Source organism: Erinaceus europaeus, chromosome 8 (genome assembly GCF_950295315.1).
Source record: "Erinaceus europaeus chromosome 8, mEriEur2.1, whole genome shotgun sequence".
NCBI classification, from domain to species: domain Eukaryota; kingdom Metazoa; phylum Chordata; class Mammalia; order Eulipotyphla; family Erinaceidae; genus Erinaceus; species Erinaceus europaeus.
In genome coordinates, this window is record NC_080169.1 from 113,034,745 (window position 1) to 113,106,351 (window position 71,607).

Here is a 71,607-nt window from a genome sequence, read left to right on the forward strand (position 1 = left end):
GGCATCTGCTGGATGTCTTAAGCTAACCAACAGCTCAGTCAATAAGACCTGGAGGCAGAAGGCCTAAAGCTGCATCCGTGACAAACACTTCCACCCCTCAGACCAGGGGGTTTATGGTGTGGACAAGATACTTACTCCATGGCCAGAGGATCACATGACAATGCTATGGTGGTCTTACATTAACCCCTGCAAAGATGCTTTTGATGTTTCTGTTCAACAGTCTGATGGAATGAGGACTTTGGCTGTTGGCGTTCTGGTTGGAGTCATAGACATACTTAACATGGCCACCGTGGGATGTGGAATGTGCATGCACCTCCAGGCCCCTGATTCAATGGCAGGAGTCTGAGGTTTTACTTCTTAACCCTGAAACATGAACACTATGGGATCCTGGCCTCTGGTCTCCCCAATGTCCAGCCTCAATTCTGATAGGGCTAGGAGGTGGCACACCCGTTACTATGCACAAAGACCTGGTTCAAGACCCTGGTCCCCACCTGCACGGAGGAAACTTTGCAAGCAGTAAAGCAGTAAAGCAGTTCTACAGTCGACTCTGTCTCACCCCCTCCCAATTTCTGTCTCTATCCAAAATGAATTATAAAAATTGTACTTTATAGCCCTTTTTCCAGCCATGACACCATCTCACCAGACAGTAATTTGGATTCATGTGCATACCAGATGTCAGGCTTAGGGAAAACAAACAAACACACACACAAAAAACTAGTATAGTCATGGGCCCTTTGGAATATAAATAAAATAGGCCTACTAGCTCTCTACAAAACGGAGACCCCCAAATCTTCATCTGCAATATTCCATCCTTTAGGTTCATGACTAGTCAACAATTTGTTTGGCTCTATATGTTAACTTTTCTTTCAGCCACCAGGTTCCAGATGCTAACATGATGCCAACCAGACTTTCCGGAGCCCCAATTCCTCAAAGCCCTGCCCCCATTAGGGAAAGAGAGAGACAGGCTGGGACCAGTCAACGTCCATGTTCAGTGGGGAAGCAATTACAAAAGTCAGATCTTCCACCTTCTGCATCCCATAATGACCCTGGTTCCATATTCCCAGAGGGATAAAGAATAGGAAAGCTGAGGAATACCAAAGGAGATCACCTGGGATCACAAGACAGGACTAGAACTGCAGGAAGCTACCAAATCACCGGTAAGTACAAACATGTGTGACTTGTGGACAGAGAGGAGCCTAAGGAGAGAATGAGAGAGGGGCCTCATAACATACGATTTAGAATGGTTTAACCAACAAGAAGAAATATTGGAGAAATGAACCAGGATAAAAGTCCAGCTAAAAGTGCCCCAAAGGTTGAAGCACAATGAGGTCAACATCCAAACGCTAGTTAAGGAAATAGTCACAGGAGTGAGTAGAATTTGAAAGAATTGTCATCAGAAATAACAAATGAGACTCCGGAAGAAAACACTAATTGTCTCAAGGTCATTAGAGAGCTGAAAGCAGAAATAGCTGAGCTATTTCTAGAACACAACTAACTGAACAAACTAAAACAGTATCAGAACAGGGTAACAAAATAGATGAACTCCAGAAAACAGTAGAGGACAGAGAGAATAGAATAAATGAGGCTGAAAACAGAATTAGCAAGATCAAGGATGAATTAGAGACAACTAAAAAAGAAGTAAGAGATCTCAAAAAGAGATTAAGAGATGCTGAAAACAATAACAGAGACCTATGGGATGACTTCAAAAGAATTAATATACGCATTATTGGCTTACCAGAGGAAGAAAGAGACGGAGGGGAAGAAAGCATTCTTCAGGACATAATAGCTGAAAACTTCTCGAGTCTAGACAACATAAAAGATATAAAGGTTCAAGAAGCCCCAAACAGAGGGTCCCAAACAGAATTAACCCAGACTTCAAGACACCAAGACACATCCTATTTAGAATGGCAAGGAATAAGGATAAAGAGAGGATCCTGAAGGCTGCAAGAGAAAAACAGAGTCACCTACAGAGGAAAACCCATAAGGTTAGCAGCAGAATTCTCCATATAAACACTACAGGCCAGAAGAGAATGGCAAGATATCTATCAAGTGCTCAATGAGAAAGGCTTTCAACCAAGACTACTGTATCCTGCTAGACTGTCATTCAGACTAAATGGAGGCATAAAAACCTTCTCAGACAAACAACTGAAAGAATCAACTATCATCAAGCTTGCCCTGAAAGAAGTTCCTATAAACAGACCACCATAAATATGCCATATATCAGAACACTCTAAAAATCTATAAGAATGGTGTTAAAATATCTTCAATCTATGATATCAATAAATGTCAATGGTCTGAATTCACCTATTAAAAGGCAGAGTAGGAAGATGGATCAGAAAACACAAACCAACCATATGCTGTCTACAGGAAACCCACGTAACTCAACAAAGACTCAAAGTGAAAGGATGGAAAACTATCATACAAGCCAATGGCCCACAAAAAAGGTGTGTGTGGGGGGGGGGGGAGGAGAGTACAGGTCCTGGAAATGGATGACAGAGGACCTAGTGGGGGTAGCATTATTATATGGAAAACTGAGAAATATTATGCATGTACAAACTACTATACTTACTGTTGACTACAGAACATTAATTCCCCCAATAAAGAAATTAAAAAAAAAAAAAAAAAGGAAAGTTATCAGGGGAGGGGAAGGGTTACGGAGTTCTGGTGGTAGGAATTGTGGAGTTGTATCCCTCTCATCCTATGGTTTTTGCCAGTGTTTCATTTTCATAATAAAATTTTTTTTAAAATGTAGTTTAAGGGGCTGGGTTGTGGCACAGCTGGTTGAACACACGTTACAACCTGCAGGGGGATTGCTTCATGAGTGGTGAAGCAGGGCTGCAAGTGTCTCCTTCTCTATCTCCCTCTTCCCTCTTGGTTTCTGGCTGTCTCTATGCAATAAATAATTTAAAAAATTAGTTAAAATTATTTATTAGCTAGTACTACAGATACCAGAACAATTCTTGAAAAACAATTTCAGAGAAACTATCACAATCTCAGTGGAAACTCATTGCTAGAACACAACAGAATAATTAGCTTGATACTCAAATATACATAACAGACCCTGCTCAGAGGAATAACACTCAGATGTCTGGTACAGTCAGCCCAAGCCTTTCTACAGAAGTTACAAAGCCCCTCTTGACCTGGTCTCTATGTATAACCAAGCATATCAGTCTGTGGTCTTTTCTTGATTGCTCTAACAGGACAGTTTCTTCTTTCATTACAGTTCTGGAAATTATGTTCTGTGCCTCACTTTCCCCTTTACTTTCTTCTGCCTAATTCACAGTTCAGCTTAGGTGTTATCTTTTCTGTTGTGGATTTTCTTCAAACTTTATTTGACAGGATAGAAACTGAGAGGGATGGGTAAGAGAGGGAGAGAGAGAGAGAGAGACAGAGACACCTGCAGTACTGCTTCATCTTTTGTGAAGCTTCCCTCCAGTAGGTGGGGACCAGAGGCTTGAACCCAGGTCCTTGTGCATTGGTGGTAATACTATACTTCACCAGGTATGCTGCTGCCTGACTCTTAAAAGTCCCATCTCTTAAGGGAGGTCTTTTTTAACTTCCTAATAAGGTTGGGCCTCTTGCTATCCTTTAGAATTGGCTCACTCGTGCAGCCACACTCTCAGAAGTCTGGATCTTCCTTTGTAGGACTTAGTGCCACTATATATATAGTTATGCAAGTTAGTCTCTCCCACAACACTGAGAGTTCCATGAGGAGAGACTGTCTCTTACTCATCACTTACTACTGGCCTCAGTACCTTGTATACAGCAGGCACTCACCACTCATTTAGCAAACACAGCCCTGTCCCTCCCAAATCTATCATTAGCTCTCCTGGAGGAGGTGGAGAGTTAACACATAAAGTTTGTGAGCTTGGTGGTGCAGACAAAGGCTGCACAGCCAGAGAGATGAAAGAGTTTGGGGTTGGTGGAGTGGGGAAAGCAAGAAGGGAGGAACGAGGAGACTATAGGTTGCTCATTTAATGAGTTTGCTCTGCCATTCCCCCAACATCGCCTCCCCTTCCAAAACAAGTCATTAAATGATGACTTAGGCACTTGTCTCTCCGGAGAATGGCACAGGGAGCAAGTTCCAAAACCCGACCAAAATGATTTTGCAAAACTAGAATGTGTCCAAGAAACAGGTCCTAATTCAGGCAGCTTAGACGTCACCAGAGATGGTAAGTTTCTCCACTCGACCTTCCTTGCAGGCAGCTTAGAATCTTCCAGAAAAGAGAAAGCTGAGTAGGTTTCCTTCTGCTCTCCATCCTTGAGGAAGATGCCTTTTCTCCTGACAGCCCCACATTTATTTTCTTTTTGTTGCTCTTTTCCCCTCCCCTTTCCTCGGCTTTCCCTTTCCACGAAGCTTCTTCAGGCGCCTCTGCTCATCCCTAAAGTCCTGATGCTCATCTCTGGGTGGAGAAAGAAAACATAATTAGCCTTGAGTCCGCCAACCTGTCCCTGTCCCCTCGGGCCGTTCTGGTGATTTCTACTGGACAAATAATCAGCTTGGTAGACAGACCAGACAGGAGTCTGAGGGCTTGTGTTCTAGAAGTTCACTTCTGAGTAAGTCTCCCCTCACAGAAATGATGACATAGTAACAGTTACATCCTCAGACCTGCCAGACAAAACTGTAACTATAACCCAGCACTAACATTTTATTCCATGTTTCCCTGCAAACACTAAATCTAGGCACTGGAGGAGGAGGAGGTAGGCAGACACCCCCAGAGTCCCAGGAATGAGCATTGTAGTTTCAACTACAACTTGGAGAGGCCTGGAGGAAGTTGCTTTAACAGTAGGGGTACTTGTTCACACAGAAGGGAGGGCAGGGGGAGCCTCCAAGGGAGCCAAAGGAAATGACCTTTAGCCTCAGCTCCAGGGACTTTGGCAGCCAGGACCGTTTGTCCAAGTGGATGGGCATCTAAGTTGAAGGCTATGCTTGTGGTATTAAAAGGTCTAAAATCTAAGAGCAGCTGTCTACAGGACAGGACAGGACAGGACAGGGTGTGACTATATTGGCTCTGGTCCCACTTGAACCTGGGCTTCAATCACGGCTCTCCCACTTAAGAGTCTAACGTCGCATCAACGCCTCCCTTAGGAGTTGTGTCCTCCTGTAAAGTGTGGTTAACGGTGGCGTATAAACTACACATAAGAGGGGAGTTTGCTGGGCCAAGTTTCTCATTCCTCAGACTGCTTCTGAATAGACTGGCTATAGTGGGTACACCAGCTCACTCCACAAGCACAAGGAATAGTGGGCTTTTCTGGGGTTGGCTGCGCTCGCCAATTCACTGAGCCTATTCTCAACATGGCAGCCTTCTGTAACACGAACATCAGAGCTTGTCACCCCTCTGCTGGCAATGACTCACATTTTACCTACAGCAAAGGCTGGAGTCTTCCCCTGGCTGGCTCTCAGCATCCACCCCACTTGTCTCCAAGGCTAGCAACCTCCTGGAAGGTTCTGGCTGCACTCCCTTCTCAAGGCCTTTGGTCCGCACGGCCTTGGAAGCTCTTCCCCAGGCCTCGCTGACCGCTTAACAAGGCCACCCACCCTGACTGTTCTGTTTCACACTGTGTCCCGTCAACCTAGATCCTGTTCATCCTGCTCCACCGATTCCTTCCCTGCAGCATGTTCGACTTGGAAACATCATCATGGCTACCTACCTATTGCATCCTCCCCCCCCCCCCCCCCCAGCTCACCCCCAGACAGAAGGAAAACTCCTTTAATGGGCAGGGGTCTGTGGAGACACAGCCTGAGCACCTGTGTGCCTCAGTACTATTCCTGAAAACCTGTGCTTCTCCCTGTTTGCAAGACTTTGCACAATATTTCTTTTACTGGGGCCTCTTTAACTTCATTCTGCCTGATGCCACAGGAGGCTTTGTGTCAGAAGCACTATTTACCACGAGTGACTAAATACATCATCATAATTGTCCTTTTTCCATGGGCAACTGAAGTGTTTTTCCCATCCTCAAAGATAGTCACAGCTTGCTTTTTTGAGAAATGGAGAGTGGCAGTAAGCTGGTAAATTAGAATAGCCGATTGTGATTTTGATATGGGTTACAGCTACTACTCTGGAGACCTGTTTTCTAGTGCCATTTTATTGGGGGCCGTAATAAAATTAATTTCATTTTCTGAGCCCAGACTAATAGTAAAGAAAATAGTCCCAAAAGTATTTCCAGAGGAGCAAAATATGGCATGGGTAATAATCTTTAATAATATACTAAGTAAAGCAATCTATTCAATTTTATCCACTGCTGTTCCTTTGGTAGCTATTTTGAGCGTCTGCACTTAAAGGCCTATCTGGGGGCTGGGGCATAGTTTGCCCAGTATCATGTGTGAGGAGGACCTGGGTCCCAGTCCCTGGCCACCACATGCAAACAACATGTCAGTGGGGGAAACTCCAAAAGAGGTGGAGCAGTGCTGTGGTCTCTGTCTAAAGAAGAAAAGAATCCACAAAAGTGGTAGAATCATGTAGGCATGGAGCCCCAGTGAAAACTCTGGTGGCCAAAAAAAAAAAAAAAAAATAGTCATGTGTAAATGAATGCAACAGTCTCTGGCTATCCAGAATGAACTCTTAATTTTAGCATTATCAGAATGAACAATCCCAAATTAAGTTTTGTATTGTTGACCAAAGGGAGCTCTGATTAAACAAGCAAAAAAAAAAAAAAAAAAAAGGTATTTTAATAGCTATGCACAGTGAATTATTTTCTAATGAATGTGTATTAGTTTGTAAAATTAAAAATGTTTTTAATTGCCAGTAGCCACCAGAGTGTCTGTCACTGGGGTTTTAGTGCCTGTACCATGAAGCCACTATTCCCGGTGGCCATTTCTTTCTGGGCAGAGATAGATAGGGGAAGACCGAGAGGGAGAGACACATGCAGGCTTGCTGCACCTCTAGTGAAGCTTCTCCCCTCAAAGTGGGGACCCGGGGCTTGAACACCATTCTTATAGCACGGTAACAGATGCGCTCTACATGGTGTGTGCCACTGCCTGGCCTCAGTTAAAACACTTTGGAAAGCGAGCCATCATACCTGTGTTAAACCTTGCTGTACAGAGGTCAGTGTTAAACAGCCCCTTGCTGTACACACGCAGATATGCAAGTACAGGGTGGTGAGAACCCGTGTGTCTACATCTTGCTCTTAAAGGTGAACTCTAGCTTGTTTGAGCCAGATTCCTTTATAAGCTAGAAGATGCCAAGGAGGGTAGGAGGAAATGAGACCTCCGGCAACACTGGCGAGCAGATGGCCTGTGGGCAGAGCTCTCTCTCCTGACCAGGAGGAGCCCGCTGACCCAGCACCCTGGGCGGTGGAGGTCTTTCCTCCTTGCTGTCTGGCTCGCTCTTCCTGTCTGCTTCTGCAGTGCTCTCAGATGGGTCAGCAAACACCTCTCTCAGCATCAAGCCAACGCTACTCACACAGCGTATGCTGCATGTGTGTGCACCCACTGTGAGCGCTTCAGGAGAAAGTTCCCTTTCCCTAGCCTCCAAAGGAACCTTTTAAGCTATCTGGGCATGTTGGTGGTGGGTGTGGTGTGGAAGTGCGCATTATAATCTTACAATCTTGTGACCTACTATTAATAAAAACAAAATACAACCAAAAACTCCTTTGTAAATAAGTAAAAACAAACAAAACTATTTGGGGTACTTTTATAAGAGACATAAAATATTAATAAAATGACATTTCCCCCTTTGGCCTATTAAAAAAAAAAAAAAAGATCTTCGGGCCAGAGGAGGTGGCCCAGAGGCAGAGCAGAGGACTCATAAGTATGAGGTCCCAAGTCAAATCCTGACACCACACATGTAGAATGACCGATGCTCTGGTTCTCTCCTTTTCTCTCATTAAAGAAACAATCTTTTGAAACTCTTACAGGCCACACATTATGTTGGAGACGGTTTTGTCTGTGTTATTACCTGTAGAGCCCTAAAAGCCGCAGTGTCCCCATGAGTGCAAAGTAAGTGTTGTGATTTGGATACCAGTCGTACGTCTCCTTCCGCTTGGCCAAAGGCTGCTCACTGAACAGCTTCACCACTCTGATGGACTTGGAATCAGTAGGCCTGCTGACTTCCCCAAACAGCCGGGCACTCAGGCGACTCATGCGCAAAGCATATTCTGAAAGCGAAGACATTTCTCGAGCAGCAGGAGGGAGCCTACAGAAAATGAGAAACACACTCAGGTTAGCAATGCGCAGATCACCTAATGAACACTTCCGAAGGGGACAGCACGGCAAGCTGATGTGAGCCAGTCTATACTGCTGGCAGGGTCTGCCCTGTGGTTGGGAAAACCTAGTTAAAATGCCTGCTTCTGTCCCATGTGTGACTATTTCTTTCTTTAAACAAAAACCAAACCCACTGTGAGAGAGATAATGGGAGGAGGAAGAAAGGTCTGAGTGTGGCTCCGATCTGGCCTAAGATGGTGCTGGGAATTGAACCTGCAGCCTCCTCAGCTCTGGGCCTGCACGTCCCGTGCTGGAGCAGGTCGGGTTGTTTCCTCGGCCTCCTCAGCATCTGCAATCTTGACATCTGACAGGCAGGTGCCATTACTCCCTTGCTGTCCTGTTCTTCCCACATTGAACTATTTTGTGACCCATTAGGTTATTTGCTGCTAGTTCACCTATTTGCAGATGAGATGAAGAGGACAGGCAAACAAGTTATCCTACCGCAGTGCTGTGATTATGCTGTCAGAAAACATCCACCTAAGCAATCTGCAAGAGAAATATGCTGACTGCTTGCCATCTAAAGGTTTAATCATGACAGAGAAATAATTATGCTGTTGTCTTTATTATCAACCCTTTGAACGCTGTTCTCCTCAAGGGCTCCAGATGGTTCTGAGAACTGCTAATGAGTTATGAGGTCATTTAGCCTCTAGGTTGCTGGATTGGATTCTGCCCAGGGACTGGGGAGTCAGTTGGGAAAAACAAACAAGAGCTAGTAGTCTTACAGAAATCAACTCAAGTGCTCAAAAAGATGCACGTTATTCCTGAGCAGAAGGCACTTATCATTGTGGTGGCACTCATCTCTCATCTTATTTTCCATCTTCTGTATCTTGCTTCAATACAAATGAGCTGAGTTCTCATTAGCTGAAAACAGTAATGTTTTCTTCAGAGGCACAGACTGTTGAAATAGGTCTAAGAATGACATGGGATATGCAGCCGCTACAGCTCACATACAGTGAGTAACTACAGGGCCCGGGAGGTAGCTCACTGGATAGAGCATACATCTTACCTAAAGCACGAGGACTTACTCAAGCCCTGGCCACCACACGGGGAAGCTTCCTGAGTACTGGAGTGGTGCTTTCTATGGTGTCTTTTTATTTTTTGCCTCCAAGCTTATCACTGGGATTCAGTGCCTGCACTACGAATCCACTGCTTTTCGTGGGCATCTTTTTTCCATCGTTGTTGTTACTGGATAAGACAGTGAGGAGGGAAAGACAAGGGGGAAAGACAGACCTTCTTCTCAGCTTACTATGCGACCCCTCCCCCCCACAGATGGGGAGCCGGGGGCTCGAACTGGGATCCTTGCACGTCATACTATGGCTTAGCCTGGTGCACTACTGCCTGGCCCCTCATCGTGTCTCTCTTTTTTCCTCTTAAAATCAGAGTCCGCTGGAAACAGTGGAAATCACGTGGGTGTGGAGCCCCAGTGGTGACTGGTAAAGAGGGGGTCCGTTACAGATGTAAACAGAGAGACTGGGAGATAGTCAAATGGATAAAGCATATGCATGTGTGGGGCCCCAGGTTCAAGTCCCAGCACAGGGAACTCCATGGAGAGTAGAGAGGAGTTCTGGTATCTCCTCTCTGCTTCCCCCTATCTCCTTTCCCTCTAAGTTTATAGAATTAAAAAAAAAAACCAAAAAACCCACAAACTGTAACTGGAAGCTGTTAAATGCTGTTGTGCACTTCCTAGTGCAGCACATACAATAAACAGTATTAGTGACACATAACAACCACGGGTGTTACTGGGGGGATAACAATGTCATCCCATTCCAGCTGGAAGTAAGGATTACTGATGGCAGAATATATCAGTTTATGTGAAATCGTGGTGAGATGAGGATCTTTGATACCCTGCAGGAAGGAGGGGTGTTGGCTGTGGAGTCACTCTAAACAGAAAAACACTTTTTTTTTTTTTAATTTATTGCCACCAGGGTTATCACTGGCACTCAGTGGTGGCACTATAAATCCACCACTCCCAGTGGCCATTTTACTCCTTATTTTTCTATTTTTAGAAAATAGGACAAAGAGAAACTGAGAGGGGAATGGAAAACAGAGGAGAAAGACACCTGCAACCTGCTTCACTGTGTCCCCGCTACAGGTGGGGAGCAGGGGCTTGAACCCGGGTCTTTGCACCTGGTAACGTGTTTACTGGGCAAGCCACCGCCCAGTGCCTCGATTTTAAATTCTTCATACTAGTTTTATAAAAACCAAAATAGGGAGTTGGGCGGTAGTGCAGTGGGTTAAATGCAGGTGGCGCAAAGTGCAAGGAACAACATAAGGATCCCGGTTCAAGGCCCCCCCACATACTGCTCCCCACCTGCAGGGGAGTCTGCAGGTGTCTATCCCCCCCCCCCGTCTTTCCCTCCTCTCTCCATTTCTCTCTGTCCTATCCAACAACGACAACCTCAATAACTACAATAAAAACAAGGGCAACAAAAGGGAAAATAAACAAATATTTAAAAAAAGTATTTAAAAAAAACCCAAAATAACTGGGGCTGGGTGTTGTTGGTGCACCTGGTTGAGTGCACATGTTACAATGCCCAAGGACCCGGGTTCAAGCCCCCAGTCCGCAACTGCAGGGGAAAACTCCACAAATGGTTAAGCAGGGCTGCAGGTGTCTCTGTCTTCCTTTCCAGCTCCCTCTTCTCTCTTGATTTCTGACTGTCTCTATCCAATAAATACAGGTAATAATTAAAATAAACATTTAAAAAACGAAAGCTACCTTCCTAAGGAGGTGTGATGCCAAGTAAATTTAAAAATAGTTCTTTCAAGAAATAGACCAGCTTAAACTAAGAAACTGTTCATATCTCCATTTCAAAACCCACAGAAAAGAGCTGAACTGAAACCAAGTGCAGTCTCAAACCGCCCAGTAGGCAGAACACCGAGTGATCTTGGGCCAACAGCGCCACCTGAAGGCCAGCAGTGGGAGAGCTGTCAGACCTCCAGGGCTCGGGCCTCCCTGCCCACCTCACCCTGAGGACAAGGGGACAAGCTTGCTCTTTCAGACATTTCTCTTTTCCCTTCTGCACTCTCTCCCAACCCTGCTACATCATGTAACTGTGGGTGGCCTGGGATTAAAGATTTTATTTATGACAACAACAATAAAAAGACACGGGCTTAATGTATATCAAAATTAGTACCAAATCAGTGCTATAGACCTCTTGTGGCTCTTCAAGTGCTTAGAAGTTTCCCAAGAAGTTACGCAAAGCTTCTTTTCACAGTCTTTTCCTTCCACTCTTAAAGCAGTCTTTTTCTAAAATCAGATCAAAAAACATCTAAAAGCAAGCTGTACCCTACCTAGTCAACTTCGCTTTGCTTGCTATAATGGCATTGGGAAAACAGACAAAAAATGACGACCCTGGTAAAGACATTAAAGCAAAAGGCAAATAACTGAGAGGAGAGATGGAGGCAGAGTGGATGAGACAAGACACCTGCAACACTGCTTCCCCACTCCTGGCGACCCCTTCCTGCAGGTGGGAAACTGGGCTTGAACCTGAGTTCCTATACACCGTAATGTGTGTGCTCTATCAGAGACCACCTGGCCCGTTTATATGAAACCATTCTAATGAGTATAAAGTCACTGAAAAATGTCACTTTTCTTGAAATGTGGACCTAAAGAAAACAGTTACCATGAAGAAAAGTTAGCAGGAGCTGTATAAGGGAAGTAAAACTGAATCACTTAAATGTGCTGGTGCAAAATACAAGCCCACAGAAGGAAGTTTCCTTAATTTTACGTCGGCAAAACAGGAGCAAAGTCCCTTTGATTTTCTTTCTGGTGGGTGTGGTGCACCCAAAAGGTCAGGCTTATTTCAGTAATTGGATCTGTATCAGGTTTCCCGTCTTCCTCAGAGAAAACTGCAGGAGTCCTTAACCTGAATGTGCCTCCGTGTCTGTAGCCCCTTGGAAGTTCGTTTAAAAGTGACAGCAGGGAGCGGGGCTGTAGCGCAGCGGGTTAAGTGCAGGAGGCACAAAGCGCAAGGACCGGCGTTAAGGATCCCGGTTCAAGCCCCTCCCGGTTCAAGCCCCGGCTCCCCACCTGCAGGGAAGTAGCTTTACAAGCGGTGAAGCAGGTCTGCAGGTGTCTGTCTTTCTCTCCCTCACTCTGTCTTCCCCCTCCTCTCTCCACTTCTCTCTGTCCTATCCAACAACAACAATAACTACAACAATAAAACAACAAGGGCAATAAAAGGGAATAAGTAAATTAAAATATTAAAAAAAGAAAATAGTCTTTCTAGAATGAGAATATGTATATGCCATAATATATTTCCATGTAGATCACTGAACTGTAAATTAACTTTGTGTCATACTTAGAGTGACCTTGTGAGTGTCCTGTGAACTAATGACATAGACTGATTGTCAATAAAACACATCTGCTTTAAAAAACAAAAAAAAAAGTGACAGCAGCAGGGGGCTGGGCGGTAGCGTGGGTTCAGCTCACCTGGAGCAAAGCGCAAGGACCAAGTAAGGATCCCGGCTGCCCCTGCAGGGGGGTCACTTCACAAGTGGTGAAGCAGGTCTGTGGGCCTTTCTCTCTTTACTATCCTATCCAACAACAGCAAGGGAACAATGAGGGCAACAAAATGGGGGGGAAAAAAACAAACTGCCTCCAGCAACAGTGGGTTCATAGTGCAGGCACCGAGCCCCAAGCGATAACCCTGGCGGCAAAACAAAAACAAAACAAAAAAAAAGAAACAACTGTAAGCAGCCATGCTTCCCTGTGTGGCAGAGTGACAATTCTGCTGGGCAATTTTCTCCCATTTCTCAGATACCACTGGTTTGTGGCGAGAGCTTTGGGGAACACCTGGTGGGAACCCTTCTCTGCCAATGGCCCCACTGCGTTTGTGGACAGTCTGTTTGCCTTTTCCTATGTCCTTAAAAAAAAGTTTTAAAATGAATTAATGGGGGTGGAGGGAGTAGGAAAAGAGAGAAGCAGAGCACCACCCCGAACATGGGATGTGGGAGATGCAATTCAGGCCCCCTTGCCCGAGGCCGTCGTCCACCGCATCGCCTGCAGGCCCCGGGCTTTTCTGTGTTGACAGTGAGGATCGGGGGTGCCAGCCGGCCGCGTCCCGGGGCTGCGGGTCACCCACCCCGCAGGCCGGTGGCCGCCCCCCGGCTCACACGTGTTGGCTCGCACAGCCGTGGGGACAGCGCTGCAAAGGGCTCTCCGGGGAGCGGGGACACAGCCTCGGAGGCCGCCAGCCAGGACGCATGGGGTGGAGGTGGCGGTGGCGGTGGCGGACAGCCAGGCGGCACTGACCACTGATCTCCCACGCGCGCACGCAGAGCAAGGCCACGTCTCACCCGTCCGACCCTCGGCGACTCCCCCAAGGCGGGGAAGGCCCTCCCGCCTCAACCCCCAGCCCCTGAGGCTCACGCCAATCGCAGCCCCGTCTCGCCTTGGACTCCCCAAAGACACCTATAACCCTCACCTACAGGCGACCTTCCTCCGTTGCGCCCCCTCCCCGGAAGTTCCGCCTCCCAGTCCCAGAGCAGTAGAGAACCGGAAGTGCATAGGCCAGAGGGGCGCTGTCAGGAATGATCCGGGACTACTGGCGCCCTCTCTCGCAGCCTCCGAGAGCACACCTGGCGACTGCGCAATGTGGGGGGCGCCTGTGGCTGGGTAGAGAGGGCTTTAGGTCTTGAGAAAACAGGGCGGGTTTTCCTATTCTTTAACCCTCTGGGAGCATGGACCCAGGGTCGTTATGGGGTGCAGAAGGTGGAAGGTCTGGCTTCCAGAATTGTCAAAGCAAATTCCTATTAATTTATAGTCTCACAGATTACTATTCCATTTATTCGATCCAGAAAAATGGATCGAATGTCTCAAACTTTTTGTTGCATAGACCATAGCTCTGAGTATGTGGTTCCTTCAATCTAAGCGTCTAAGACTTCAAATTAGTAACCAGATTGAATTTTTTTTTTTTTTTCCCTCCAGGGTTATTGCTGGGCTCGGTGCCTGCACCATGAATCCACCGCTCCTGGAGGCCATTTTCCCCCCTTTTTGTTGCCCTAGTTGTTGCAGCCTCGTTGCGGTTATTATTGCCATTGTTGACGTTGCTTTGTTGTTGGATAGGACAGAGAGAAATGGAGAGAGGAGGGGAAGACAGAGAGAGGGGGAGAGAAAGACAGACACCTGCAGACCTGCTTCACCGCCTGTGAAGCGACTCCCCTGCAGGTGGGGAGCCGGGGGCTCGAACCGGGATCCTTACGCGGTCCCTGCGCTTTGCGCCACGTGCGCTTAACCCACTGCGCTATCGCCCTACCCCCTCAGATTGAAATTTAACAGTGACTCAACTGTTAATACATTTTTTAATAATGACTTGTTCTTTGAAATACTAAGTCTCCTAAAAGCTTAGACCAGGGAGAACAAAAGCAACTGGTGGTTTTCCTTTATAAGATAGTTATAAGTAGGAAGTCGGGCTGTAGCGCAGCGGGTTAAGCGTAGGTGGCGCAAAGCACAAGGACCGGCATAAGGATCCCGGTTCGAACCCGGCTCCCCACCTGCAGGGGAGTCGCTTCACAAGGCGGTGAAGCAGGTCTGCAGGTGACTATCTTTCTCTCCTCCTCTCTGTCTTCCCCTCCTCTCTCCATTTCTCTCTGTCCCATCCAACAACGACAACAACAATAATAACTACAACAATAAAAAAAACAACAAGGGCAACAAAAGGGAATAAATAAAATTAAAAAAATTAACAACAACAAAAAAAGATAGTTATAAGTAAATAGCATAAAAGGACATAAATTTTGGAGAGGTCTTGTATGCTTCAGCAAATCCTAACAATGGGGTTTTCAGAGTTAGCCCAATTGCCAAATGATTTGGTTAAAGCTATAACTATCTGTTGCTTTCTTTTATTATTATTATTTATTTATTTATTTATTTATTTAAGAAAGGCGACATTAACAAAACCATAGGATAAGAGGGGTACAACTCCACACAATTCCCACTACCTGATCTCCATATCCCATCCCATCCCCTGATAGTTTTCCTGTTCTCTATCATTCTGGGAGTATGGACCCAGGGTGGTTGTGGATTGCAGAAGGTGGAGGGTCTGGCTTCTGTAATTGCTTCCCTGCTGAACATGGGCGTTGACTGGTCCATCCATACTCCCAGTCTGTCTCTCTCTTTCCCTAGTAGGGTGTGTCTCTGGGGAAGCGGAGCTCCAGGACATATTGGTGGGGTCGTCAGTCCAGGGAAGTCTGGTCGACATCATGCTGGCTTCTGGGACCTGGTGGCTGAAAAGAGAGTTAACATACAAAGCCAAACAAATTATTGAACAACCATGGACCTAAAGGCTTGAACAGTGCAGATGAAGTGTTGGGGGGGGTACTCTCTGCAGACTCTTGTGTACTGCTTTCAGGTATATATTTTTCCCTGGTTTATGGACATGTGTGAACATATGCTCTATCTCAGGGGACCTGGTCTATATGTAGGTTTGGGAACTTTATTGGGGAGTGGACCACCTGGAATGGAATTAGAGAATACTATGAAAGGAAAGGTCTCACCTGAGTGATGAAGCTGAAGGGTTGTCATTCCACACCTGAAGTCTCTGGACACAGTCTGAAATGAAGCATGCTGGGGTGGCACTTGTTGCGTTCATTAGGTTGCGATCGGCAGATGCCATATTATTTGATATGAATTGAGAGAAACATGCAGGAAAGTGCACCCCACCCTAAGTTTCCAGGACTGGGGGAAATATAGGCTCTATAGTGGAAATGTGAGGTTCCTGCTGTCTTAGGGTTCAAGGAGACAATGGCTAGTTATTGTTATTATCTCATTATTTGGTAATTGGGTTAACTTTGAAAAGTCCCTTTGTTAGGATTTGCTGTATAATACTCAGCATCTTGTATATAGCGGTGCCACTGGTTGCTTCTGTTCTCCCTCGTCTAGGCTTTTGAGAGAGTCAACATATCAAAGACTCAGCCTATGTATTAAAAAGACTCAGTCTATGTTTTAAAAAGTTTGAGACATATGATCAATTTTTCCCCTCTCAGATTAATCGAATAGTGGTTTATATGACTACACTTTAATAGGAGGGTACATAAACACCATTCCCACTACCAAAAGACTGTGTCCCATCCCCCCACCCCCACCCCAGGAAGCTGAATGTCTACCCTCCCCCTCACCACAGGGTTTTTACTTTGGTGCCCTACTCTCGATTTAATCAGATTCTGTTTTAGTTTCCCCGTCTGTTCTTCTTTCTCAAGTTTTGTTGATGAGTGGGATGCATTGGATCGACCTTCTCGTGGTGCATCCCATGAGTACCCATTTATTGGGGAAACTGACGATCCTTCCTAGCCGACTGAATCCACATGGATCCCAGTCACTTTCAAAGCCAGCAACAAGCAGACATCAGGCTCAACCTGACGCTGTTGACTGGCTACGGAAGAAGGGCAAGCGCTAGAAGAAGAAGAAGATTCCATACTCATCTTTGTCTTTCTGACTTAGCTCATTTAACATAATTCCTTCTAGCTCCATCCAAGATGGGTCAGATAAGGTGAGTTCTTAAACCCTAAGACAGCAGGAACCTCTCCCTTTCTCTATAAAGCCCATATTTCTCTCAGTCCTGAAACCTCTAGGGCAAGGCTTACTTTCCTGCATGCTTCTCCCAATTCATACCAACTGATTCTGCACCTGCTGATCCCAACCTAATCTATGCAACCAGTACCACCTCGGCATGTCTCACTTCGGACTCCATCCAGAGATGTCAGGCGTGGAATGTGAAACCACCAGCTTCATTACCCTGGTGAGACCTTTCCTAGCTCATAGGACTCCTTAAATTCATTTTGGGTGGTACACGTCTTAGCAAACCTCAAAACCTAGATATAGACCAGGGTGGATGAGATGGGGCATATGTACATATATTCAGAAAACATTGAGGGAAACATAGACCTTAAAGCAAAAGCGCACAGTAGTCTGCAGTGAGTCAATAAATGTAGCAAGCAAGCAGAAAGACCTAAAAAGACACCATAGAGTACCTAACGGAATAGTTTCTATTTAGACCTAGATATCCTCCTCACCTCCTATTGTACATCCCTCAATCACTCCAAGCTAATCTTGTCAAACAAAGTAAGGACTACAAAAGCTGAATAAGGGCAAGACACTGGCATACTTTAATGATGACTCTTTAGTCACTACCAGGCTATCCCATCACCTGGGGCCCTGGGATTCCCACACTGACATGGTGGGCCTAGACCTCCAGTGGATCTGTCTCACCACTGTCACTGGTCATCTCCATCAGGAACAACATAATGGAACCCTCTGTGGGCCCCTATCAGACCAGGCCCTCAATGAGGATCAACAGTGGTAGGGAATGTTCCATTCTCCAAAGGGAGGTTGGATAGCATACTCTGTCTATCACCCGAAGATGATGGGTCCTGAAATTGGCACAGCCTGGAAAGTTCCTAGCCTTGACCACAGAATGTGAGCTCAGACCTACAAGGATGTAGAGGTTACATAGGCTCCTGTGCGGAATATGGGCCCTAGATCAAATTGATGGGGTTTATAGTTAATAATATTTAGATACTTTCCCCAATTTTGGGAGCTACTCTCTTCCTTCATACAGCTTTCTAGTTCTTTTTCCAATTATGGCAACATCTCCCCAGACAATAACCTGGGTCCACCTGCATGTTAGCTGTCAGGCTCAGGCAAAAACTACTTGGGTCATAAGCCTCTTGAAATATACCTAAAATAGACCTACTAGCTTTTTCCAAAATGGAGACCCCAAATCTTCATCTGCAATATTCTTGCCTTTAGGTTTATGATTAGTCAACAATTTTGCTTTTTATATTAACTCTTTTCAGCCACCAGGTTCCAGATGCTACTATGATGCCAAACGGACTTCCCAGGGCAGAAGACTCCACCATGTGTCTTGGATCCCCAATGCCCCAGATCCCTGTCCCACTAGGGATAGAGAGAGGCAGGCTGGGAGTATGGATGGACCTGTCAATGCCCATGTTCAGTGGGGAAGCAATTACAGAAGCCAGACCCCCCACCTTCCCCATAATGATCCTGGGTCCATGCTCCCATAGGAACATCAGCATAAGCCCTCTTGTGGGCCCCTTCCAGGAATTTTTCCTCCTTATAAAGTAGCAATGGTAGAGACTTCCCCAGTCTCCAAAGGGGGGCTGGGTCATCCTGCCCTGCCACTTAAAGAAGACTGGTCTGGAAATGAGTGCAGCCTAGTATGTTCCCAGCTCCCATAATGATCCTGGGTTTATACCCCCAGAGGGATAAAGAATAGGAAAGCTATCAGGGGAGGAACGGATGGGATACCGAATTCCGGTGGTGAGAATTGTGTGGAATTGTATCCCTCTTATCCTATGGTCTTGTCAGTTACCCACTTTATAAATAAAAACTTATAAAAAAAGGATAGGAAAGCTATCGGGAGGGAATGGGATATGGAGTTCTGATGGTGGGAATTGTGTGGAATTGTACCCCTCTTTTAAAAAATACATTTATTTATTTTCCCTTTTGTTGCCCTTATTTATTTTTTTTTATAGTTGTTGTTCTTGTTGGATAGGACAGAGAGAAATCGAGAGAGGAGGGGGGAAGACAGAGAGGGGGAGAGAGAGATAGACACCTGCAGACTTGCTTCACCACCTGTGAAGTGACTCCCCTGCAGGTGGGGGGCCAGGACTCTACTGGGATTCTTATGGGTCTTTGCGCTTTACGCCTTGTGTGCTTAACCCACTGCACTACCGCAGGACTCCCTATAGCCCTCTTTTTTTTAAAAAAAAAATTATTTATTTATTTCCTCTTGTTGTCCTTGTTTTATTGTTGTAGTTATTATTGTTGTTGTTGGCTAGGACAGAGAAAAATGGAGAGAAGAGGGGAAGACAGTGAGGGGGAGAGAAAGATAGACACCTGCAGACCTGCTTCACCGCTTGCAAAACGACACCCCCACCCACCCACCAGGTGGGGAGCTGGAGGCTCCAACCGGGATCCTTATGCAGGTCCTTGCGCTTTGCCACCTCTGCTTAACCCTCGCTACTGCCTGACTCCCGAATTGTACCTCTCTTATCCCATGGTCTTGTCAGTGTTTCCATTTTATAAATAAAAAAAATAATAATAAAAAGAAATTGCTTTGAGTTAGGTTTTGACTTGTTACCAACTTACTGTTGAGAAACAGAAGGTACCTGGAGGGTACCACCCAGAAAATGGCGTGGGGACGGGTGTGGATTGGAAAGGTAGAGAAGGGCTTGGGTTTTAAAAACTATACCTGTGGGCATGCCTCTGGCTCTGTCCAGGTCATAATCTAAGTGTGAACTCTGCTCTCTCTCTCTCTCTCTCCCTTTGTCTTTCTTTCTCTCTCTCTCCCTCTCTGTCTTACTCTCTCTCTATCATGTCCTAAGATGTGAATGTTCTCAGTTTTCCTGAATAAAATGTTAAATTCCTGAAAATCATGCTCTCTCCTCAATTCTTTGTTATAATTCTTTGAGATAATGATGTCAAACTTTTTAATGCTAGGGAAACAAGTGTTGGCCCCCTTCCCCCCAAAACATTACCATATTGTAACATTATAAGACTGGTGGAAGAAGTTTGCTTCAGTTACATTTAACCAAGGTGTTGTAGCAGGGGAGCAGGAGGGAACAGGTCAAAGGACACAGAAGTTCCCTCTAAACTCCCTTGGTTCTCCACTGACATCTACATGGAAGAATCAGAAGAGAGACAGCCAGCCCTGTTTCAGGGAGACGAGCATTTATTGGGATAAAGCATGGATAGAAAAGAGGAAAATACAGGGCCAGGCGGTAGCGCCCATGTTAAGCGCATGTGGCACAAAGCTTAAGGACGGGCGTAAGGATGCGGGTTGTTGGAGCCCCCGGCTCCCCACCTGCAGGGGACTCGCTTCACAAGCGGTGAAGCAAGTCTTCAGGTGTCTCTTTCTCTTCCCCTCTCTGTCTTCCCCTCCTCTCTCCATTTCTCTCTGTCCTATCCAACAACAAAGCAACGTCAACAATGGCAATAATAACCACAACAAGGCTACAACATGGGCAACAAAAGGGGGAAAAATGACCTCCAGGAGCAGTGGATTCATGGTGCAGGCACTGAGCCCCAGCAATAACTCTGGAGGCAAATAAATAAATAAATGAATAAATAAATACATTTTTTGGTTGTCACTGGAGCTTCACTGCTCAAGACTGTGAAGCTTTCTGATAGAAAGACAGAGATAGAGACAGAGACAAAGAGACAGAAAGACACCGCAGCACTGAATTTTCTCCAGGTGTGATGGGGACTGGACTTGAACCTGGGTCATATGCATGATGAACTTTACAGATGACATGCACTCTAATTTATAATGTTGTTTATGTTTTACTATTGTGAAAGAAATCATGAGAGAAAACATGAAGGTTTATTCCTGATTTTATGACTAAAACAGTATGATCTAGTTCTGTTAGGTCCTATGTTATCTTATTAGGTCCAATGTTATTTTAGCATTGATCACCTGTTAGTAATTGAACTTGTGGTAATCTCTTTCTCATGAGAGTTTTTAGAAAATATGAAGGAAAATGGTCATAGTAACACATTTATTTGAATTGAAGAATAAGTCAAAGATTTTCTCCAAGTGAATTTTATGCCTGTGGTTGGCTTAACAACAAGGCTTAGCTTTACTAATTAAATGATGTAGCTGAAAGCACATTTTCTATAAATCGAAACTTCAAGATTTGGCAAAATCTAATAATAAAGCTCATGATGAAATACAAGTATCTCATCAGAAAATTTTTATATGAAATCAGCAATGTTTCCATCTGCTTTGAAAGCTGGTTCATATAAAGCAAGTGACTTCAAAATAAAAACAAACTGAGTAAAGGTAAGCCTGGATTTAGTACATCATGCATTGCCTTTTTGTATGGTTCTTTGTCATCAGAAAAATGAGTGACTATGCAGCTATCAAAGACAATGAACCCACCTTCTCTGACCCATCTTGGACAGAGCTAGAAGGAATTATGTTAAGTGAACTAAGTCAGAAAGATAAAGATGAGTATGGGATGATCCCACTCATCAACAGAAGCTGACTAAGAAAATCTGAAAGGGAAACTAAAAGCAGGACCTGATCAAATTGTAAGTAGGGCACCAAAGTAAAAACCCAGTGGTGAGGGGTAGACATGCAGCTTCCTGGGCCAGTGGAGGGTGGGAGTGGGCGGGAGGGATGGGTCACAGTCCTTTGGTGGTGGGAATGGTGTTTATGTACACTCCTAGAAAAATGTAGACATATAAATCAGTAGTTAATTAATATGAGAGGGGGGAAATCAATTGTATGTCTCAAAGTTTCTCAAAAGACAAACTGAATCTTTTTAATATATAGGCTGTGTATTTGATATGTGGACTCTCTCAAAAGCCTAGACCAAGTAGATTAGAAGCATCCAATAGCACAGCTATATACAAGATACTGGATACTGTACAGCAAACCATAACAAAGGGACTTTTCAAAGTTAACCCAATTAATAAATAATATGATGATAATATTAACTATCGATTGTCTTTTTGAACCCTAAGACAGCAGGAACCTCACATCTTCACTATAGAGCCCCTACTTCCCCCAGTCCTGGAACCCTTGGATAGGGCCCACTTTCCCGTATGCATCTCCCAATCCAAACCAAATAATATTGCATCCGCCGATCACAACGTAACCAACGCAGCGATTGCCACCTCAACATGCTTCACCTCAGACTGTATCCAGAGACTTCACGTGTGGAATGACAACCCTTCAGCTTCATTACTCGGGTGAGACCTTTCCTTTTATAGTACACTCTAATTTCATCTCAGGTAGTTCACTTTCTAACAAAGTCCCATAACCTAGATATACACCAGTTTCTGTGAGAGAGAGCTTATGTGCACACGTATCCATAAACTACTGCAAAATATATACCTGAAAGCAGAAGTACACTAGAGTTTGCAGTGAGTACCTCCCTAACACTTCCTCTCCACTATTCCAAGCTTGGGATCCATGATTGCTCAACAAATTGTTTGGCCTCATATGTTAACTCTCTTTTCAATCACCAGGTTCCAGATGCCACCAGGATGCTGGCTAGGCTTCCCTGGATTGAAGACCCCACCAATGTGTCCTGGAGCTCAGCTTCCCCAGAGACACACCTTACTAGGGAAAGAGAGAGGCAGACTGGGAGTATGGACCGACCAGTCAACGCCCATGTTCAGCGGGGAAGCAATTACAGAAGCCAGACCTTCTACCTTCTGCAACCCACAATGACCCTGGGTCCATGCTCCCAGAGGGCTAGAGAATGGGAAAGCTATCATGGGAGGGGGTGGGTTATGGGGAGTGGGTGGTGGGAATTGTGTGGAGTTGTACCCCTCCTACCTTATGTTTTTGTTCATTAATCCTTTCTTAAATAAAAAATTAAAAAAAAAGAAAAAATAAAAAAAAAAAAGAAAAATGAGTGACTGCAGGGGTCTGGTGGTGGCACATCTAGTAGAGTGTATATGTTACCGTGTGGAAGAACCTGGGTTCAAGCCTCCTAGTCCCCACCTGCAGGAGAGAAGCCTCATGAGTGATGAAGAAATGCTTCCTTCTCTCTCAATTTCTCTCTGCCCTATCCAAAAAAAAAAGGTAAAGGGAGGGGGGAAAGGCCACTAGGAGTAGTGGATTCTTCATGCAGGTACCAAGTCCCAGCAAAATAACCCTGGTGGCAATAATCAAATTTTTAAAAAAATGAATGACTTTATTGGTTGGAAAATAATGTTTTTAGCTCAATTTTAGTTTTTTTTTCTTTTAGAATGTAGTCTCTTCACTGTGTACATGGTGATTTTTCTTCTTTTTTATTTACTAGGTGATTTTTTGAGTTGCAAACACACCTTCACTATTTTTCTTTCTTACCGTATTTTTTTTTCTCCTGTGTCTCACCATTCTGTCTTTGCTACCACATTCAGATTGGCAGGATGTCAGAGGACATTTTTCTCTCTTCTGTCTGTGCTGTAACCCTTAGCAACAGATAGTAATTGTCCCGGGTCAATACATTCTTTCAAATGTCAGATTGAAAACAATGTATTGTTTTCTAAAAATTGAAGGAGACCTAGTTAAGTTGTCAGCTGGTAGATCATTAAAAATTATTTTATATGAGATGGTAGATTTCGATGTAATTTTTGGTATTGAATTTAGAACTGACTTATAATAAAACCGCTGTGGTCTGTATAGTAAAGATGGTGGTTTTGTTAGGTTCCTGGAAGCCGCAGTAGCGACTTGATGTTCAGGTCTTAGGGCCGATGAATGAAAACCACATTACACTGAGAATAGGTGAAAAAGTACAAATGCAACAGAAGCCACAGTGTGAGTCAGCTCCTATCTAAGTCCATTCTCCAGCCATCAGATTCCCAAGCAGGTGCATTTCCAAAGAGACAGCTTCCCCAGCCAGTGGGTTACAAGAGAGCTGCTTCTGCACAAAGCCTGCTATGTAGTTTTTCAGATCTTGTGTTATTACAGCCATTCCCCCCCACCCCCGTTTTATTACATCGTGTGCTAATGCTAAAATGATGTCTGCTGATTATGCCCACATGGCCCCGCCTTGCTCTTTGTTTATTGGCTCTGACAAGTAACAGGCAAAATTAATTGCTTATTCACAACACTGACTGATAATGCTACCACCTTACTTTTTCCATTCCCATTTATTTAACTTATGGGAGCCAAGCGCACAGGAATGGAACCCATATTGTCTCATTCAAACAACAAACAAAATGTCCCAAGGACACATTACACAAATGAGGAAAACTCCATCTGCTGGAAAACGTATGTGTTATATCTTTTTGTTTTTGTTTATAAATAGATATCCTAATTCATGACATATTCGAGTTGTTTTGATTATTTGTATAAAATATTTACAATGATAATTCAACCCAAAAGGAAAACTATTTTAACAGTTTTTAGCCACAGAAGTTTAAACTATTAAAATTCAATTTTCAGATACTTAGTTGCAAAGAGAAATGATAGATGATTAAAAAAAAATTTCAGTACAAAAAACTGGGAGTCAAGTAAAACTTTGTGAAATGAATGGAATGTAATTTCACAGTGAACTAATAAAGACATAAACACTGCTTTGACATGTATACAACCCAGGTTTGAGCCCCACTGCATTGAAAGAAGCTTTGCTGTTGGGAGTTGGGTAGTGGCGCAGCGGGTTAAGCACACATGGCACAAAGCACAGGGATCAGCTTAAGGATCTCGGTTCAAACCCCCAGCTCCCCACCTTCAAGGGAGTCGCTTCACAGGCGGTGAAGCAGGTCTGCAGGTGTCTTTCTCTCCCCCTCTCTGTCTTCTCCTCCTCTGTCCTATCCAACAACAACATCAATAACAACAACAATAATAACTACAACAACAATAAAAAAACAAGGGCAATAGAAGGGTAAATAAATAAATATACATAAAAAAAGAAAGAAGCTTTGCTGTTGTGGCATCTCTCTCTCTCTCTGCTTCTCTACCTCTCTGTCCTTATCTGATTTTTTTCTCCCATAGTCCAAACATTCCAGCAACCCATCAGCTTGTAAATGAACAAATTGTGACATCAACATATGAGGAAATATTATTACATAATAAAAAGGGGGGGAACTCTGGCTTTTTCCCCTTTTTGGACAGAAGGTAAGAAACAGACTAGAGGGAGTCGGGCAGTAGCGCAGTGAGTTAAGCGCAGGTAGCACAAAGGACAAGGACCAGCGTAAAGATCCCAGGTCAAGCCCCCAGCTCCCTACCTGCAGGGGGTTTGTTACAAAGGAGGTGAAGCAGGTCTGCAGGTGTCTATCTTTTCTCCTCCTCTCTGTCTTCCCCTCCTCTCTCCATTTCTCTCTGTCCTATCCAACAACGACAACAACAATAATAACTACAACAATAAAACAACAAGGGCAACAAAAAGGAAATAAATAAATAAATATCTTTAAAAAAAGAAACAGAATAGAAAGGAAGAGAGAAGCAGAGAAAGGAGGTGTTATCAATTTCTCTAGTTGGTGTGATTCATGTACATAAGAATGAGTGCCGATTACCAAGGTCAATAAAGGGAAATAGAGCAAGGTGTTGAGGTTTTATTTTATTTAATCTTTAGTCTTTTTAAAAATTATATTTATTTATTTATTGGATGGAGACTGCCAGAAATTGAGAGGGAAGGGGGAGATATATATATAGAGAGGACACTGCAGTACTGCTTCCCTACTCACAAAGCCTCCCCCGCAGGTAAGGATCGGGGTCTCAAACTCAGGTGCATTGTAACATATGCACTCAACCATGTCAGGCTAGCATCAGAGAGAGAGAGAGAGATGACCCAGGGACTAAGCTCATGGTGGCAAAGCAATACAAATCTTTATTCATGCAAACGTCCCAGAGTCAGGTGCTAGCACACTTGGTTAAGCCACGTGGTGCCAATGGCAGACTCTCCGTCTGCATGCCTGCCCTCCTCCAGCTCGGGACACAGAAGAGACCAGCCAGAAATGGAAGTGGCTTGACAATACCATACATGGTTAGGAGAGGGGTGGAGAAAGGGGCCAGGAATGGTATGAACCTCCCCAGCAACTGTTGCTATGGGTTCAACTGTCAGGATTAGCAATACCCTGTTGGGTCATTAGGAAGGAGACCTTTAGTCATTTGTAAGACAAAGCAGAAGATTGATATGTATATAATAAATGGATGGGCCATAGTATCAGGGAATTTAGGGTGGTTCTTGAGGCAGGGAGAGGATGGATGTCCCCTCAAGTCAAGCCCTGCCAAGCTCAACCACATGCTCACAATTTCCCAACATCTCTCCCTTTATTTTTAATCTAGTGGCCATAGTATCAGGAATGCAGGGTGCTTTGTGAGGCAGGGAGTCTGAAAAGATGGGGCAAACCTTTGTGGTTACTCCTGTCCCTCCTTGCTCAACCTCTTGGTAGAGGGAGAGACTGACAGGATAGACACACTCCTCAGGTCAAGCCCTGCCAGGCTCTACCACATCCCCACAACCTCCCTACACCTCCCCCTATCTTTTTATCTAATGGCCATATTTAAATCGGTCAGTGTTTGCAAAAGACTCCATATCTGACAGAGGAATAGCAGTGTAGGGGTGAACAGAAACCTTTTGGGCAGAAACCTAAGTGATATCATGCAGGTGTTTTCAAAAGAACTGGAATAATACAGGGAGCGAGCAATAAGTAAGAGTAGCAAGGGCCAGCATGAGGCTGAGGGGAGGGCTGGTGGGCTGGGAGGGTGGGGGCTGGTGGGTCAAAGGGTGGGGCCTAACAGCAAAGGGCTTGGCCTGCAGGTGAGGTGGCTTGGCCTGCCAAAGAGGGGCAGGGCCTGGCAGGTGAAGGGCTGTGGCCTGGGAGGTGAAGGGGCTTGGCCTGCTGACGAGGGCAGGGCCTGGCAGGTGGGGGGGCTTGGCCTGGCAGGCAAGGGATGTGAAGGGTGCGCCACCGCTAGGCGAGTTATTTTTTTAATTTTTTTTAAATTTATAAAAAGGAAACACTGACAAAACCATAGGATAAGAGGGATACAACTCCACACAATTCCAACCACCAGAACTCCATATCCCATCTCCTCCCTTGATAGCTTTCCTATTCTTTAACCCTCTGGGAGTATGGACCCAGGATCACTGTAGGATGCAGAAGGTTGAAGGTCTGGCTTCTGCAATTGCTTCCCCAATGAACATGGGCATTGACAGATTGATCCATTACTCCCAGCATGCCTCTCTCTTTACCTAGTGGGCGGGTTTCTGGGGAATCAGAGTTCCAGGACATATTGGTGGGCTTGTCTGTCCAGGGAAGCCTGGTTGGCATCATGCTAGCATCTGGAGCCTGGTGGCTGAAAAGAGAGTTACTATATAAAGCCAAACAAATTGTTGACCAATCATGGACCTAAATGCTGGAATAGTGAAGATGAAGAGTTGGGGGCAGGGGTCCTCCATTTTGTGGATAGCTAGTAGGCAAAATTCAGTTATATTCCAAAGGGCCTGTGGCTATACTAGTTTTTTTTTTTTCCCCTGACCCTGAAATGTGACAAAGGGATATTTCAAAGTTAACCCAGTTGCCAAATAATGTGATTATAGCAATAATTATCTATTGCCTTCTTAAACCCCAAGACAGCAGGAATCTCCCACTTCCTCTATAGAGCCTATATTTCCCCCAGTCCTGGAACCTCTAGGGTGGGGCTCACTTTCCTGCATGCTTCTCTCAATTCATACCAAATGATATTGCATCCGTCGATCCCAACCTAATCAATGCAAAGAGTACCACCTCAGCATGTTTAACTTCAGACTGTGTCCAGAGAAGTCAGTCATGGAATGTCAACCCTTCAGCCTCATTAGTCGGGTGAGATCTTTCCTTTCATAGTATTCTCTAATTCCATTCCAGGTAGTTCACTTCCTAACAAAGTCCCAAAACCTTGATACAGACCAGGCCCCGTGAGATAGAGCATATGTTCACATGTATCCATAAATTAGGGCAGAATATATATCTGAAAGCAAAAGTACACAATAGTCTGCAGTGAGTCAGTATAAAGTTCACAATGAAATAGTGTCTACTTAGATATCCTCCTCACCTACATCCTGTCACACTTCCCTCAGTCACTCCAAAGCTAACCTTATCAAAGCAAGGACTGCAAAAGCTGAATAAGGGCAAGAGACTGACATATATTAACGATAACTCTTTAGTCACTATCAGGCCATCTCATCAGGGGCCCTATTTGGGGAGTCCTGAGATTCCCAAACAGACATGATGGGCCTAGACCTTGAATAAAAACCTCTCTCCATTGTTACCAGTCATCTCTATCAGGAACAACAAAATAGATCCCTTTGTGGGGGGGGTCCCCATAGGACCTTGCCCTCAACTTGGATTAACAACAGTAGAGAATGTTCCATATTCCGAAGGGAGGATAGACAACATATTCTATGCTACAACTGAGGAAGATGGGTCAATACTGGGGCAGCTTGGAATGTCCCTACTCATGACCACAGAACGTAAGCTCAGATCTAGAGGGATGCAGAGGTCACATAGGCTCCTAAGCTGAATATGGGCCCCAGATCACATCAAATCGATGAGGTTTACATTCAACAATATTTATACACCTTTCCCATATTTGGGAGCTACTCTCTTCCCTGATCCAGCTTTCTGGTCCTTTTTCCAGCCATGACATCATCTCCCCAGACAATAACTTGGATCCACCTGCATATCAGAGTTGAAATTTTATAGGGCAAGTTTATTAGGGTCAGGGTATCCTGACCCTAATAAAATGGACACCACAGCACATCTCCAGTACTTGTGAAGCTTCATTTAAAAATTTTTTTTATTATCTTTATTTTATTTACTGGATAGAGACAGCCAGAAATCGAGAGTCAAGGGGGTGATAGAGAGGGAGAGACAGAGAGACACCTGCAATACTGCTTCACCACTTTCAAAGCATTCCCCATGCAGGTGGGGACTGGGTCCTCGAACCTTGGGAAGCTTCTTGATGTGAGTATTTCAATGTGGAGGTGGTGGGAGGAGGGAGGCCTCAAACCCAGTCCTCCTGTATGGAATATGTGTGCTCTTTCAGGTGACTCACCTGCTGCCCTTCCTATTAGTTATTTGCTATTGTTTTAATTTCACCACTGTGGGCTGACTGTATGAGACAGAAAAAGAGAAAGAGCTAGAGAGATAGGGGAGAGACATCACAACATCAAAATTCCTCTCAGTGTCACAGCACTCCTGTGTACTGGGGGCTTAAACCTGGGTTACCTGTACATGGTGAAGCAGGTTACCTCCCAGGAAGATAGCTTGCTGGTTCCATGATCATAGTGTTTTGGGGTGCATTGGATCGACCTTCCCGTGGTGCATCCCGCGAGTACCCATTCACTGGGGAAACTGACGATCCTTCCTAGCCGACTGAATCCACATGGATCCCAGTCACTTTCAAAGCCAGCAACAAGCAGCTCCTGACAGCTTTCAAGCTGTTGGTCCTGCTCTTCGAGTCCTCCAACTTAATGTTGAGGGGCTGTCCTTTGCCAAACGCGTTCTTATTGGTCAATTGGCGATACAGCATCAGGCAGATGTTATTTGCCTACAAGAAACACATATAGCAGTCGATGAAGCTGCTCGATTCACCATCAGTGGATTTGATTTAATATGCTATAATCTCCATCCTAAACACGGCCGAGCCATCTATGCCAAATCGTGTCTTGCGGACATTTACCATACGGCCTCTTCGACCTTCTACGACTCCATTACTATTGGAACTATTCAGCTCGTCAATGTATATAAGCCTCCCAGTGCCTCATGGGATAATGAGGTCCTGCCTAGCCCGAATCACCCAGCTGTTTACGTTGGAGACTTTAATAGTCATCACCAAGACTGGGGATATTCCTCCACTCGTGCTGATGGCTCTATCTTAGCTGACTGGGCTTCAGCGAATGACCTCTCCCTATTATACGATCCCAAACAGCCAGGCTCTTTTCACAGTGCTAGATGGAATAAAGACTCATCACCCGACCTGTGCTGGATTAGCACAGTCAACTGCCAAGCCTTTCCCGCTACGAGACACGTTCTCAAGATCTTCCCGCACAGTCATCACCGCCCAGCTATCATCCACATTGGTCTCCAGCTCCCACTGATTCTGTGCTCGGAGAAACTAAGATGGAACTTTCGGAAAGCAAACTGGCATCTGTTCAGTGATCTTACCAACAAATCTATTCCTGCAATTCCAATTAACTCTATCCCCTCTGAAGATTTCTACAGGCGCTTCCGCCAAGCCATCTTCAAAGCAGCTTCCCAAGCCATTCCTCGTGGGAGATGTGCTAACTATACGCCTTGTCTTGATGCTGAATGCGAGCAACTACTAAAGCAGTATGATGAGTTGGGCGACCCAGATGTGGCTGACCATCTCATTGCCTCCCTGGATGCAGCACGCCAAGCCCGCTGGCAACAACTCACGGAAAGTCTGAACTTCACCCACTCAAGTAGGAAGGCCTGGAAGCTTCTTCACAGACTGGGTGCCGGTAGCCAACCCCCTCCCGTCTCCCATCCTCCCGTATCTCCAAACTCAGTGGCCAGTCACCTAACTCAGGTTGTATGTGCTAAGATCGACCCAGTCTGGAAAAGAGAAATTTCCCATGAGTGGTCATCCCACTTCCGGTTATCTTGTCCATCTCCAAAACTCTCTCCCTTTACACTGTCTGAACTGGAAGACGCTTTGAAGAGGGTTAAACCGGGAACAGCTGCTGGCTATGATAACATCACCCCAGAACTCATTCTTAACTTGGGCCCCGCGGCAAAGAAGTGGCTCGCTTCATTCCTGTCCCACATCTTGGAATCTGAATCTATGCCCAAAATTTGGCGTCGTGTGAAGATAATAGCGGTTTTGAAACCAAAGAAAGACCCAACACTGGCCGCCAGCTATAGACCAATTTCTCTCCTCTCCGTGTGTTACAAACTCCTTGAGAGGCTGCTTCTGTCACGTATTTCTCATCTTACAGAGAAATTCTATCACCCGCCCAAGCTGGTTTCCGCCCAGGAAGATCTACCTGCGAACAAGCCCTGGCCCTCTCAACTTACATTGAAAATGGATTCCAGAAGAATTTAAAGACAGATGCTTGTTGTTATGCATGAGACCCCTTCTGTTTCATTTGGTTTAAATCCCCCCTGCTTAACACTATTCTATTTACATAATCACTGTTAACAAGTTCCACCCTCCCTCCAGGGCATTGTGGTTCAGTGATAAGATTCTCTCCTGCTCTGCCCCTTCTTTGTCACACTCTGATTTTCACCAGTCACTTTTCTCTCCACCCTCTCTATGTCACATCCTGTTTCCACCCTACTTGGCAAGTATATATAAAGACAGCATTGTGAGTTTTAGAGTACATTACCTTGAGTTTAGCTTAGCTTGTCTTAGATTGTGCTGCGTCCTGCATGAATAAAGAGATACTGCCTACAGCTCAACTATGAGTCCCTGGTCGTCTGTTACCCGCCCGTGAAGCCAGCCCGGAGAAAACAACCTAAGCCATCGAAAACAACAGATGCTGTCTTTGTTGATATCACAGCAGCCTATGACACGGTCTGGCACCGTGGTCTCCTAGTCAAGATCTCAAGATGCCTGCCTCCATGGGTGGCCAACACTATATCGTTTCTTCTCCAAAACAGAAGATTCTGGGTGCATCTGGGTGACAAGTCTAGCAGATGGAGACTTGTCTCAAGTGGCCTCCCCCAGGGCTCTGTTCTGGCTCCTACACTATTTAATATTTACATCAATGACCTCCCAGAAACTTCTTCAAGGAAGTTCATCTACGCCGATGACATCTGCTGTGCAACTCAGGCATCCAAGTTCGACATCCTCGAGGAAACACTCACGAAAGACATGTCTCTGATATCTGATTACTGTAAAAAATGGCGACTAATCCCTAGCACTGCAAAAACGGTATCATCTGTTTTCCATCTACACCATGCCTCGGCCTCGTGTGAGCTTAATGTGCAGCTTGGCGATACGAGAATCCGGCATGAAGCCCAGACAGTCTATCTTGGCGTTACTCTCGATCGCACTCTGTCATTTCACGAACATCTCATAAAAACTGCACCAAAGGTGGGCGCAAGGAATAACATCATTGCAAGACTGGCCAGCTCCTCCTGGGGCGCGAGCACTTCCACACTACGATCATCATCTCTGGCATTATGCTATTCCACTGCAGAATACTGTGCCCCAGTATGGTTCCGTAGCCCCCATGTCCACTTGGTCGATTCCAAATTATATTCCTCCATGAGGATCATTTCTAGAACCATCCGTTCCATCCCGGTTCCATGGCTGCCAGTTCTTAGTAACATCGCCCCACCAGATATTCGTCGGGATGCGGCATCATCTAAGTTCATTTCCCACGTCTACGCTCAACCGGACCTGCCAATATACGCAGATATCTTCGCCCACCCTGTCCAACGCTTGACGTCTCGTCACCCAATCTGGTCCCCTATGCCTACACTGAACTTCTCTGTTCCAGACTCTTGGAAACAGAGTTGGCAGTCAGCTGAGGTAAAGAACAAACACCTCATCACAGACCCCTGCAAGCGTCAACCCGGCTTTGACCTAGCACGTTATGATTGGGCCCTCCTCCATCGCTATTGAACAGGCCATGGCCGGTGCGCCGCTATGTTCCATCGCTGGGGAGCCAGAGACGACCCGAACTGCCCCTGCAGCTCCAGACAGACTATGACCCACATAGTCAACGACTGCCACCTCTCCAGATTCAAAGGAGGTCTCGAAACTTTACATCAGGCTCAACCTGACGCTGTTGACTGGCTATGGAAGAAGGGCAAATGCTAGAAGAAGAAGAAGTGTTTTAAATTATCTTTTTTTGTTAATATGAAAAATTATACTGATGGGCTTACTTTTCATTTCTGGCTAGTGCTACACTTAGTTTTGACATGCCATCATTTTTTTTTATCGTTTCCAGTATTCAGTTTGCAAATATTTTGTTGAGGAATTTTGCATCCACATAGAGGAATATGATTAGAAGACACTTTTCCCCCCTTAAAATGTATTAATCTGGGGTCTGGGCAGTGGCACATCTGGTAGAGTGCGCATGTTACCATGTATGCGGATCTGGGTTCCAGTCTCTGATCCTCACTTGCGGGGGGGTGGGGGGAGAAGTGTCATGAGTGGTGGAGCAGTGCTGCAGATGTTTCTCTTTCTCATTCTCTTTCCCCCCTTCTCTATTTTTCTCTTTTTGGTTAGGAAAAATATTTTACTATAAAAATAATCAGGAAAATAATAAAAATAGTGTATAATACGGGGCTGGAGGTATTCCTTTTAAAATTCATTTATTTTTTATTAGTGATTTAATGTTGATTTATTAAATTATAAGATAACAGGGGTACAATTTTGCACTGTTCTCACTACCATAGTCTAGACCCCCATCTCCTCCATTGTAAACTGCAGCCATTCTCCAAAGGTTGCAGATATTATTTCTATGACTATCTGTCTACATTTGTATATATTTGTTCATTTTTTTAGGTTCCATTTTCTCTTCCTTTTCAAGTCACACATACATCTATTGTTACATCCGGATGCCCCTACCTTTTTCCTCCTCCTCTCTCTGGGTCCTGATGGAGTTTAGATCCCTCTGGTCATCTTCCCCTATCATTTCTCCCCCACTGGGAGTATAGACCAAAAAATTCTTTATGGGATGCAGAAGGTGGGAGTTCTGATGTCTGTAATTGCTTCTCTGTTGGACACGGGTGTTGGCAGGTTGACCCATACCCCCAACCTATTTCTATCTTTCCCTAATGGGGTAGGGCTCTGGAGAGGTGATGTTCCAAAACTTATTGGTGAGTTCATCTCCCAGGGAAGTCAAAATGGAATCATAACAGTGTCTGTAACTTGGTGGCTGAAAGCTGGCAAGATATAAAGCAGAACAAAATGATTAATGAACAGGGAACAAAAAGGAGTAGAGCAGATGGGAACAGAGATCTTAAGATGGAAAGAAGCTAGAAAGTCCATTTTAGACATGCTCTGAGAGGCCCACAACTATCATATATTTTTGCTTGAGTTTGATAGCTAACATGAAGTTGAACAAAAATTATGTCTGAGAAAAATGGTATCAGAGGAGAGAAAAGTACTAGAAAGTTGGATTAGGACAGAAAGTAATTCAGATTTTTGAAAAAGATCTATGAATAAAATTAACTGGTTACCTCCTCCACCTGACCCAGTGCCTGTATGTGTATATATATATATATATATATATATATATATATATATATATATATATATATTCAGCACAAGAGCCTATGTAACCTGAGTCCCTAATGGTCTGAGCTTTCAGTTCATGGCCAGAGCTGGGAACACTGCAGGCTGCACTCATTTCAAGACCAGTCTTCCTCAAGTGGCAGGGCAGGATGACCCAGCCTCCTTTCAGAGACTGGGGCAGTCCCTACCATTGCTGCTTTATCATGAGGGCAAGGTCCTGGGAAGGCCCACAAGAGGCCTTATGGTGAAGTTCCTGATGGAAGTGACCATTGGTGGTAGAGAGAGAGAGAGATCCATCAGAGGTCTAGGCTCATTCTATGTGTTTGGGAATCCAAGGATTTCCTGACTAGGGCCTGAGGTGATAGGGTGGTGTGACACTGAACACAAAGGCCATTATTAAGGGAGCCAGTCTCTTCCCTTAGGGCTGAAGCTATCCTATCCTAAATCTACCTGTCCCCAAGTTCTTTTTAATCAAACCTTTAAAGACTTTCCAGGTCTTTCCTGTTTACTATTTCTCATGTCAGACAGGGCTACTCTGTGTGTTTTGTTAATGACTTGACTTCTCATTGTTTTCAGGAGTGGAGATTGGGGATGGAAGCTCCAGGGTCACCTGGAGGTGGGGGTCCTTTTAATTCTTTCCTGCCAAGTGGCCATTTTCAAGCCTGCAGTTCAGTTTTATTCTTTTTTTATTTTTTGTAAGAGTCTATTTCCCTGGGGTATTGCCTGACAGGCTCCTCTCTTGAGAATTACCTGTTCTTTTCCCAGGTGCCTAAGGGGTTGGAAGCACCTGTTCCCAGACCCTCTGGCTGGCTTGTAAATCACCTTCCATTATTTCTCAGGTGGGGAGGTTAGAAATGCCAGTTTCCAAGCCTGCACGCTATCTGACTCTGTTAATAAATATCTCCATTATTCCTAGAATTCTCATAAAGAGTAGAAAATTGCTAGTAACTATTCAAACCCATTATTCAGACAAAAGGAAATGCTTTGTAGAATTTATAAGTAAAATATGGAAAAATAATCATGTTATTTTCCTTAAAAATGCAAATTACAACAAAAACCATGCATATTTACTTAGTAAATCAAGCAACTGGAGCAGCAAATGAGTCCAGAGAACTAAATATTCGGAGAAGGAGAAACTTTATTTCCGCAGGTGGGCTTGGTGTGGGATCTCTGAAAAAGAGCACCAGTCCCCAGCCATTGCTCTATAGGGTATTTATACCTATAGGACAGGCCTCTAAGTTACTTGGCAAGAGTTCACTGGTGCATGCAGGGAATACAGAAATAGATTACTAGCAGCGGGCTCTTACACACAGAGCGTGTATACACGTCTTTGCATACCTTCTCGTATAAAGTTGTGCCATTCCCTTTGTCCACATTTAGCATGGTCTTTCTTTATTTCACAACTATCCATCATTTTATTTTGAATCAATGCTATCATCACTAATATTCTCAGATCTTGTTTAAATTGACAAGAATTATCTAAGAAAAACACTAGAAATATCTTTCAAAAGTACAAAAGAGTAATTTTTAGGGAAAAAGAAAAAAGAGGAAAAAATGAATGATGGGAGTAGTGGGTTAGTCTTGTATACATTGAGCCCCAGTGATAACCTTGGTGGTAAAAAAATATATTATATGCCAGAATCTGGGTTCAATCTTCCATCCAATCTTTCATCTTCCAGCTTCGGGAGTGATGAAACAGTTCTGCAGGTATTTTTCTCTCTCCCTCTCTATCTCCCCTTCTTAATTTCTCTCTGTCCTATCAAATAAAAGGAAAAAAAAGAAGATTTAAAAAAAAAGGAAAAAAGGTCTGTCAGGAGCAGTGCCTTCGTCACACAGGCACCAATTCCCAGTGATAATCCTGGTGGGAAAAAGTATTAATCAGGTCTTGGTATCAAGGTTATATTGACCCATAAAACAAGAGAGGCTATGTTCCCTTTTTTTTTTCTATTTCTTGGAGGAGTAGTACTATTTCTTACACATATGTTTGGTAGAATTTATGGGAAAAATCATCTGGGACTGAGGATTTTTTTTTTTGGTGGAAAAATTTGAAGTTAAAAATCATTTTTGTTGTTGCTTTATTAAAAAATATTTATTTATTCCCTCTTGTTGCCATTATTGTTTTATTGCTGTAATTATTATTGATGTCGTTGTTGGATAGGACAGAGAGAAATGGAGGAGGGGAAGACAGAGAGGGGGAGAGAAAGATAGACACCTGCAGACCTGCTTCACTGCTTGTGAATCGAACCCCCTGCAGGTGGGGAGCCGGGGGCTCGAAGCAGGATCCTTAAGCTGGTCCTTGTGCTTTGTGCTGCATGCGCTTAACCCACTGTGCTACTGCCCAACTCCCTGTTGTTGCTTTTAAAAATTTTTTTAATTTATTATTTTTTAAATTATCTTTATTTGTTGGATAGAGAGAGTCAGAAATCAAGAGGGAAGGGGGCGATAGAGAGGGAGAAACACAGAGAGACACCTGCAGCCCTGCCTCACCACTTGTGAAGCTTTCCTCCTGCAGGTGGGGACCAGGGGCTTGAACTTGGGCCCTTGCACATTGTAATATGTGTGCTCAACCAGGTGCACCACCACCTGCCCCCCCCCCCCCGTTGTTGCTTTTTAATCATCATCACTCTTAAGTTATTTTTTGCAATTCCATTCACTGCCCATCTGAAACAAGACTTTAGAATTTCCTTTCTGTTTATGTCAGTTTTGGTAAGTCATGTATTTTCTAGAAAGTTATCCGTTTAACCTAAATTCTAATGCTTATTGTTATAACAGGCCGTCAGTTGTTAACTTTCAAAGAACCAACTTGCCAGTGCTCATGTGGAGTGGCTCCAACCAAGGGGTAAGCCTCCGACCCTCCCTCACCAGCTCAAGGGGCTGTGTGAATTAGAAGAGGCATTGGGGAATATTCTGGTATGAACATTCATTTATTTGGAGATGGGTACAGGCTTATATAGAGAGTTAAACAAAGAACACTTTTCACATATATCAGAAATTACAGGTTTCTTAAAGGTCAGCTTGCTCCTATGGTAGGGGGCTGGTATGACAAGAATTGATGAGATACATAAAGGTCAAGACAATTAGTCTCCATGATGCAGGCAAGTTAATTATCCAAAGGCATTTGAGAGAAGCATAGGGGTTAAACCAGTAAGGTGAGGTAGAGAAGAAGAAAAACAAAGCTTGATGTAAATCACAGATATCAAAGGACACAAGGAAATGGAATATGGGGTCTCACTGCTGGGGTGTACGGTAGAGTGTGTTCTTCTATATGATCAAAAGATGAAGTTATAGTGGATGTGTGAACTTTGAGTGAACCCTAAAGCAGGCAGCCATTTGGCCTGCTGCTAGCAGGGGAAACTAAGTGTGAGAGGCCTGTAGGCTTTCTGTGAGCTTGACAGACTAACAAGGAGAAACTGAGTCTGGGAGACTTTTCCCTCTTGGTTCATCTCTATAAGGAGAGAGGCTAACAAGTGGGGTGTCTTTCCAGACCTCCATCCAAGAATGGGAGAGCTCCCCTAAGCTCTGCCAAGCTTTCACATAGTCCCACACCAACTCTTGGCTTAGATTATCTTCTCTATGGTGTGTTCTTTCCTTTTTTATTGTTTTTGTCTCTTTGTCTTCTTTCTATTCTGTTTGTACTGAATTTCATGGCATTAAAATAAAACCCTCACTAACATGAATGCTTTATATATTGATCTTCTTTCATTTTTTAATTATTTATTAAAATTATTATTTATTTATTTATTTATTTATTACCTTCTGGGTTATCACTGGGGCTTGGCGCCAGCTCCAGGTAGCCATTTTTTCCCCATTTTATTGGATAGGACGGAGAGAAATTGAGAGGGGTGGGGGAGATAGAGAGAGGGAGAGAAAGACAGATGCCTATAGACCTGTTTCATCACTTGTGAAGCTACCTCCCATGCATGTGAGAAGGTGGCAGCTCAAACCTGGGCCCTTTCACTTAGTACTATGTCCACTTAACTGGGTGTGCCACTACCTGGCCCCTGGTGTGGAATTTTGATACTGAAGACACTTAGATTCTTTTGGTCTTTTCCTCCTCTCCCTTCAAACATTTTTTCTGGGGGGGAGGGAAGATAATGGCTTACAATACAGTTGTTGACACATGGATGTACTTTCTCATCTTCTTATGGTAGATATCTATCTACACATTGCTCCTACCTCCATCTTAAATCCTTCTCCATCTTGCATCTCCCCCTCTTCACCTCCTCCAGTCTTCTTCCCCAGAGTCCTTTGCTTTAGGGTAGTACACTGCACCAGGTTCAAATGTCTCCTTGTTTTCCCTTTCTTTTTTTTAATATTTATTTATTTATTTATTTTCCCTTTTGTTGCCCTTATTGTTTAACATTGTTGTGGTTATTGATGTCATTGTTGTTGGATAGGACAGAGAGAAATGGAGAGAGGAGGGGAAGACAGAGGGAAAGAGAAAGACAGACACCTGCAGACATGCTTCACCGCTTGTGAAGCCACTCCCCTGTAGGTGAGGAGCCGGGGGTTCGAACCAGGATCCTTACTGGGTCCTTTCGGTTTGGCCATGTGCACTTAACCCGCTGTGCTACCACCCGACTCCCTTGTTTTCCCTTTCTATCTTTGTTAAGTTGCACCTGTGGCTACATGGGAAGGCTACTTCTTGTAACAAGATTAATAAGCATACTGTGTGAATGATGTATTATTAGCTGCTGGCCATCCTCTCGGTTTAAAGTTGATCTCATTCATGGCAGCAGCTACATGAATGCCAGTAGTCTTTTTTTTTTTTTTTTTTTTTTTAGTGATTTAATGATGATTGACAAGATTGTGGGATAAGAGGGGTACAATTCCGTATAGTTCCCACCACCTGAATTTCATATCCCCACCCTCCCTTTAGAAGTTTCCCTATTATTTATCCCTCTTTGTCCTATCAAATATAAGAAAAGTAAAAACTAAATAAAAAGATTAGCAGGATTTCATAAATTCAGTGCTGTCTTGGACATTTATTACCATTCGATCAGACTTCCCAGGTTGTCTGCTACTAAAATGCTTTCTTTATTTCTTAATTTCTGAATCTCAAAATTCTCTTCAGCTTTCTGGTTACTCCACTTTTTCTGTTCCGGTGGTAGTTCTTGTCCACAGTTACACACTGGAATTTAAGAAATTCTTATTTCACTAAAACATCCTGCCTTTGAACCTCCTGCGAAAGTATTAACATTCTCAGAACTCCACATTTATATTTCATCATATTCTTTCTAAGCCACTTTGATTTCTTAATTGAGTCATAATAATTTGCAGAGAATATAGCATTTTTCAATAGCACCATGGGGAATCAGAGCTACTCAGAGGAGAGAAAAAGGTTTGAAAGAGAGTTTAGAAACCCCCAAGGAAATTCTCATTTGCTTCACAAGTTAGCTTGTGAAGTTAGCTTTCCCACAGATGAGCCCAGAACTTCATGTGGGCAGCTTAGTAACTACTCACTCACCTCTTCAGCATTTTTCCTGTCTTCAAAGTCCTAGGTCATGGTGTTAGTAGTTAGTCTCCTCTGAAAAATAGTCATGGGAATAACAACAATATTATAATATTGAGAGGGTTGGGGGAGAAAAGACTTTTGTGGTTGAACACAAGAATCTTAAAGCCATACCATCCGTGTTGAGAGCCCACTGTTACTGCTTACCACCGAGTGACTTTGGGTCTGTTACTTAAATCGCTTTAGACTTGACTTTCTTTCTTTCCTTTTTCCTCGAGGGTTATTGCTGGGACTCAGTGCGGAACTACGAATCCACTGCTGTCCCGGAGGCTATTTTTTCCCTTTTTGTACCCCTTGCTGTTTATCATTGTTGCTGTTACTATTATTGTTATTACTGTCATTGTTGGATAGGACAGAGAGAAATTGAGAGGGGACGGGAAGACAGAGAGGGGGAAGAAAGATAGACACCAGCAGACATACTTCACCGCCCGTGAAGCTACACCCCCTGTAGGTGGGGAGCTGGGGGCTCGAACCTGGATCCTTACGCTGTCCTTGCACTTCGCGCCATATTCGCTTAACCTGCTACACTACCGCTGAGACCCCCCCCCACTTGACTTTCTTTTTTTAAAAAAAATATTTATTTTATTTATTTATTCCCTTTTGTCGCCCTTGTTGTTTTATTGTTGTAGTTATTATTGTTGTTGTCGTTGTTGGATAGGACAGAGAGAAATGGAGAGAGGAGGGAAGACAGAGAGGAGGAGAGAAAGATAGACACCTGCAGACCTGCTTCACCACCTGTGAAGCGACTCCCCTGCAGGTGGGGAGCCGGGGTTAGAACCGGGATCCTTATGCCGGTCCTTGTGCTTTGCGCCACCTGCGCTTAACCCGCTGCGCTACAGCCCGACTCCCACTTGACTTTCTTTAACTCTAAAATGGCAATAGTAATTTTGTCTACTTCCTATGGTTGTTAGAGGGTTAAATGAGATAAGTTCTGGTATTTAAGTGAGCTACAAAAATCTTTTTATGATTTTCTTAAAAGTATTAATGGAGATGAAAATGTTGAAGTCAGTAGATGTGACAGCCCCCAGTACATTAGGTCTTAATATATGGCAGAAATTGAGAGGTTTTTTTTTTTTTTTTTCTCTTTTCTGGACTTCCCTTCCCTATCAACTGACCAACAAAAGTGAAAAGCAAATGGTAAAGTGGTTAGGGATCTGGATCTGGATTCAGATTCTTAGTGTTCAAATCCAAATTCTGATATCCTATAGCACAGAGGACTTGCAAACATGAGGTCCCAGGTTTAATCCCTGACCCTGCATATGCCAGAGCTGAGTGGGTGCTTAGTCTCTCTCCTAAAAAATAAACAGATAAATACAGATTAATATTTACTAGCTGTGGAAACTTAGGCTAGTTATTTAACATCTCTGCCTCACTTATAAAGAAAGGATAACAGAATCCTTTCTTTGTAGAATCCACTTTATGGAATTATTATAAGGACTAAGTGGGTAAAATATTTAATGAGACTCAACACACAGTGAATATACATGTCTATTAAGCAAAAGACATTTTATTCTCACTCTCAAATTTCAACTGTACATTAGTGTGTGTGTCCTTGTTATATAGCATATATGATGGGTGATTGACATATCAAAATTGAGGAAAGTGTGGATTAGTTAGGTTGTAACAAACAGAGTTTGAAAACCCAGGCAAGAGAAACATGAAAAGCAAGCAGTACATAGTCAAAATATTAATAATTAACATACCTTCACCACTTACATTTCCTCAGTTACTGATTTAAATGCATGGAATAAGTGATCTCACTTAATGCTTAATATAATCTTTTGAGGCAGGAACTATTTTATCTTTATGCTACAGTTGAGTGGAGACACGGAGACTATGTGATTTACCTAAGAATGGTGAAGTGTTAATGACTTGTGTGTCCTCGTAGCTTCCCTAGAGTCATGCTGGGGTCTGGGTGTTGGTGTTCGGGGTTAAGTGCACCTAGTATGATGGATAAGGACCCACTCAAGGATCCCGGTTGGAGCCTCAGGCTTCCCCCTGCAGAAGGAGTCGCTTTACAAGCTGTGAAGCAGGTCTATTGGTGTCTATTTTTCTCTCATCTTCTCTATCTTTCCTTTCCCTCTCAATTTCCCTCTGTCCTGTCCACATAAATAAATAAATACATAAGCAAATAAATAAACACTGCACTGAGCCTCAGTGAAAACCCTGGAGGCAAAAAAAAAAAAAGTCAAGTAATACAATATAGTAGTATAGATCTCACTGTTATCTATGTTCTAAAGCACCAAAACGATCACATAATAAATGTAGACACTCCTGGGTCTTGCTTGAGAAATGAAGAATAAATATACTAGCAAATAAATCTTGAATGACCAAAGACAATGGAAACTGTGATCTATTTGGACAGATTTCCAGACCAATAGCAGGTTTTATTTTCTGACATTCACATGAATAGTTATGTTTCTAAACATAGAGAGGCAGCAGGCAATAAAGGGGTTTTAGGATACTTTGGGAGAGAGAAACCAGACACAGCTACACTTGCCACACATTCCTGGCATTTTTATCTTTGCTAGAGTTCTAGATCTTTCCTTGCTTTCCAGACAAAGAGTTTGGCACTATAACTAGAGTGTTTTTGGATTCAACATTTATTAAAAAAATTTTTTTTCTTGAAAAATTCATGTTAAGTGAAATAAGTCAGAAACAGAAGGATGAATATGGGATGATCTCACTCTCAGGCAGAAGTTGAAAAACAAGGTCAGAAGAGAAAACAGAAGTAGAACCTGAACTAGAACTGGCATATTGCACCAAAGTAAAAGACTCTGGGGTGGGGGTTGGGGGAAGAATACAGGTCCAAGAAGGATGACAGAGGACCTAGTGGGGGTTGTATTGTTATATGGAAAACTGATAAATATTATGCATGTACAAACTATTGTATTTCCTGTTGAGTGTAAAACATTAATTCCCCAATAAATAAATTAAAAAAAATTTTTTTGGGGTGTCAGGTGTTAGCACAGCCAATTAAGGGCACAAGGCATACAGCACTAAGACCGGAGTAAGGTGGTCCGGGAGGTGGCACAGTGGCTAAGGCACTAGACTCTCAAGGATGAGGTCCTGAGTTCAGTCCACGGCAGCACATGCACCAGAGTGATGTCTGATTCTTTCTTTCTCTCCTCCTATCTTTCTCATTAATAAATAAATAAATTAATTAATTTTAAAAAAAGATCGGAGTAAGGATCTAGCCCCTGGCTCCTCACTTGCAGGGCAGTCGCTTCACAGGTGGTGAAACAGATCTGCCAGTGTCTATCTTTCTCTTCCCCTCTCTGTCTTCCCTTCCTCTCTCCATTTCTCTGTCTCCTCGCCTCTCTTGATTTCTCTCTGTCCTATCCAACAACAGCAATGACAACAGTAATAATAACAACAAGGCCTCCAGTGTTACCATTGGGGCTCTGTGCCAACACTATGAATCCATTGCTCCTGGAGGCTATTTTTCCCATTTTGTTGCCCTTGTTGTTGCCCTTGTTGTGGTTGTTATTATTGTTCTAGCTGTAGTGTTGTTGGATAGGACAGAGAGAAATTGAGAAAGGAGGGGAAGACAGAGAGGGGGAGAGAAGATAGACACCTGCAGACCTGCTTCACCACTTGTGAAGTGACTCTTCCTGTAGGTGGGGAGTTGGGGGCTTGAACCGGGATCCTTACACTGCTCCTTACACTTGGTGCCATGTGCTTAACCTGCTGCGTTACCACCCAGCCCCCTTTGGTTTCATCTTTAACATTCATAAATAACATTTACTGCTTTGATCATCCATCCATCAGGCATTTGCTTTCCCTCTGGACCCAAGCACTCTGGATTTCCTTTGGAGCGCTTTTTTTTGTTGTTGTTATTGTTTATTAGTGATTGAATATTGATTTATATACTTACAAGATAATAGGAGTATAATTTCATACTATTCCAACCACCAGAATTCTGTGATTCCATCCCCCTCCACTGGAAACTACAATAGTTCTCCCAAGGTCACAAATATGGACTGATTTCAACTCTATCTCTATCTCTATCTCTATCTCTATCTCTATCTCTATCTCTATCTCTATCTCTCTCTATCTCTATCTCTATCTATCCTTTCACTTTGCTCATTTTCTATGGTCCTGCCTTCACTTCTTTTCTAGGTCACACTTACACCTATTACTACTCCCTAGTGTCTTTCCTTTTTTCCTATTCTCTCTCAGATAAGAGACACAGTACCTGGCTTCCCCTGGCGTTTCCAAAATTTACCTTCTTTTCTTTCTTTTTTTTTAAATTATATTTTTATTTATTGGATAGAGACAGAAAGAAATTGAGAGGGGAAGAGGAGGTAGAGAGGGAAAGAGACAGAGACACACCTGCAACATTGCTTCACCACTTGTGAAGCTTTTCCCCATGCAGGTGGGAACCAGGGTCCTTGTACAATATAATATGCGCTCTTAACCAGGTGCATGACCACCTGGCCCCAATTTGCTTCCATTTTAATGATGTTATAAAAACAAGATTCTTGGTGACAAACCCTTTGTGTTCTTTGGAGAATCCTTTCTCCTTAATATAATCCATATGGATTATGAACTGGGTGGGGTACCTTTCTTACTCAAGAGGTGGGACATACCATCACAATCTGATGTGGGCATTGACCCAAATGGACTCAGTCAACTTGAATCCAGCAGCTGGGGTGGGAGTTCTGGGAAAAGCTGCTGCCATCTCTACTGGAACACAAACAGGGGACTGAGATTACAGAGACTTGTCGAGGGGAGGATGAGAAGGAAGCCAGCCCATCGAAGGCAGAGCAAGAAAGGAATACAAACTACATTTTGACTGCCCACCTGACATCAGACAGTGCCTACAAACCATCCCGAGACTATTCAGTACTAAAGCCAAGGAAGGCCTTGACTGATGCTAATCTGAGTAGAGTTTCTGGCGCTTTCAGCTGATATTGCAGTTACCAGGCTATGGAACTTTGCTTATCCATGGCAGCCTGTGTCTCTGTATAAAAACACCTATTTATATTTTTTACAACAGACCATTTCTCCTTTTTGGGAGGGGGATAGTGCCTGGGATTGAATGTAGGCCCTCATACATCTAAGGCATGTGCTCTACCACTGAGCTATGCTCCTCTTTTTTTTTTCTTTTTAATTTAAAAAATACTGTTCAGCTCTTTATGAAAACATTTATGGATTCCTAATTATTGTCATTGTAGCACAGCATTCCTTTCTAAAAGCAGCAATGTTCATCTGAGAGAGCACATACTAACACTGACAAGTCAAAGATGGGGGTAGATAGCGTAATGGTTATGCAAAGAAACTCTCATGCTGGAGGCTCCCAAGTCCCAGATACAGTCCCCCACACCACCATAAACCAGACCTGAGCAGTGCTGTGGTGAAAAATAATAAAAAAAAAGAAACAAAGACAAGTCAAGGACAAAAGACACTACAGTAGACTTAGGTATTAGAATCAAAACCAGCCCCTTGTGCACGGGATTCTGAAAATCAATGTTTGGGTAAAAAAATAATTATAGGGAGTCGGGCGGTACTGCAGCAGGTTAAGTGCAGGTGGCTGTAAGATGGAAAATTCCTTACCCTTTCCCCTTGAAAAACAGGACCTAATCCGTAAGCCACTAGTTGTTTACCAAGATCCCGCATACAGGCAAAGTTTATTAGGACCTTTGCACAAGGAAACTGTTTACCAGAGGTTGCAGCTGATGGCGGGAGGATGTGATGACCCTACTCTGACTAGGTTCTATTGGTTGTGTGGTTTTGCAATGTTTGAAATTAGCCTGTGCTTTGTTTTGAGTGGATCCTGCTTTTTGCTAGGTTTGAAATGATTGGATTCCGCGTTTTCTATAGCATATTATTGGATATAGATTGATAAGGTGATGCATTCCCCCTCCCTGAGTGTATTCAGAAATCCTATAAATTGTGTGGTTTGAGCCCTGTTTGGGGTCGAGCCTGGTGGACTGCAGTCAGTCACCACTTGGCCCGGATTCGAATTCGTGAATAAACATCTTTTGCTTCCTTGCAGTGGATGGTGGTTTGATTTTGCTCGCTAACATTTGGAGGTCCCAGTGAGATCTCCTCGTACGGGGATTCCTGAGGACACCCATGCCAGGTCCGGACCCTAGGAAGCCTTGGAGGCTCTGCCTGGCGCCGGTAAGTCAGGCCTGATTTTGGTGCACGGTATACCATTTTTTTGTGACGTTTTGTCCCCACGGGTTTGGTAGAGGCCTGTGGATTGCGGGATGCCGCAGTAATCCCAGCCTCAGCACCGGAGGCGACGGCCTCTTGGTTGCAGCCAGGTTGCCAACTGCTTCAGGAGGAAGTAGGTTGAGGTCCTGGGGGAGCAGAAAGGGACCGGCTGGCCAGGCTCTAACTCCTGAACTAGTGTGGGGTGTGCCACACCACACTATAGCTGGGTGAGGCCTAGGACTGAAGTTTGACGGACTGTAGGGCTGCGGACTGACAAGTCAGGCACCAGCACATAACCAGGTCAGGCGCTGGTTCGACGGTATTGCAGCCGCCAACAAGGGCTGCAACGGGGAACTGCACTGCCCAGGGGGTCTAGGGGCTTTTTGTGGCAGGATTAGCTCCTAGTGTCTGGCTCTGCTGCCGTCAGTGACCCCGGGGGAGGGGGAGCCTCTCGTGGCAGGACCAGCTCCTCCTCTCTGTGTCTGTGTCTCTCTACTGTTTGTTTTTGGCTTCTGTTCTCTCTACTTTGGTTATTCACGAAAAGGTTGACCTTGTTAGTGCAACTGATGGGGTCTGGCCGGAGCTACTCTCTGGTGACTCCCAAAGGCCTGACTTGCAACACCTTAGTAGCGGCGGCGGGTCAGGTAATTGCCCCATCTTGACTGAATGAATGGTCTGTTGTGAACGTTTGTGTGCGTGTTGTGTGCCTCACGGTCAATAGACTACAGGGCTTGATTGGGCTCTAACCTGCATGTCCATGGAGTCGTTTCAGCTCAGTGGAGATTCTCAATTTATTGAGACTGAGGCTGGGGATCATACGGCTACTCCTAAGCTAAGACTCCTTAAGGCTCCGCGAGAGGCCCGGCCAGGCAAGCACAGCTGATTGCCTGTCCCCCATAGGGGTGGCAGTTCTTCTCCCAATCTCTGATAGACCTTTTTGAATCTGTTTGTGTGTCCGTGTGGTTAAGCGTCAAGCAAGCTGGAGTCCTCATCGACTGAGGCTCTGTGCAACCTGAGTAAAGGAGAAGGTCCTAAGTGGACACCCTTTGGGTTAGTTGGGGAAGTGCGGGAGAGTGAGAGGGATTGTGTATGGTGCGCCGGACGGCAGGTAAGGACAAGGGTGAAAGGGACCCTGGGGTTGATTGCTGGAGTCATTGTTGTACTGTTTGTCTTTCTTCTGTTTCATTTTGACAAGATGGGACAAAGCCAGTCCAAGGACTGCCCGCTTAGCCCCCTTGAATGTTTAACTAAGAATTTTTCAGATTTCTCAATGGGAGCCACTGGGTTCAGAGCCCAGTTGGACGCCTTCACACTGAGGAAGTTCTGTGAAAGGGAGTGGCCAACCTTTGATGTCGGCTGGCCTGAGGCAGGGAGTCTCAACCTGGGAAAGTGCGCGCCAGTGCACGATGTGATCTTTGGGAACCCCGGGCACCCAGACCAAATGCAATACATTGAGGTCTGGATGGACATTGTTCAGGACCAGCCAAAGTACTTGCGAGAGTGCAAAGGTGGTCCCAGAGGGAAGGAGAAGGCTAAGCAGATCAGGAGTGTTTCTGGCCGAGAGCAAGCGAAGAGACAGGCTTCCCAGGAGACCTACCGCTCCTGTCATCCCCAAAGCCCCCGAATCCCCTCCGCGAGTAAGGAAGTGGAAGAATGAGAACCCTCCTCCTTATGCCGATGGCCCAAGGGCCACTGCCCCTGAGGGGACCCTCCAAGTGCCTGATTCCACCTCTGGGTCCCCACCAGGAGTCCTGAGCCCACCTCATACTAGAGCAGGAACGGCTTTTGGACCATAGCCTGCGTCGGTAGGGATTTTTCCTTTGCAGGAGGTAGGGGAGTTAGATGCAGGAGGACGGCCCCTGAGGACTTACGTCCCCTTTAGCACTTCTGACTTGTATAACTGAAAAAACCAGAACCTTCCTTTTTCCGTCGACCCAGAGGGGGTGGCAACCCTACTGGAGTCAGTTTTTTATACTCATCAACCCACTTGGGATGATTGTCAGCAGCTGCTGAATACCCTATTCACCCTAGAAGAAAAAAATAAATAAAAGTAAAAAGAAAAGAAGCAGGTTCGGGATCACAGGGGGGAGCCAGCTACTGACCAGGGCATGATAGAGGAGGTATTTCCCCAATCTCGACCAAAGTGAAACCCCAATACGAGCGCCGGATACGAGGCCCTCACCAGGTACCGCCAGACTCTATTACAGGGTATTCGAGCTGCGGCCCGGAAACCCACTAATTTATCTAAGGTGACCAAGTGTAAACAGGATGCGGATGAGAGCCCGACTGCCTTTTTGGAGAGGTTATTTCAGGTAAACCGAACCTGGACGCCGATATACCCCAGGGCCCCCGAGAATGGGCAGGCAGTCGTCCTCCAGTTTATGGCCCAATCAGCCCCAGACATTAGAAAGAAGTTACAGAAGTTAGAAGGTTTTGAGGGGAAGTCTCTCTCTGAGTTGTTGGCAATAGCCCAGAAAGTTTTTGACAATAGAGAGGACCCGGCGAAAGCCACTTTAGAATTGAACAAAAAGATGGCGAAGGTCCTTTTGGCCAGGGAAGGATCCATGCTGTCCTGAAGATCCTGACTCCCACTTCAAAGAGACAAGTCCGAGAATTTCTGGGAGTGGTGGCCTACTGTAGGCTATGGATTCCAGGGTTCGCCGAGCTAGCAAAACCCCTCTACACTGCCACTGGCGGAGGCGATACACCTTTGAGATGGACTGAGACAGAAAAAAGAGCTTTCCAGGTACTGAAGAAATCTCTGGTGAGTGCCCCCGCCCCGAGTCTCCCCGATCTTAACAAACCGTTCCAGCTGTTTGTAGCAGAAAATGCCGGTGTGGCCAAGGGGGTACTTACTCAAACCCTGGGACCCTGGAAGAAACCTGTTGCCTACATGTCTAAATGATTGGACCCAGTAGCAGCAGGTTGGCCAGGGTGCTTGAGGACAGTGGCAGCAGTCACCCTACTGGTGAAAGAGACTACCAAGCTGACTTTTGGGCAGACCCTAGAAATTGCCACGGCCCACAACCTGGCCAGCCTACTTCACTCCCCTCCGGACAGATGGATAACCAACTCGGGTCACCCAGTATCAGGTACTGTTGCTGGACCCGTCTCACATTACTTTTAAACAAACTGCAGCCTTGAATCCAGCTACCCTGCTTCCCAACCCAGGAGAAGATGTCACCCATGATTGTGGAGAGATCTTGGAATCCCTGACCTCTTTGAGAGCTGACCTGATGGATGTCCCGCTGCCGGATGTACAGGAAACCCTCCACACGGATAGAAGCAGCTTTGTGGAGGATGGTGTACGGTACGCTGGCACCGCGGTGGTCACGAGCCAGGAGGTCCTGTGGGCTGAATCCTTGCCACAGGGGACATCAGCCCAAAAGGCGGAGCTGATCGCTCTCACTCAAGCACTTGAGTGGGGAGCAGGGAAGAAAGTGAATATATACACCGACAGCAGGTATGCCTTTGCTACCGTCCATGTCCATGGGGCTTTGTACTAAGAGAGAGGATTGCTGACAGCTGGAGGAAAAGCTATCAAGCATGTCCAGGAAATATTAGCCCTGCTAGTGGCTGTTCGGGGGCCAGAGAAGGTTGCTGTCATCCATTGTAAATGACACCAGAAAGATGACTCAGAAGTCTCGCAGGGTAACCGGTTGGTGGACCAGACAGCTCGGGAGGCGGCCCAAAGACTAGTGGGGACCCAGGCCCAGTTGGTAGTGGCTACACCAGAAGAAATTATCAAAGAGAAGAAACCTGAGTACTCTGAACAAGAAGAGAAGCTGAGCCGGAAGCTTGGGGGAAAACCCAACAAGGAAGGATGGATCATCCTGCTGGATGAGAAAATTCTACTGCCCCAATCACTGGGAAGATAGGTGGTCACTCGGAAGCATCAAGGTACCCACTTGGGGGAAAAAAATTGGCTGAGCTAATCAGTAAATTCTATTTGATAGTTGGTCTGCACAGGCTTTCCCAGAGTGTGGCAGGCCGTTGTGCCACATGTGCCAGAGTCAACGCTCTGTGAAGGAGCCCAGAACTCGGTGGCGAGGAGAGGAACCCAGAGAATACTGGGAACTAGACTTCACCAAGATGCCTGTAGCTCGAGGAAGATATAAGTACCTCTTAGTTATGATAGATACCTTTTCAGGATGGGCTGAAGCCTTCCCAACTAAGAAAGAGACTTCCCAGGTAGTGGTGAAACAATTGGTCTTTGAAGTTATCCTCAGGTTTGGGCTCCCTTATTCTCAATGGCCCAGCATTCATTGCCAAGGTCACCCAACAATTGGCTGAAACTTTAAAAATTAGGTGGAAATTACATTGTATTTATCGCCCCCAAAGTTCAGGGCAGGTAGAAAGAATGAACAGGACTATTAAGGAAAGTTTAACTAAGTTAAAAATAGAGATTGGCGGGGACTGGGTTACTCTTTTACCCTTTGCTTTGCTTAAAAGTAAGAACACCCCTTATGTGTCTGGATTCACCCCTTTTGAAATTATATATGGCAAGCAGCCAACCCTGATACCCTAGGCTGAGGTTGTAAAATTGGCTGAAGTATCGCATGGCAGTCTCCTTAAGTCTTTACAGGCCTTACAGGTGATGCGAGGGAAGGCATGAGCCACTGTCTGGGATGTAAAACCTGGAACCTGGAGGGAGGAGAGCCGAGGCCGCGCCCCCTTGTTTGAGCCTGGTGACTCTGTGCTGGTAAAGAAGCTGCATCCGGACCACCTCGAGGCCTGGTGGGAAGGACCATACACCGTCATCCTGAGTATGCCGACTGCCACAAAGGTCGCTGGAAAGCGCCACTGGATTCATCACACTCACCTGAAGAGGTCCGTTGCTGATCCCCCGGGAGCAGAAGACCTAAGAGGATGGCGTGCTGTGCCCACCAGAGACCCAATGAAGGTCCGGCTGGTCTCCTGTTGACCCTTATGCTTTTGCTCTGCTCCAGCTTGAACTCTCATGCCACCCATCCCCGAGTGCCCCCACTGTTCATGTGGGAACTAAGAAATAAAGAAGAAAAAGAAGATGAATCAAAGATTTGATTCTTGGCTAAGACTAGTGGGGAATGTAAGATGGAAAATTCCTTACCCTTTCCCCTTGAAAAACAGGACCTAATCAGTATGCCACTAGTTGTTTACCAAGACCCCACATACAGGCAAGACTTATCAGGACCTTTGCACAAGGAAACTGTTTACCAGAGGTTGCAGCTGATGGTGGGAGGATGTGATGACCCTACTCTGACTAGGTTCTATTGGTTGTGTGGTTTTGCAATGTTTGAAATTAGCCTGCGCTTTGCTTTGAGTGGATCCTGCTTTTTGCTAGGTTTGAAATGATTGGATTCCACGTTTTCTATAGCATATTATTGGATATAGATTGATAAGGTGATGCATTCCCCCTCCCTGAGTGTATTCAGAAATCCTATAAATTGTGTGATTTGAGCCCTGTTTGGGGTCAAGCCTGGTGGACTGCTGTCAGTCACCACTTGGCCCAGATACGAATTCGTGAATAAACATCTTTTGCTTCCTTGCAGTGGATGGTGGTTTGATTTTGCTAGCTAACAGTGGCGCAAAGTGCAAGGACCGGCATAAGGATCCCGGTTCGAGCCCCCAGCTCCCCACCTGCAGGGGAGTCGCTTCACAGGTGGTGAAGCAGGTCTGCAGGTATCTATCTCTCTCTACCCGTCTCTGTCTCCCCCTCCTCTCTCCATTTCTCTCTGTCTGATCCAATAACGACAACAATAAAAAACTACAACAATAAATCAACAAGGGCAACAAAAGGGAATAAATAAATGAATAAATAAATAAAAATTAATTACTAGGGGCTGGGCAGTGCTGCAGCCCCGAGAGTGCATATACTACAATGCACAATGAACCAAGTCCAAGCCCTCAGTATCCACCTACAGAGGGGAAGCTTCGTGAGCAGTGCAGCAGTGCCTCAGTTTTTCTCCTCCCTCTCCCTCATTCTCTCTCTGTTACCTTCTGTCAAAAAAAGAAATGAAAAAAAAGGAAGGAGAGAGACAGGGAGAGAGAGAGAGAATGGCCACTGTGAAAGATGAAGTTATACAGGCACTGAGTCCTAGAAGTAAGCATGGTGGCAAGAAAAAAAATTTTTTTTACTACATGATGCAGATATTAGGATCATTAAAGACCAGACCTGACTTTTTAAAAAAAAAATTCACACCATGATTATTTCTGGAGTTTTGTGCCTACACGACAAATTTAATATTCCCAGTTACCTTTTTTTCTTTATTTTTTCTCCTTCCTCCCCCCTCCCTCCCTCCCTTCCTTCCTTCCTTCCACCCTTTCTTTTTTTGCCTCCAGGGTTATCGCTGGGGATTGGTGTCTACACTATAAATCCACTGCTACTGGCATCCATCTTTTTTCCATTGTTGTTGCTGCTGTTATTGTTGTTTTGTTGTTGTTGCTGCTGCTATTGTTGTCGCGCAGGACAGAGAGAAATTGAGAGGGGAGGGGAAGACAGAGGGGGAGGGAAAGATAGACACCTACAGACCTGCTTCACTGCTAACGAAGCGACCCCGTGCAGGTGGGGTGCCAGGGGCTCGAACCAAGATTCTTGGGCCTGTCCTTGTGCTTTGCACTCTGTGCGTTTAACCTGGTATATTTCTTTCTTTCTTTTTAAATTAAATTTATTTATAAAGTAAAAAATAGAAAATATTGACAAAAACATAGGATAAGAGGGGTAAAATTCCATACATTTCCCACCACCAGGGTTTCTTCTGTATCCCATTCCTTCCACCGGAAGCTTTCCTATTTTTTATCTCTCTGGGAGTATGGACCCAGAATCATTATGGGGTGCAGAAGGTGGAATGTCTGGCTTCTGTATCTGCTGAACATGAGTGTTGGCAGGTTGATCCATGCTTCCAGCTTGTCTCTCTCTTTCCCTAGTGGGGCAGGCTCTGGAGAGATAGGGTTCCAGGGTTCATTGGTGAGGTCTCTGCCTGGGGAAGTCAGGTTGGTGTCATGGTAGCATCTGCAACTTGGTGACTGAAAAAGCATTAAGATGTAAAGCAGAACAAATTGTTTAATAATCAGGAACCTAAAGGCATGAATATAGCAGGTGAGATTTGAGGTCTCCACTTTGGAAAAAGTTAGTAGTCTATTTTAATTATATTCCAAGGGGCCCATGACTTTACTAATATTTTCCTGAGCCTGATAACTAACATGCAGGTAAGCCAAAGATAATGTCTGGGGAGATGGTGTCAGGGTTGAAAATAGGACTATAAAGCTGGATCAGAGCCCTAAGACAGCAGGAACCTCACATCTTCACTATAGAGCCCCTACTTCCCCCAGTCCTGGCACCCTTGGATAGGGCCCACTTTCCCGTATGCATCTCCCAATCCAAACCAAATAATACTGCATCCGCCGATCACAACCTAACCAAAGCAACGATTGCCATCTCAACATGCTTCACCTCAGACTGTATCCAGAGACTTCACGTGTGGAATGACAACCCTTCAGCTTCATTACTCGGGTGAGACCTTTCCTTTAATAGTACACTCTAATTTCATCTCAGGTAGTTCACTTTCTAACAAAGTCCCATAACCTAGATATACACCAGTTTCTGTGAGAGAGAGCTTATGTGCACACGTATCCATAAACTACTGCAAAATATATACCTGAAAGCAGAAGTACACTAGAGTTTGCAGTGAGTACCTCCCTAACACTTCCTCTCCACTATTCCAAGCTTGGGATCCATGATTGCTCAACAAATTGTTTGGCTTCATATGTTAACTCTCTTTTCAATCACCAGGTTCCAGATGCCACCAGGATGCTGGCTAGGCTTCCCTGGATTGAAGACCCCACCAATGTGTCCTGGAGCTCAGCTTCCCCAGAGACACACCCTACTAGGGAAAGAGAGAGGCAGACTGGGGGTATGGACCGACCAGTCAACGCCCATGTTCAGCGGGGAAGCAATTACAGAAGCCAGACCTTCTACCTTCTGCAACCCTCAACGACCCTGGGTCCATGTTCCCAGAGGGATAGAGAATGGGAAAGCTACCATGGGAGGGGGTGGGTTATGGGGAGTGGGTGGTGGGAATTGTGTGGAGTTGTACCCCTCCTACCTTATGCTTTTGTTCACTAATCCTTTCTTAAATAAAAAATTTAAAAATAAAAAATAAATAAATAAATAAATAAATAAAAGAAAGCTGGATCAGGACAGAGAGTAGCTCCCAAATACAGGAAAAGTATAACAATACCTTTAACTGTAAATCCCATCGACTTATCTGGGGCCTATATTCAGTACAGGAGCCTGTGTTACCTCTGTATCCCTGTAGATCTGAGCTCACATTCTGTAGTCATAGCTAAGAACATTCTAGGCTGCATCCACTGCCAGACTCATCTTCCTTGAGTGGTAGAGGATTTTGGCCCAACCTCCCTTTTGAAAATGTGGTAGTCTCTACCATTGTTGATCCACATTGAGGGCAAGGTCCTGTAGGGACCCACAAAGGGGTCCATTATGTTGTTTCTGATGGAGATGACTAGTGACAGTGGAGAGAGGAATCTATTAGAGGTCTAGGCCCATACTGGCTGTGTGGGAATTCCAGGCTTCCCTGACTAAGGCCCCAGGAAATGAGGTGGGCCTCAGGAGATGAGGTGGCCTGATAGTAAGCCAAAGAGCCATCATTAAAGTGTGCCAGTCTCTTGCCCTTATCCAGCGTTTGTAGTCCTTACTTTGCCTAATAAGGTTGGTCTTGGAGTGATTGAGGGAAGTGAAATAAGAAGTAGGTGAGGAGATTATCTAGGTCTAAGTAGAAACTATTTGATTAAGTACTTAATGTTGTCTTTTTTAGGTCTTTCTATTTGCTTGTATTTTTTTTTCTTTTTGATAAAGATACAGAGAAAGTGAGAGGAAAGTGGGTAGGAGAGTGAGTGGGTAGAGACACCTGGAGCCCTGCTTTACCTCTTGTGAAGTTCCCCCTTGCTGGTGGGGACCAGGGGCTTGAACCCTAATCATTGTGCATTGTAATGTGTGCGTTCTACCTGGTGCACCACACTTCGCCCCAGACCCAACCTTGAATGCTAAATCACCAAATGCTTTACTGTGTTAATTTGTCTAACTGCAATTCTTCCTTTCCCCTCTCATTTATAAAATCAGAGTTTTTCCCCACCAAAAATCTTTATATCTAATACCCATTGTTCTGAGTAAATTCTGCACTCAAATACATTTGATAGGCACAAATGTTAAAAAAAAAAAAACATACTGGAAATGTTCCAGCTCTTTGTTTATTTTACAACAGACATCCAATCTTTTCTTCAAGTCTGCAGTTTATTGACCTTTAGATTTTGGATGTTCTGTACTTAGCTGATACAGGGAAATACAGGGAATTTACTTTTAGAGAGGCTGGAATTTGAGCAGCAAGATTTGTAAAATGACTATTTGAGGGAGGGATTATTTGTACTTTAAGACTATTTTTCACCCTAAGTAACTAAAGTTTATGTTTCCTATGAATATTTGCCCTAGAGAGCTAACTATCTAGCTTAATGCATAAAATTTTACTTAGAATTCTAGAATTTTAGAACAAAAAGAATGTCTGATGGTAATTTCACATTAGTGGTGGGAAAAGAAAGACACAAATCAAATCCTTTGCCCAAGTGATGACCGGCTGATTAGTAATCATGACAATTTGTTCTCAGTCAGTCTCTCTTCTCTTTTTTTCCTAGTACCAGAGAATTCACCTTTGGAAATACACAATACTGCTGAGTCACCCCTTTTCAATGTTTCTTTCATAGATAGGGTGGGGGGAGAGGAAGAAGGCGGAGAGAGACACTAAGATACTGCCCCATCATTCATGGAGTTGCTCTGGTACTGTTCTTGGTGCTTCCATGTGGTGCCAGGTATCAAACTCAGGGTCTCACATGTGGCAAAGCATAGTCTCTGTCTGCTGAAGCTGCATCCCCAGACTCTTTGCCTCCTTCTTAAAAGAATTTCTTCATGAGGCACCCCCCTCCTAGAAAAGAGCTTCTTTAGACAAATATAAAGTCATAAAATCAGGTCACTGATCCTGCCCCTTGCTTCTGTTCCTGGGATTCTAGTTTGGGATGACTACTTGTTCTTGCTCAGGCATCATTCTCTCTTACACCCCTCTACAATCATCCTTGTGACCTTGGCAAGAACCATTCAAAGTCCTGTCACATGCGTGGATTTCTCTGTAGCACATGTCTTTAGATATGATGATGGAGTGAAGAGTGGAGATAGATATTCGGCCTCCCCCCCCCCCCCCATGGAAAATGATGGAAAATACCAAGCAATAAGCAAGGAACCCTGGGGGAAAAAAAAAACATTTTTTCAATCCTGGAAAGAATGTTCACTATTAAAAAAAAAAAAAAAAAGCAGTGTAAAAAAAAAAACCATACAGTTCAAATCAACTAGAAGCAAAATTATCTGTAAGGAGGCTACTTTTAATTTTGGATGTCAGTGACTCTTTTATAGATTTTGTGCTTTTGAATGAATTTGTTCAGCTGGAGCCTGGGGAGGTCTAACTACATGGGGAATCAGTCATACATGTGAAAGTTTAAAGGTAAGTGCCTTTATTATCTTAATATGGTGAATGTCTTTATTATCTTAATATGGTGAGTGCCTTTATTATCTTAATATGGTGAGTGCCTTTAGATAATTAAGTAATACATGCTACAATAAAAAATAAAAGTTCATTAAAGGAAAATAATAAAAAATAATCCTAACGTTCTAGTGCATTTTCATGTTACTTTTCATCATATATTTTAGGTCATATTTCAGCTACAGTTATAGATTGCCTTTGTACTTCCCAGTATGTTTAGTGGTTTTCTTCATTCTTTAAAAAATTTTATTTATTTGTTTATTTTGGATAGAGACAGAGAAATTGAGAGAAAAGGGGGAGATAGAGAGAGACCTAGAGTCCTGCTTCATTACTTGTGAAGCTCCCCCTGAAGATGGGGACAGAGGCTTGAACTTGGGTCCTTGTGCACTGTAATGTGCACACTCCACAAGGTGCACCTGGCCTTCTTAATGCTTTTTAATTTAATTCCGGGTCAGGCAATGAATTGAGGGCCTCTGGCATTGACAACACTTCCTAGTGATCTTCTCCAGCCCAATTTCAGAGAGAGAGAGAGAGAGAGAGAGAGAGAGAAGAAAAGAAGTCAAAGCACCCATTCACCATCTATGGAATTCCCTTTGGTGCTGTTCATCGTGTTCCCATGTAGTGCTCGGTTTAAGTCCAGGAACTCATGCATGTTATTTACACTTTGTATTTGCTGAACTAGTTCCTGGTCCTTCTGTTCCTAAATGCTTCTTCATAACATTGTTTATAATGCCTTCATGTCATTCTGTTGAATGACTATATTATGACTTATTCATGGAACTTCATATTGTCAGACATTTGTGAATCCCATTACAGGTAATACTTCAGTGTAAATATTTGAACCTTCCCCCAAGTTCTCAACCAATTATGCCCATCAGAGAGGTGCTTGGTGAGAGCTTTATATTTCCAAGTTCCTCTGGCAGTTTCTGAGACTCTGGCCACTCTTCAGGCTGCTGTGCTGAGGTGGATGGCAGCGGAACTGAAAGTTCACCAATATGTCCTGAAGCCTCACCTCCCTAGAGCCCGACCCCACTAGGGAAGATAGAGGCAGGCTGGGGGGGATGGATTGACCTGTTAATGTCCATGTCCAGCAGAGAAACAGTTACAGCAATTACAGAAGCCAGACCTCCTCCTTCCTTCTACACCTCTTAAAGATCATTCATTGGTCCATACTCCGAGAGGGATAAAGAATAGGGAAGCTTCCAATGAAGGGGAATCGATACAGAACTCTGTTTGTCGGAATTGTACCCTTCTTTTTTAAAAAAATTTTTTATATTTATTTATTTTCCCTTTTGTTGCCCTTGTTGTTTTTTTCATTGTTGTAGTTATTATTGTTGTTGATGTCGTTGTTGTTGGATAGGACAGAGAGAAATGGACAGAGGAGGGGGAGAGAAAGATAGACACCTGCAGACTCCATCTGTAGACTTCCCTGGGCTTCCATCATGGCTAAGTCTGCCTTCAGCCTGAGGTGATCGTACCTTTCTGCTGTCAGCTTCCTGCTTGCTTCTTGGTTCTTCTTGGTTTTTATACCACCCTTTCATTTCTGTTGTTAAAATTCGGAGGCTCTAGCCGGGTGGGGCTAGCTTCCTGGGCGGGTAACAAAGACGCGGAGACAACGGCTGGGCAGGGAAGCTGTATTTCTTTATTCAGGAACAACGATTCATAAACTAAGACAAACTAATCACCAAACAGAATTCCGCTGTCTCTTTGCGGCGGCACAAGCACTCTCTCTTACTCTCGAACTCAGGAACCCAGGAACTCAGGAACCCTCTCTTGGGGTTACTTGGGGAGGGGCCAAGCGGCCCGAGAAATTAACTGGACTGATCCAATTCTCTTGGCGGGGGAGGGCTAGAACAAACCAATGTAAAGCATATGACACATTTCTAAGCAGAGGTATGAATATTTGTTATGTCCTCTTCTGTTTTATTTATTTTTGTATTGTTACTGGTCATCTAATAGTGATCTACAAGAGTACAAGATAATAAAGGGTATAGCTCTACACCACTCTCACCACTGAAGTTCCATTCCCTTCCCCACCAACCCCCCAATGATAACCACCATAGTTCTCACCTGGTCTTAGATATATATATATATATGGTTCATGTTTAAGTTCTCTGTATTTCACATATGAGTGAAATCACCTGGTAGCTATCCTTCATTTCCTTACTTTACTAAGCATAATCACCACCAGTTTTATCCATGACTCAAGGGATACAATACAGTCTTTAAATTTCTGAGTAGTACTCTATTAAGTATATGCCCTGTGAGAACTTCTCCTTTTTCTTCTTCTACTTCTTCCTCCTCTTCTTGTTTTCCTCCTCATTCTTGTCCTCGTCTTCTGCTGTTGCTTTTTCTGTATTTAGAAGACTCAAATGAGTGGTTTTTACTCCACTGTTAAAGGCTTTTTTCCTCCCTTACTCTATCAAAGTTTTCTTCATAGAGTTTTTTCCTCCAGATAGTTTAAACTTTCAATCAGAAAAAATGAAAAGGCATGTGGCAGAGAAGCATATGGGCCATTCAGGCAAAGATGGTTGACCCCCTGTGGAAACTGATACCTGTTTTTATTTACTTGTAATATCTTGCCTTCACTTCTTTTCTTTATTGGGGGATTAATGGTTTACATTCAACAGTAAAATACAGTAGTTTGTGGGTGCCGGGCAGTAGCACAGTGGGTTAAGTGCACGTGGCCGGAAGCACAAAGACTGGTATAAGGATCTTGGTTCAAGCCCCTGGCTCCCCACCTGCAGGGGATCACTTCACAAGCAGTGAAGCAGGTCTGCAGGTGTCTATCTTTCTCTTCTCCTCTCTGTCTTCCCCTCCTCTCTCCATTTCTCTCTGTCCTATCCAACAACAGTGACAGCAATAATAATAATAACAGTGATAACAAGGGTAACAAAAAGGGGAAAAAATAGCCTGCAGGAGTAGAGGATTCATAGTGCAGGCACTGAGCCCCAGTGATAACCCTGGAGGCAAAATAAATAAATACATAAATAAAATAAAATACAGTAGTTTGTACATGTGTAACATTTCTCAGTTTTTCACATAGCAACTCAACTCCCACTAGGACCTCCTCTGCCATCATGTTCCAGGATCTGAACCCTCCCTCATCACCCAAGGCTTTTACTTTGGTGCAATATACCAACTCTAGTCCAAGTTCTGCTTTGTGTTTTCCCTTCTGTTTTTATTTTTCAACTTCTATGAGTGAGATCATACAACATACATTCTTCTCTTTCTGGCTTATCTTACTTAACATGATTCCTTCAAGCTCGATCCAAGATGAGGTGATGAAGATGAATTTATCATTCTTAATAGTCGAGTAGTATTTTATTGTGTATACATTCCACAACTTACTCAGCCACTTTATTTGTTGTTGGACACCTGGGTTGCTTCCAGGTTTTGGCTATTACAAATTGTGCTGCTATGAGCATAGGTATACACAAATCTTTTTGGATGGGTGTGTTTGGTTCCTTAGGATATATCCCCAGGAGAGGAATTGCAGGGTCATAGGGTAGGTTCATTTCTAGCCTTCTGAGAGTTCTCCAGACTGCTTCTTTACTTCTTTTCTAAGCCACTCCTACAGCAATTATGACTTCCAGGTCTCATTCCTATTTCCTCTCAGATATTTCCTATTCTGTTTTCCCCCAAAAGATGTCAACATTGTAGCCCCTACAATGGCCTCAGATTGTGACCTCATTTAGAAATAGAATCCTTACATGTACTTAGTTAAGGTGTAGTCTTGCAGGACGGGGACTGGATCCTAATATGATATGTCTGGTATCCTTTTTTTCTTTTACATTTTTTATTTAATCATTTTATTGAGGGTTTAATGGTTTATAGTACAGCTGTTGACATATGGGTATGATTTTTTCATCTCCATGTGTTAGGTGTATTCAAAACAGTCCCACACCCAACTTGGGTCCTTTTAAAATAATAAATAAATATATTTATTTATTATTGGATGGAGACAGAAAGAGATTGAGAAGGGAGGGGGAGATAGAGAAGGGAAGAGGTATGGGACCAGACGGTGGTACACTTGGGCTAAGCACATATAGTACGAAGTGCAAGGACCCATGCAAGGATTTGATTTGAGCTCCCAGCTCCCTACCTGCAGGGGGTTGCTTTACAAGACCTGCAGTAAAGCAGGTCTGCAGGTGTGTTTTTTCCTCTCTATTTTCCTCTCCTTTATATATATCAGTTTCTCTCTGTCCTATCCAACAAAATGGCCACCAAGAGCAGTGTATTTATAGTGTAGGCACGGAGCCCCAGCAAAAGAAGGAGAAGGAGAAGAAGAAAGGGGAGGAGGAGGAGGAGGAGGAGGAGGAGGAGGAGGAGGAGGCAGCAGAGACACCTGCGACCCTGCTTCACAACCTGTGAAGCTTTCCCCCTGCAGGTGGGGGCCAGGGGCTTGAACCTGGGTCCTTGAACACTGTAATTTGCGCGTTTAACCAGGGAGATACCACCGCCCTGGCCTCTTGAGTCTTTTTCTATCGTGATACACCAGGACCTCACTGCCCTCTCCATGTCTTCCCTTCCTCTTCTTCCCCAGAGTCCTTTGCTTTGATGCAATACACCACACCCAATTCACGTTTCTGTCCTTGCTGCTTATGTTTCACCTATAAGTGAGATAACCTGGCACTCATTGTTCTTTTTTGGCTTATCTCATTTAGCATTATTCCTTCAAGTTCCATCCAAGATGAGGTGAAGATGGTGATTCTATTATTTTTGACAGTTGAGTAGTATTCCACAGCCTTTTTAGTAACTCATCTGTTATTGGGCACAAGGGTTGCTTCCAAATTTGGGCTATTATGAATTGTGATGCTATGAACATAAATGTATATTGATCTCTCTTAGTATAAGTACTTTTGTTTCCTTTGGATAAATTCCCAGGAGAGAAATTGGAGGGTTATAGGGTAGGCCCATATTTAATGTTCTGAGAAATCTCTAGACTGTTTTCCATACGGATTGGGCCAGGTTCAGTTTCCTAACATCCTCTTTAACTTTTGTTGTATCTTTTCTTTCTTTCTTTCTTTCTTTCTTTCTTTCTTTCTTTCTTTCTTTCTTTCTTTCTATCTTTCTCTCTCTCTCTCTTTCTTTCTCTTTCTCCTTCTCCTTCTTCTTCCTTCTTTTGCCTCCAGGGTTGTTGCTGGGGCTCAGTGCCTGCACTATGAATCCACTGCTCCTGGAGGCTAATTTTTCCATTTTGTTGCCTTTGTTGTTATTGATGCTGTTGTTGTTGGATAGGACAGAGAGAAATCCAGAAAGGAGGGGAAGACAGAGAGGGGGAGAGAAAGCTAGACACCTGCAGTCCTGCTTCACCACTTGTGAAGTGACCCACTGTCGTTAAAGCTCAGGGCTCCAGCAGGCCGGGCTAGTTTCGCGGCGGTGAACAGAGACTTGGGGACACACGGCTGGGCCGGGAAGCTGTTATTTCTTTATTCACGAACAACGATTTATAAACTAACCCAAACTAATCACCACACAGCTCTGTCCTACATCCTTCTCCTCAGGTGGCAGTGCCAAGAACTCCTGAACTACGTAGCATAGGGGGTGGGGAGAAAGTAAGGCCCGAAACTAGCAAGGGCCAAACCAATTTCTCCCAGAAGTGGGGGGAAGGAGACCAAACCAATATGAAACAAACAGCAACCCACCCTACAGGTGGGGGAGGTGGGCCTCCAACCTGATCTTTAAGCAGGTCCTTGAGCTTCTTGCCATGTGCGTTTAACCCACTGTGTTACCACCTGGTTCCCATGTCTGTCCTTTCTACTGTAGGGCATTCTCACAGGTATATAGTGGCACCTCATTATTGTCTTTATTTGCTTTTCTTGGGTAATCAGTAACTTTGGACTTTTTTTTTTTCATATCTATTGGCCATCTGGATTATGAGAGCAGGAGAATCTCCCAGTTCTGGCATAGGGTGAGCTTGAAACTGAACTTAAAGCCCCTGGGATCTCAGGTAGGCAAGGTAGCGCTCTAAGAGGCTGAGCTATTTCTGTGATCCATGAATGGTCATTTGGAGACAGAGGACATGATGCAAGAGAAGATGGTCCTGTCATGCAGAGGCAGAGTCTGGAGTGAAGCATATCTGTGTTAAAGAAAGTCGAGGGTGTGGGCAGACATCAAAAGCTAGAAGAAGCATGTCTAGTCTCTAGAACTGTAAGCCTATGCATTCCTGTTTTGTATATTTTTTAATTTAGGTCTTTTATTTACTTTCCATTTTAATTTTTGATTAGTAGTGGGTTGGTTACAAGACTGTAATGTAAGATGACAGGGTATAGTTCCACAGCACACCCGTCACCAAGATTCTGTGTCCCCACCCTGCCACCTCCCAAAGATACTCACCATAGTTCTCAAAAGTCTTAGAAACAGTACTCTTGTTTGTTTTATTATTGTTATTTTCAGGTTCATGTGTAACAGTTCTCTAGACTCCACATGAGTGAAACCATCTTGTAGTTGTTTTTCATCTTTTATTTCCCTAAGCACAATCATCTTCAGTTCCATCAATTTTCCCATTCAAAAAAAAAAAATATCTCATTTATTTTAACCTGTGTGCTCAACTAGGTGCACAACCACCCAGCCCCTTATTTATTTTATTTTAATGAGAGGTAGAGATGGAGAAAAATAGATACATAGAGAGATCCAAAGAGACAGATCAGTGAACAGATAACCTCTGGCTTATGGTGGTGCTGGGGATTGAACCTGAGACCACAGAGTCTCAGGCATGAAAATCTTTTTTATAACCACTATGTTGTTTCCTCAGCCCCATTTTCCTAGCTTTTTAAGACACTTGGTTTGTGGTACTTTGACATGCAGCTAGCTTACTAAACGTACTCAATGTCCTTTGTACAAGTTTCTACAGGTAAGAGAACTAGCAAACCATCTGCTGGGTGATAAGAAACATGTATTATTCATCTTTTTTTTTTTAAATATTTATTTACTTATTTCCTTTTTGTTGCCCTTGTTGTTTCCATTGTTGTTGTAGTTATTATTGTTGTTGATGTCGTCGTTGTTGGATCGGACAGAGAGAAATGGAGAGAGGAGGGGAAGACAGAGAGGGGGGACAGAAAAACAGACACCTGCAGACCTGCTTCACCGCTTGTGAAGCGACTCCCCTGCAGGTGGGGAGCCGGGGGCTCAAACCGGGATCCTTGACTCCCGTATTATTCTTCTTAATGGGACTTCAGATTGCCCTCCAGAGTTGTGGTGGTATCAGTTCAGGCATCTACCGGCAGTGCTCCTTCACTGTTTTCTTATGCCCTCTTGATCAATGCTTGATATGAACAGATCTACCCCCCCATACCTGATACGTAAAAGCAGTATAAAAAAAACTGTATTCCTGGATTATTAGTAGTGAGCACATTTTTATGTTAATTTTCCATTTGAGCGTTTTTTTTTTTTTTTTTTTTTGTTAAACTGCCTTTTAATAAGTTCTGTCTTCCCTCAACCCTGGCGTTCTGTTTGTTTTATTCCTATTAGTTTGAATTGCTTCTCTATAAAAAAGACACTCTTATTCATTTTCAACCTCTCCTACATGAGGAAGCCCTTTAAAATATCAAGGACGTTTGTTGGATTTAATTGGTTGTCTTTTCAGCTTCCAGAGAAACGATCATAACGATATTTATTTGACCTATTGATATGAGGCACCTGTAATTGTAAGAACTTTAAAAAGCAGAGTGGTTAAATATTTTATGGGGCAGAGGAATGATGCCAACCTGCGGCTTTTGAAAACATGTTCAGAGGGTTTCTTGGTTAGAACAGCTACCATAAGGGGGTAAAGTGGTGGTCAGCTTTAGAAAGTCGACTGAGGGAAGTCGGGTGGTAGCAAAGCAGGTTAAGCGCACGTGGCGCAAAGTGCAAGGACGATGTAAGGATTCCAGTTTGAGCCCCCGGATCCCCACCTGCAGGGGGATCACTTCACAGGCGGTGAAGCAGGTCTGCAGGTATCTATCTTTCTCTCCTCCTCTCTGTCTTCCCCTCCTCTCTCCATTTCTCTCTGTCCTATCCAACAACGATGACATCAATAACAACAACAATAATAACTACAGCAACAATAAAAAACAAGGGTAAATAAAGGGAAAATAAAGAAATAAAAAAAGAAAGAAAGAAGACTGAAAGGGCCTGGGCAGTGGCATGCCTGGCTGAGCACATATGCTACCATGTGCAAGGCTCTGGGTTCAAGTTTCTGGTCCCCACTTACGAGTGGACAGTTCATAAGAGGTGAAGTAGTGCTGCAGGTGTCTTTTTTCTTCTTCCTTATCTCCTTGTTCCTTCTTGAGCTCTCTCTGTTTATATTTAATAAAATAAAAACAAATAAAATATTTATTAAAAGCAGTTTGAAGTCTTTGTGGGACCGTGTGTGTGTGTGTGTGGGGGGTAGGGCCAAGAGAGTGGACTTTACAGTATGGAAGTTGAAAGACATGCAGGATTCAGTAAAACATAACTGAACATGGTTGCATGTCAGTGGGAGAAGAAAATAAAAGCAAGGAGAGCACTCAGATACCCAGGACTGAGGTGAAAATAACCTTTTCCCATAATGACGGTAATAAGGAAGAGAAGGAAAGTAGCTAAGTAAATCAATATGACTCTGACCAGCAGAGTTTTCCAAAGTCCTTTAGAAGGAAAGAAGGCTATTTAGTCAGGTATAAATAACAGCATAGCACAGACATGAGATACTGTATCAGGAAGGCTGAAGCAGAAGATAGCATCGGGGTTACAAATTATGTGCACCTTATGCAAAGCTAACTATAAGTACAGGGTTATAAACATACACAGGCATTAGGAGACAGCTTATTCAGTAGACATATGCTTTACCATGTTGAAGACCCTGGTTGGAGCCAGGCCACCACATGACAGATACCATGCAAATGGGAGGCTTTATAAATGGTGGATGCTGTGCTGTCACCCTCCATAAAAGAAAAGTTCACTGGAGACAATGTAAGTATGGTGGCATGAAGCCTCAGTGAAAATTCTGGTGTAAAAAATGAAAGACAGGCCTGGATGGTGGTACACCCAGTTAAATGCACATAGTAATAAGTGCAAGGACCTACTCAGGCAAATTGAGTAAAGTCATGGGCCCCTTGGAATATACCTAAAATAGACTTCCTAGATTCTTCCCACACCAAGACCTTTAGTTCCATCTGTTCTATTCTTACCTTTAGGTTACTGATTATGAAACAATTTGTTCTGCTTTGTATCTTATTGCTTTTCAGCTACCAAGTTGCAGATGCTACCATGGTGCCAACCTGAATTCCCTGGGCAGACAACCTCACCAGTGTGTCCTGGAACCTCACTTCCCTAGAGCCCTACCCCACTAGGGAAAGAGACAGACAGGTTGGGAGTATGGATCGACCTGTCAACTTCCATGTTCAGTGGAGAAGCAATTACAGAAGCCAGACCTTCCACCTTCTGCACCCCATAATGATCCTGGGTCCATACTCCCATAAGGATAACGAATAGGGAAACTTTCAATGAAGGGGATGGGATACTCTGGTGGTGGGAAATGTATGGAAGTGTACCCCTTTTATCCTACAATCTTATCAATCATTAAATCACTTAAAAAAAGAATGCTATAGGGGGGCCCTTTCTCTGGCAAATATGCAATATTGATAGGTAGCAAGGAGAAAGCACACCTCATCGACTTTTATTTTTACTCCCAAAAGACAATGTCAAGGAGAGTTATTTTCAGACTGAAGGTGGAACGATGATTATGTCTGAAGACAGGTCAGGATTGGTGAGGGCATCTTAGGAAAACGTCCACCTAATCTGAATGAAGTGCATCTCAGGAAACCGAGATAACTTTTTCTTTAATCATTTTATTGGAGGATTTAATGGTTTAGAGCATAGTTATTGACACATGGGCACAAAGTCTCATCTCCCCATAATAGGTGTCTTCATAACACCCTCACCCCCAAATTAGGTCCATTTCCACTGTCATGCACCAGGATCCCAAACACCCCATGCCCCAGCCCCGTCCCTGTCCCCCTTCTCCAGAGTCCTTTGTTTTGGTCCAATATACCATACCCAGTCCAAGGTTAGTTTTGTGTTTTTCCTTTCTATTTTTGTTTAAGTTATTCCTGTGAGTGAATTCATCTGGTATTAATCTTTTTTTTTTTTTTTGGATTATCTCACTTAGCATGACTGTTTCAAGTTCCACTAAAGATGAGGTAAAAGAGATGATTCATAGTTCAGTAGTATTCCATTGTGTAGATAGACCACACTTACTCAGCCACTCATCTGTTGTTGGACATGTAGGTTGCTTCCAGGTTTTGGTTATTACAAGTTGTATGAACATAGGTATACACAGATCTTTTTGGATGGTATGTTTGTTTCCTTTGTGTATATCACCAGGAGAGGAATTGTCTGGTCATAGGGCAGGTCCACTTCTAGTCTCTGAATAGACTCCACTTCTTTTCTAAGTCACACCTACACCGATTGCTACTTCCGAGTGCCCTTCCCTTTCCCTCTTCCCTCTCAGATAAGTGAAACAGTGCCTGACTTGCTCTGGTGAGAAACTTGCATTTCAAAGGAGGTTGCTCAAATCAATGTCCTTCATAAGTGTTCGGCACATCGAGAAGGATAAACAATCCAAAATGGAATTTGAAGAATGTTCAGAAAAGGACAGTGTGGCTTGGGGTCCCATCCCCCAGCAGGGCCCTAATCCCAGGACTGTTGAGGAGTGATGGGGTTGACAAGTCATATCCTTGTAGCAGGTGCAAGGCGAGTACAGGAATGGAAAGGGAGACTGGAAGAGAGGAGAACTAAGGCCAATATGAACAGGGCAACAGTCCTGGGCATCTGGGGTCTCTTTGAGCTGATTCTGGGGAAAGGGGAGCCCGCTAGATTTTGAGGTAATACTGACTATATATACCCTAACTTCCTGAGTGACCTTGGGGGTGTTATTTCACCAATATCTCTTCTTCCCTAATGCCAAAGGCTGCAGGTACCCTGCTAGGTTAAAAGTGACTTGGGGCTTTACCTAAGCAAGAGCTCCAGAAAGCCAAGGCATGGCAGGTGTGCCAAGATTGGCTCCATATTTTCACAGTTGGGGGAGGGAGAACTAGTAAGAAGTGGGGAGAAAGGCGGAACAGCACAGTGGCCAGAGTCCCTTGGTTCCTCCTCCTGGTCCTGGGGACCTCAGGGAGCCGGGTTCAGGCAAAGGGCATCCAGGAACCCAGTGGACTAGCTCAGGTTCTGCTGTCTCTCCTGGCAAACCCTGTTGCAGCATCGAGGGACCTGAGGCGCGCCCCTCCCCCACTAGATGGCACTGAAACGCCTTGCTCGCGATTTCCAGGAGAGAGAGAGAGAGAGAGAGAGAGAGATATTGAGAGAGAGAGAGAGAGAGAGAGAGAGAGAGAGAGAGAGGAAAGAACATGGTGGAGGTGCACTCATTTTGGCTCGCAGCCCTCACTGTGCAAAGCACGATCTTTTTTGTTTTGGCCTAGGGTAGACCTTCTTCCACCTCCGGAATGAGGACCCTTGAGCAAGGGAGTGAGAGATGGTGAAAACCAGGGGTGAGCTTGAGAGTGAAAAGCCCAGGACTTCAATCTGGGTGTGTGTGTGGGGGGTGTCCCCGGCCTTTTGCAGCTCTGCCTCTTGTTAGCCTTGGGTGTCCGTGCTGGAAGGGCAGGGATGAAGTGTGTGGGGGGACCTGTACCCCCACCCTCTCAGAAAGCCTCCCCCCAAGCAGAGCCTCAATCCAGACGTCACCTAGATAAAAGCTGATCCGCACCCAAGTCTCATTGAACCCTACCTTCTTTTCCAAAAACGTTTCCTCCCCACGTTTTCAAAATCCATTACCCCCCTCCACCCCATTACAATTCTTTTCCTCTTGCCTTGAAAGAGCCAGCCACATCTCTGCCTTTATTATTATTATTTTTTCTCCCTGATGGGTTGGGAGGTAGGGGCAGGTGAATGGTGTGTGTTGGGGTGTCTGGGGCCAGCGCAGCTGGGCTGGGGGGCTGGGCAGGGGGCAGTGTCACCCCGCAGCAGAGTGTGCCAGTGGCCTGGGGGTGGGGGGGGAGGGAGCGTGTGGGTGGGACAAAGATGAAATGTCATCCGAGGGTGCCCAGGGACCCAAACCCAGGACTCAAGGAAACTTGCTTAGCCTTCTAAGAACAGTGGTGGTTTTGAGGGCATTTTCACTACTGGGGGAGAGAGGCGTGAGTGTGTGTGTGTGTGTGTGTGTGTGTGTGTGTGTGTGTGTGTGTGTTTTGGACCTGGGCGAGGCGACATGCTTACATGGGTCATAGCGCGCGTAAACATGCTACAGGAACACACACACACACACACACACACACACACACACACACACACACACACACACACACACACACACACACACACATGCGCAGACAGGCACACAGACAAGGCCCGGGGGCCGGGGTCAGGCCTCCTTCTCATCCTCCTCTCCTCCCAGCCGCCGCTGGCCCGCGAGCGAGGAGGCTTCGTCTAGTCGCGCCTGGGAAATGGTGCAGTTTATCTTTAAGGAGGCGAGAAAAAAAAAAAAAAGAGATGAAGCTCACGTTGCACGGATGACATCACTAGCTTCTGGCCGCGCGCGGGGTGCTCGGCGGTGGGTCTCCGCCAAGGCTGCAGCGCCAGCGCCCGAGCGCGCGCGCGAAGGAGCTAGACAGAGCGAGAGCGAGAGCGAGCGAGAAAGAGCGCGCGCGGGGGGCGAGAAAGAGCGCGCGCGGGGGGTGCGCGCCGGAGCCAGAGCGAGAGCCAGAAAGCGCGCGCGCGCGAAAGAGAGCGAGCGCACGAGAGCGAGCAAGAGCGAGCGAGCGAACCAGCGCGCCGGCGCCTCCCCCTCGCGCCCGCGCCCGCGCCCGCGCCTGGGCGATGCCATTCCCCGCGCCCCCGGGGCGCAGCCTGGACTCTCGCCGTCCGGTTCCCGCTCCCGCCCCCGCTCCCGCCCAGCCCGCCAGGCCCGGGAGCAGCCGCCGCCGCCGCACCTAGGGAGGAGGAGGAGACAGGCAGGGACGGCGCGGGGCTCACGCACCCCGCCCCCCGCCCGCACCTGACCGCGGGGGCCCAGGCCGGACGCCGCCGGGACCGGGGAGCCCTGAACGCCGAGCACAGACGGAGCGGCGGGGCGCAGGGGGCCCGCGGCTGGGCTAGTGCTGCAGCTTCCTCGCACGCGGGCGCGGATGGAGTGAGCCCGAGGCGTCGCGGCAGAGGCGGCCGGGCGGACAGCGCTCCGCCAAGGAGCCGGCGGGGACCCCGCGGCGTGCGCCCCGCTCCGTCGCCGCCGCCACCGCAGACCCCGGGGCCACGCCGCACCTGCCCGGGGACGCCGTCCGGGGGACCGCGCCGTCGGCCCGCATGGCGAGAGCGGAGGCGACGCGTCCCGGAGCTCGCGGGGGGCCGGCGGCCGAGCCCCTGCGCCCGCGGAGAGCCCGGCTCTGAGGGCCGGAGCCGCGGCTGAGTGGACGCGCGAGCTCCGCAGCCCCGCGCCAGCGAGGACCCCGCGCCGGACACCCCGACAGACACGCGGACACCCCGGCGGGACTCGGGCAGCCGGCCCCGCCGCCCGGGGGCTCCCGGCGCGGATGCCTCAGCTCCGGGAGCAGAGCCGCGCCTCCTGACCGCCTCCCCCTGCTCAGAGACCGCGCGGCCGGTGCGGGGGTCCCGGCGCGCCCCTGCCCGAGGAGCCAGTCCCGGGGGCGCAGGGTCCCGTTTCGCGCCGGGGCGACCGCTTCGGAAGCGCCGGGCGGGGCGGCGGCGGGAGGCGACCTTGCCCGGCGCGCGGCACCTGCCCCGGAGGAGGATGCCCAGGAGGCCGGCGGAGCGGCCCCGCAGCGGAACTTCGTAGGCCGCCCGCAACCCCGGGGGCCAGGGGGGCGCCGCGAGCCCCCTCCCCGCCCGCCCCCCCGCCCCCGCTCATCCCCAGGCTCGGCCGCCCGCCGCTTCGTCCGGGCGCGCAGCGAAGGCGCGGCGGGTCATGCCCAGGGAGTAGCCCGGCGGAGGCATGGCTGCCGGAAGGTTGCTGCTCTACACGGGCCTGTCGCTAGCGCTGTGCGCCCTCGGCATGCTGGCCGTGGCCGTGTGCTCCGACCACTGGTACGAGACGGACGCCAGGAAGCACCGGGACCGCTGCAAGGCCTTCAACACCCGCCGCGTCGACCCCGGCTTCATCTACAACAACAACAACAACTTGCCGCTGCGGGCCAGCCGCTCCCGCCTGGACCGCTGGGAGGGCCGCCTCCTCCGGGCCCGCAATCGGCGCCAGCTCTTCGCCATGAGCCCGGCCGACGAGTGCAGCCGGCAGTACAACTCCACCAACATGGGCCTCTGGAGGAAGTGCCACCGGCAGGGCTTCGACCAGGAGATCGCCGCGCTCATCCGGAAAGGTGAGCCCGAGAAGGGAGGCGAGGGGAGGCGAGGCGCCTCAGCCCCCCACCCCCGCAGTCCTGTCCCCGCCCGCCCCCACTTCCCGGGGCTCCGGGCTTGTCAGGCCCGCGGGGTCCCCGCTTCTGCAGGCCTGGCAGAGCCTGGGAGCTCGCCGAGCTCGCCGCTGGGTAGCTGGTGGTGACCCTCCGGGTGGCCAGGTTTGCCTCCCACCTGGCCTCTCGCCTTGTCTGCTGGGGTGTCCCTGGCAGCGCACGGTTCCGGTGTTAGAAATCCAGAACCCCTCATCTTCCTTCTGGAAAGGAAGAGGGTCCAGCTGTTGGACCTGTGCTGTTGGTCGGCACCCTTTACGAATGAATGAATGGCGGGTTGCGGGGAGACCCTCGTCATTTCCATCTTTATTTGAAATAGCGAAGCGATTCCCTCAAAGAAAACTGGGGGAAACCATCTCCCAGAAAAGGCCTTATTCATGCCGGAGACGTTTGCTGTAGTGCTGTGCTCTGGCAGACGTGGTGCAGACGCTGGCCATATATAAATATATAACTATACAAATATGTTTCTAAATCACAGCCCCCCCCAGAGAGTAATTCTCAGGATAATACTAAAACGGGCACTTCGGAGGAAAAACAAATTGTTCAGAAGATGTCTTTAAAGACACTCATGGCATAGCCAGCCAGTTCTTCTTCTAGCGTTTGCCCTTCTTCCGTAGCCAGTCAACAGCGTCAGGTTGAGCCTGATGTCTGCTTGTTGCTGGCTTTGAAAGTGACTGGGATCCATGTGGATTCAGTCGGCTAGGAAGGATCGTCAGTTTCCCCAATAAATGGGTACTCACGGGATGCACCACGAGAAGGTCGATCCAATGCGTCCCATCCAGCCTTAGTAAGCAGGACGCTTTTGCTGCTGCTGAAAGTGTATTTGGTATTTCAGCACCATCACAGCCATTGGACAGTCTGTTCATCTGATGCAATTTGTAAATCCGGTATGATTTATACTTTGGGGACCATCTCATTCCATTAGCCCACTAAAGGATTGGATGTGTGTCAATACAGCCAGTGTATTATTGGATATATGAGTATGGGGTTTAACGTTTGAATTTACTCTTCGGTGTAGACTAATATTGCTCGGAAGAAGGGAACATACATGCTC

At 45.4% G+C, this 71,607-nt stretch overlaps 2 protein-coding genes and 1 long non-coding RNA gene across 5 annotated transcripts in view; 2 read left to right on the top strand and 1 right to left on the bottom strand.

Moving 5' to 3' along the window:
* Positions 1 to 3,960: 3,960 nt before the first annotated feature.
* MRPS33 (mitochondrial ribosomal protein S33) lies at positions 3,961 to 13,690 on the bottom strand. 3 transcript variants are annotated; one of them, XM_007532083.3, is made up of 3 exons: positions 13,630 to 13,690; positions 7,899 to 8,135; positions 3,961 to 4,403 (listed from the first exon to the last, which is right to left on the bottom strand). In XM_007532083.3, the coding sequence occupies exons 2-3, from the start codon at positions 8,111 to 8,113 to the stop codon at positions 4,298 to 4,300; spliced, it is 321 nt and encodes a 106-aa protein (XP_007532145.1). In that variant the 5' UTR covers positions 8,114 to 8,135; positions 13,630 to 13,690; the 3' UTR covers positions 3,961 to 4,297. The 3 variants fall into 3 exon arrangements, with proteins under 3 accessions (XP_007532145.1, XP_060052696.1, XP_060052694.1); XM_060196713.1 differs by having other exon boundaries at positions 13,502 to 13,639; XM_060196711.1 differs by lacking the exon at positions 13,630 to 13,690 and adding an exon at positions 11,338 to 11,450.
* Positions 8,042 to 11,344, top strand: LOC132539944 (uncharacterized). The gene is made up of 2 exons (XR_009551246.1): positions 8,042 to 8,161; positions 11,025 to 11,344. It is a non-coding gene; the product is annotated as an uncharacterized LOC132539944 (long non-coding RNA).
* Positions 13,691 to 70,081: 56,391 nt separating the features above from the next.
* Positions 70,082 to 71,607, top strand: part of TMEM178B (transmembrane protein 178B) — a 4,049-nt gene continuing 2,523 nt past the window's right edge. The window contains exon 1 of the mRNA XM_060196710.1: positions 70,082 to 70,463. Within this exon, the coding sequence (XP_060052693.1) occupies positions 70,082 to 70,463 (382 nt within the window). The remainder of the gene's footprint in view (positions 70,464 to 71,607) is intronic.

What these genes read in the sequence shown, in the direction of transcription:
- MRPS33 (XM_007532083.3), bottom strand. Translation starts at nt 8,113, where the DNA reads ATGTCTTCGCTTTCAGAATATGCTTTGCGCATGAGTCGCCTGAGTGCC. An exon ending in CGGCTTTTAGGGCTCTACAG is followed by an intron (nt 4,404 to 7,898) that starts GTAATAACACAG and finishes TTCTCCACCCAG; the next exon opens with AGATGAGCATCAGGACTTTA.